We start from the raw sequence: 72,089 nt of genomic DNA, 5'->3' as shown, positions 1-72,089 counted from the left end.
ATATAGCCTCCACACCCCCTGTATATATTGTTATATATATCCTCCACACCCCCTGTATATATTGTTATATATATCCTCCACACCCCTGTATATATTGTTATATATAGCCTCCACACCCCCTGTATATATTGTTATTTATAGCCTCCACACCCCCTGTATATATTGTTATATATAGCCTCCACACCCCCTGTATATATTGTTATATATAGCCTCCACACCCCCTGTATATATTGTTATATATAGCCTCCACACCCCCTGTATATATTGTTATATATAGCCTCCACACCCCCTGTATATATTGTTATATAAAGCCTCCACACCCCCTGTATATATTGTTATATATGGCCTCCACACCCCCTGTATATATTGTTATATATAGCCTCCACACCCCTTGTATATATTGTTATATATAGCCTCCACACCCCCTGTATATATTGTTATATATAGCCTCCACACCCCCTGTATATATTGTTATATATAGCCTCCACACCCCCTGTATATATTGTTATATATAGCCTCCACACCCCCTGTATATATTGTTATATATAGCCTCCACACCCCCCTGTATATATTGTTATATATAGCCTCCACACCCCCCTGTATATATTGTTATATATAGCCTCCACACCCCCTGTATATATTGTTATATATATCCTCCACACCCCCTGTATATATTGTTATATATATCCTCCACACCCCCTGTATATATTGTTATATATAGCCTCCACACCCCCTGTATATATTGTTATATATAGCCTCCACACCCCCTGTATATATTGTTATATATAGCCTCCACACCCCCTGTATATATTGTTATATATAGCCTCCACACCCCCTGTATATATTGTTATATATAGCCTCCACACCCCCTGTATATATTGTTATATATAGCCTCCACACCCCCTGTATATATTGTTATATAAAGCCTCCACACCCCCTGTATATATTGTTATATATGGCCTCCACACCCCCTGTATATATTGTTATATATAGCCTCCACACCCCTTGTATATATTGTTATATATAGCCTCCACACCCCCTGTATATATTGTTATATATAGCCTCCACACCCCCTGTATATATTGTTATATATAGCCTCCACACCCCCTGTATATATTGTTATATATAGCCTCCACACCCCCTGTATATATTGTTATATATAGCCTCCACACCCCCCTGTATATATTGTTATATATAGCCTCCACACCCCTGTATATATTGTTATATATAGCCTCCACACCCCGTGTATATATTGTTATATATAGCCTCCACACCCCCTGTATATATTGTTATATATAGCCTCCACACCCCCTGTATATATTGTTATATATAGCCTCCACACCCCCTGTATATATTGTTATATATAGCCTCCACACCCCCTGTATATATTGTTATATATAGCCTCCAAACCCCCTGTATATATAGTTATATATATCCTCCACACCCCCTGTATATATTGTTATATATAGCCTCCACAACCCCTGTATATATTGTTATATATAGCCTCCACACCCCCTGTATATATTGTTATATATAGCTATTTACTACACCTGTTGTATTCAGCATTTCACTGTGAGGTCTACTACACCTGTTGTATTCAGCATTTCACTGTAAGGTCTACTACACCTGTTGTATTCAGCATTTCACTGTGAGGTCTACTACAGCTGTTGTATTCAGTATTTCACTGTAAGGTCTACTACACCTGTTGTATTCAGCATTTCACTGTGAGGTCTACTACACCTGTTGTATTCAGCATTTCACTGTGAGGTCTACTACACCTGTTGTATTCAGCATTTCACTGTGAGGTCTACTGCACCTGTTGTATTCAGCATTTCACTGTGAGGTCTACTACACCTGTTGTATTCAGCATTTCACTGTAAGGTCTACTACACCTGTTGTATTCAGCATTTCACTGTGAGGTCTACTACACCTGTTGTATTCAGCATTTCACTGTGAGGTCTACTACACCTGTTGTATTCAGCATTTCACTGTGAGGTCTACTACACCTGTTGTATTTAGCACATGTGACTAATACAATTTGATTTGATTGAATTAATGTATAATAATAATGTGGATTTTGTAGTCTGAATTAAAAGTCTGTCTTCCTGATGCGTCACTAGAACCGTTAGGTCTGCAGGTATTGGTTGATAAAGATGAGATGATATCTGTCTGTCTATCTGTCCGTCCATCCATCCCTCACTCACTCACTCACTCACTCATTCTCTCTACAGGGCTGCTAGCTGTCTTTTGCGGGGCACTAGAGGTACCAGATGTAGGACTCTGTGGCCCTGTGGGATCCTGCTCTGCTCTGGGAGCCGGCTACGATGCTACGGTCCGTTTACTCTGAGGAACACTGAGACTACGATACTACGGTGCTATAAGACCTTTACTCTGAGGAACACTGAGGCTACGATGCTATAAGACCTTTACTCTGAGGAGCACTGAGGCTACGATGCTACGGTTCCTTTACTCTGAGGAACACTGATGCTACGATGCTACGATGCTATAAGACCTTTACTCTGAGGAACACTGAGGCTACGATGCTACGATGCTACGGTTCCTATACTCTGAAGAACACTGAGGCTACGGTGCTACGGTTCCTTTACTCTGAGGAACACTGAGGCTACGATGCTACGGTTCCTTTACTCTGAGGAACACTGAGGCTACGATGCTACGGTTCCTTTACTCTGAGGAACACTGAGGCTACGATGCTACGGTCCCTTTACTCTGAGGAACACTGAGGCTACGATGCTACAGTTCCTTTACTCTGAGGAACACTGAGGCTACGATGCTACGATGCTATAAGACCTTTACTCTGAGGAACACTGAGGCTACGATGCTACGATGCTATAAGACCTTTACTCTGAGGAACACTGAGGCTACGATGCTACGATCCTATAAGACCTTTACTCTGAGGAACACTGAGGCTACGATGTTACGATTCCTTTACTCTGAGGAACACTGAGGCTACGATGCTACGGTTCCTTTACTCTGAGGAACACTGAGGCTACGATGCTACGGTCCCTTTACTCTGAGGAACACTGAGGCTACGATGCTACGGTTCCTTTTCTCTGAGGAACACTGAGGCTACGATGCTACGGTTCCTTTACTCTGAGGAATACTGAGGCTACGATGCTACGGTCCCTTTACTCTGAGGAACACTGAGGTTACAGTTCCTTTACGCTGAGGAACACTGAGGCTACGATGCTACGGTCCCTTTACTCTGAGGAACACTGAGGCTATGGTTCCTTTACTCTGAGGAACACTGAGGCTACGGTTCCTTTACTCTGAGGAACACTGAGGCTACGATGCTACGATTCCTTTACTCTGAGGAACACAGAGGCTATGGTCCCTTTACTCTGAGGAACACAGAGGCTACGGTCCCTTTACTCTGAGGAACACTGAGGCTACGATGCTACGATGCTACGGTTCCTATACGCTGAGGAACACTGAGGTTACAGTTCCTTTACTCTGAGGAACACAGAGGCTACAGTTCCTATACTCTGAGGAACACTGAGGTTACAGTTTCTTTTCTCTGAGGAACACTGAGGCTACGATGCTACGGTTCCTTTACTCTGAGGAACACTGAGGCTACAGTTTCTTTTCTCTGAGGAACACTGAGGTTACAGTTTCTTTACTCTGAGGAACACTGAGGCTACAGTTCCTTTACTCTGAGGAACACTGAGGTTACAGTTTCTTTTCTCTGAGGAACACTGAGGCTACGATGCTATGTTACGGTTCCTTTACTCTGAGGAACACTGAGGCTACAGTTCCTTTACTCTGAGGAACACAGAGGCTATGGTCCCTTTACTCTGAGGAACACAGAGGCTACAGTTCCTTTACTCTGAGGAACACTGAGGCTACAGTTCCTTTACTCTGAGGAACACTGAGGCTACGATGCTATGTTACGGTTCCTTTACTCTGAGGAACACTGAGGCTACAGTCCCTTTACTCTGAGGAACACAGAGGCTACAGTCCCTTTACTCTGAGGAACACTGAGGCTACGATGCTACGATGCTACGGTTCCTATACGCTGAGGAACACAGAGGCTACAGTTCCTTTTCTCTGAGGAACACTGAGGCTACGATGCTATGTTACGGTTCCTTTACTCTGAGGAACACTGAGGCTACAGTTCCTTTACTCTGAGGAACACTGAGGTATCAAGATGTATCATCAGGATGTATCCTGATAGGCAGATCCTCCCTGTCTGATCTCATCACCGTGTTCTGTGTTGCCATGGTGATAATGAAAAACACAACGTTTATTTATGTTCATCTCTCTGTTCCTCCCTATCAATCCAAGGGCCACGCAACAAACAGTGGGATGTTTAGTAGTCTGTTCCTCCCTATCAATCCAAGGGCCACGCAACAAACAGTGGGATGTTTAGTAGTCTGTTCCTCCCTATCAATCCAAGGGCCACGCAACAAACAGTGGGATGTTTAGTAGTCTGTTCCTCCCTATCAATCCAAGGGCCACGCAACAAACAGTGGGATGTTTAGTAGTCTGTTCCTCCCTATCAATCCAAGGGCCACGCAACAAACAGTGGGATGTTTAGTAGTCTGTTCCTCCCTATCAATCCAAGGGCCACGCAACAAACAGTGGGATGTTTAGTAGTCTGTTCCTCCCTATCAATCCAAGGGCCACGCAACAAACAGTGGGATGTTTAGTAGTCTGTTCCTCCCTATCAATCCAAGGGCCACGCAACAAACAGTGGGATGTTTAGTAGTCTGTTCCTCCCTATCAATCCAAGGGCCACGCAACAAACAGTGGGATGTTTAGTAGTCTGTTCCTCCCTATCAATCCAAGGGCCACGCAACAAACAGTGGGATGTTTAGTAGTCTGTTCCTCCCTATCAATCCAAGGGCCACGCAACAAACAGTGGGATGTTTAGTAGTCTGTTCCTCCCTATCAATCCAAGGGCCACGCAACAAACAGTGGGATGTTTAGTAGTCTGTTCCTCCCTATCAATCCAAGGGCCACGCAACAAACAGTGGGATGTTTAGTAGTCTGTTCCTCCCTATCAATCCAAGGGCCACGCAACAAACAGTGGGATGTTTAGTAGTCTGTTCCTCCCTATCAATCCAAGGGCCACGCAACAAACAGTGGGATGTTTAGTAGTCTGTTCCTCCCTATCAATCCAAGGGCCACGCAACAAACAGTGGGATGTTTAGTAGTCTGTTCCTCCCTATCAATCCAAGGGCCACGCAACAAACAGTGGGATGTTTAGTAGTCTGTTCCTCCCTATCAATCCAAGGGCCACGCAACAAACAGTGGGATGTTTAGTAGTCTGTTCCTCCCTATCAATCCAAGGGCCACGCAACAAACAGTGGGATGTTTAGTAGTCTGTTCCTCCCTATCAATCCAAGGGCCACGCAACAAACAGTGGGATGTTTAGTAGTCTGTTCCTCCCTATCAATCCAAGGGCCACGCAACAAACAGTGGGATGTTTAGTAGTCTGTTCCTCCCTATCAATCCAAGGGCCACGCAACAAACAGTGGGATGTTTAGTAGTCTGTTCCTCCCTATCAATCCAAGGGCCACGCAACAAACAGTGGGATGTTTAGTAGTCTGTTCCTCCCTATCAATCCAAGGGCCACGCAACAAACAGTGGGATGTTTAGTAGTCTGTTCCTCCCTATCAATCCAAGGGCCACGCAACAAACAGTGGGATGTTTAGTAGTCTGTTCCTCCCTATCAATCCAAGGGCCACGCAACAAACAGTGGGATGTTTAGTAGTCTGTTCCTCCCTATCAATCCAAGGGCCACGCAACAAACAGTGGGATGTTTAGTAGTCTGTTCCTCCCTATCAATCCAAGGGCCACGCAACAAACAGTGGGATGTTTAGTAGTCTGTTCCTCCCTATCAATCCAAGGGCCACGCAACAAACAGTGGGATGTTTAGTAGTCTGTTCCTCCCTATCAATCCAAGGGCCACGCAACAAACAGTGGGATGTTTAGTAGTCTGTTCCTCCCTATCAATCCAAGGGCCACGCAACAAACAGTGGGATGTTTAGTAGTCTGTTCCTCCCTATCAATCCAAGGGCCACGCAACAAACAGTGGGATGTTTAGTAGTCTGTTCCTCCCTATCAATCCAAGGGCCACGCAACAAACAGTGGGATGTTTAGTAGTCTGTTCCTCCCTATCAATCCAAGGGCCACGCAACAAACAGTGGGATGTTTAGTAGTCTGTTCCTCCCTATCAATCCAAGGGCCACGCAACAAACAGTGGGATGTTTAGTAGTCTGTTCCTCCCTATCAATCCAAGGGCCACGCAACAAACAGTGGGATGTTTAGTAGTCTGTTCCTCCCTATCAATCCAAGGGCCACGCAACAAACAGTGGGATGTTTAGTAGTCTGTTCCTCCCTATCAATCCAAGGGCCACGCAACAAACAGTGGGATGTTTAGTAGTCTGTTCCTCCCTATCAATCCAAGGGCCACGCAACAAACAGTGGGATGTTTAGTAGTCTGTTCCTCCCTATCAATCCAAGGGCCACGCAACAAACAGTGGGATGTTTAGTAGTCTGTTCCTCCCTATCAATCCAAGGGCCACGCAACAAACAGTGGGATGTTTAGTAGTCTGTTCCTCCCTATCAATCCAAGGGCCACGCAACAAACAGTGGGATGTTTAGTAGTCTGTTCCTCCCTATCAATCCAAGGGCCACGCAACAAACAGTGGGATGTTTAGTAGTCTGTTCCTCCCTATCAATCCAAGGGCCACGCAACAAACAGTGGGATGTTTAGTAGTCTGTTCCTCCCTATCAATCCAAGGGCCACGCAACAAACAGTGGGATGTTTAGTAGTCTGTTCCTCCCTATCAATCCAAGGGCCACGCAACAAACAGTGGGATGTTTAGTAGTCTGTTCCTCCCTATCAATCCAAGGGCCACGCAACAAACAGTGGGATGTTTAGTAGTCTGTTCCTCCCTATCAATCCAAGGGCCACGCAACAAACAGTGGGATGTTTAGTAGTCTGTTCCTCCCTATCAATCCAAGGGCCACGCAACAAACAGTGGGATGTTTAGTAGTCTGTTCCTCCCTATCAATCCAAGGGCCACGCAACAAACAGTGGGATGTTTAGTAGTCTGTTCCTCCCTATCAATCCAAGGGCCACGCAACAAACAGTGGGATGTTTAGTAGTCTGTTCCTCCCTATCAATCCAAGGGCCACGCAACAAACAGTGGGATGTTTAGTAGTCTGTTCCTCCCTATCAATCCAAGGGCCACGCAACAAACAGTGGGATGTTTAGTAGTCTGTTCCTCCCTATCAATCCAAGGGCCACGCAACAAACAGTGGGATGTTTAGTAGTCTGTTCCTCCCTATCAATCCAAGGGCCACGCAACAAACAGTGGGATGTTTAGTAGTCTGTTCCTCCCTATCAATCCAAGGGCCACGCAACAAACAGTGGGATGTTTAGTAGTCTGTTCCTCCCTATCAATCCAAGGGCCACGCAACAAACAGTGGGATGTTTAGTAGTCTGTTCCTCCCTATCAATCCAAGGGCCACGCAACAAACAGTGGGATGTTTAGTAGTCTGTTCCTCCCTATCAATCCAAGGGCCACGCAACAAACAGTGGGATGTTTAGTAGTCTGTTCCTCCCTATCAATCCAAGGGCCACGCAACAAACAGTGGGATGTTTAGTAGTCTGTTCCTCCCTATCAATCCAAGGGCCACGCAACAAACAGTGGGATGTTTAGTAGTCTGTTCCTCCCTATCAATCCAAGGGCCACGCAACAAACAGTGGGATGTTTAGTAGTCTGTTCCTCCCTATCAATCCAAGGGCCACGCAACAAACAGTGGGATGTTTAGTAGTCTGTTCCTCCCTATCAATCCAAGGGCCACGCAACAAACAGTGGGATGTTTAGTAGTCTGTTCCTCCCTATCAATCCAAGGGCCACGCAACAAACAGTGGGATGTTTAGTAGTCTGTTCCTCCCTATCAATCCAAGGGCCACGCAACAAACAGTGGGATGTTTAGTAGTCTGTTCCTCCCTATCAATCCAAGGGCCACGCAACAAACAGTGGGATGTTTAGTAGTCTGTTCCTCCCTATCAATCCAAGGGCCACGCAACAAACAGTGGGATGTTTAGTAGTCTGTTCCTCCCTATCAATCCAAGGGCCACGCAACAAACAGTGGGATGTTTAGTAGTCTGTTCCTCCCTATCAATCCAAGGGCCACGCAACAAACAGTGGGATGTTTAGTAGTCTGTTCCTCCCTATCAATCCAAGGGCCACGCAACAAACAGTGGGATGTTTAGTAGTCTGTTCCTCCCTATCAATCCAAGGGCCACGCAACAAACAGTGGGATGTTTAGTAGTCTGTTCCTCCCTATCAATCCAAGGGCCACGCAACAAACAGTGGGATGTTTAGTAGTCTGTTCCTCCCGCAACAAACAGTGGGATGTTTAGTAGTCTGTTCCTCCCTATCAATCCAAGGGCCACGCAACAAACAGTGGGATGTTTAGTAGTCTGTTCCTCCCTATCAATCCAAGGGCCACGCAACAAACAGTGGGATGTTTAGTAGTCTGTTCCTCCCTATCAATCCAAGGGCCACGCAACAAACAGTGGGATGTTTAGTAGTCTGTTCCTCCCTATCAATCCAAGGGCCACGCAACAAACAGTGGGATGTTTAGTAGTCTGTTCCTCCCTATCAATCCAAGGGCCACGCAACAAACAGTGGGATGTTTAGTAGTCTGTTCCTCCCTATCAATCCAAGGGCCACGCAACAAACAGTGGGATGTTTAGTAGTCTGTTCCTCCCTATCAATCCAAGGGCCACGCAACAAACAGTGGGATGTTTAGTAGTCTGTTCCTCCCTATCAATCCAAGGGCCACGCAACAAACAGTGGGATGTTTAGTAGTCTGTTCCTCCCTATCAATCCAAGGGCCACGCAACAAACAGTGGGATGTTTAGTAGTCTGTTCCTCCCTATCAATCCAAGGGCCACGCAACAAACAGTGGGATGTTTAGTAGTCTGTTCCTCCCTATCAATCCAAGGGCCACGCAACAAACAGTGGGATGTTTAGTAGTCCAGGAAGTTGAAATAGAAAATACATTTCACAAGAGATTACGATAGGCTCGGCTGTGAAAACGATGATAGGTTAGTTGTGGGATGTGATACCCTGACCTCATCCTACCTCCATGTCCACACCCACACAGCCCGTGAATAGCGCCCTTCAGTCGTGTGAACACATTCAGACCATTAACCTCCCGGACTTGGGCGTTATGACTAGTGTGTTATTCGACTACCGATATGATAAGTCTGGCTGTGGAGCCGGAGCAACACTGCAGCTGCATTAATATTGCACGTATTACCCTCCTCTCCTGGGTCCTCTCTTGGTAACTACCAGTGAATAATGCATGATAGAGACACTGGAATACTGTAGAATGGGTTACTGTGGTTTGGTGCATAATAGGAGCTGTTTGCATGGAACACAGACCGGGGGGGGGGTCGTTATGACTACACTAGGACACGGGGGGGGGGGGGGTCGTTATGACTGCACTAGGACACGAGGGGGGAGTCGTTATGACTACACTAGGACACGGGGGGGGGGGGGTCGTTATGACTGCACTAGGACACGGGGGGGGGGGGGAGTCGTTATGACTACACTAGGACACGGGGGGGGGGGGGGGGAGTCGTTATGACTACACTAGGACACGGGGGGGGGGGGTCGTTATGACTACACTAGGACACGGGGGGGGGGTCGTTATGACTACACTAGGACACGAGGGGGGGGTCGTTATGACTGCACTAGGACACGGGGGGGGGTTTATCTTAACAACTAGTGTTATCTTAACAACTAGTGTTATCTTTAAAAATCTGTTATCTTAACAACTAGTGTTATCTCAACAACTAGTGTTATCTCAACAACTAGTGTTATCTCAACAACTAGTGTTATCTCAACAACTAGTGTTATCTTAACAACTAGTGTTATCTCAACAACTAGTGTTATCTTAACAACTAGTGTTATCTCAACAACTAGTGTTATCTCAACAACTAGTGTTATCTTAACATCTAGTGTTATCTTAACATCTAGTGTTATCTTAACAACTAGTGTTATCTTAACAACTAGTGTTATCTCAACAACTAGTGTTATCTCAACAACTAGTGTTATCTCAACAACTAGTGTTATCTCAACAACTAGTGTTATCTTAACAACTAGTGTTATCTTAACAACTAGTGTTATCTTAACAACTAGTGTTATCTCAACAACTAGTGTTATCTTAACATCTAGTGTTATCTTAACAATAGTACATGATGCTGAAATGAAACCCTGATCAAAAACATTCCCAAACTTTTCAGTTTAAAAAAATAAAATAAACTAACATGAGTGTGTTCTCTGGTGTTTAATTATTGTGAATTATTTTTTTACTTTCTCAAGATTCATCTGGTGCTGAAGAAAAACTAAATCTAGACAATAACTTGAATTTGACAATTTTTCGGTTTTATAATTATGTCCAAAGTAAAAGAGATTTCGATAATGAAATGGTCTTCTGAGCCCTTTACACATCATACTACAGGAACCCCAATGTCCTTCTGTACGACTTCTGAACCCTTTACACATCATACTACAGGAACCCCAATGTCCTTCTGTACGACTTCTGAACCCTTTACACATCATACTACAGGAACCCCAATGTCCTTCTGTACGACTTCTGAACCCTTTACACATCATACTACAGGAACCCCAATGTCCTTCTGTACGACTTCTGAACCCTTTACACATCATACTACAGGAACCCCAATGTCCTTCTGTACGACTTCTGAACCCTTTACACATCATACTACAGGAACCCCAATGTCCTTCTGTACGACTTCTGAACACTTTACACATCATACTACAGGAACCCCAATGTCCTTCTGTACGACTTCTGAACCCTTTACACATCATACTACAGGAACCCCAATGTCCTTCTGTACGACTTCTGAACCCTTTACACATCATACTACAGGAACCCCAATGTCCTTCTGTACGACTTCTGAACCCTTTACACATCACACTACAGGAACCCCAATGTCCTTCTGTACGACTTCTGAACCCTTTACACATCATACTACAGGAACCCCAATGTCCTTCTGTACGACTTCTGAACCCTTTACACATCATACTACAGGAACCCCAATGTCCTTCTGTACGATTTCTGAACCATGAAATTAGAAACGTAAAAAGATTTCCTCATTTGAATAAACGTTTCCAGGAGCAAATAATAACAGTCGAAATATAATGAGATGCGGGTTCCCTAATTATAATATTATCCGTCCCCCTTAATGTATTTTTCTAACTTTAAAGATCATGATGTTATTTATAAAACTCCATTTCCCCAAAACTTTATTTATTTATTATGATCCCCATCCTCTAAAATCCCCACATTTCTTCACAGACTGTCATCTTTCAGAGTGATGAGAGAGTTCAATACTTAGTGTGTGTGTGTGTGTGTGTGTGTGTGTGTGTGTGTGTGTGTGTGTGTGTGTGTGTGTGTGTGTGTGTGTGTGTGTGTGTGTGTGTGTGTGTGTGTGTGTGTGTGTGTGTGTGTGTGTGTGTGTGTGGATGGTGTCGGTCTCTCTGTGTGTGTGTGTGGATGGTAGTTGTTGAGCAAGGAGAGGCAGGAAGCACAACGTACAGTGCAGGGTTCTTATTTTATTAAGGCTCTTGGAGCAGGTGCAGCTATTACCAACACGTAGAATTCATTCAACAAGATGCTTGACCAGGCTCAAAGTAAATAATAAACACATTTTTATTTTTTAAATTAGTCAAATAAATACAAAGACTGAAGATCAGTCTGACTAGCCCCTAGGACTCGCATCAGCCCTACCTAACCCCTGCAGAGACAGGCAGCCATTTTGTATTGAATCTCCCATAAAGCTCTAGAACTGGGCATTTAAACCCTCCAGCCACTGGCAGAGATCAGGTGACAGGAAATAGGAAACACTTGCATTAACAGAAGGCACCTTGTCAAACTAAGCCCTTAGGAGGGAGCTATCACACGATAATCCCCGGGTTCAAAATTATGGAAAATGATGTGGATTTATTGAAGCAACATCTCAAGATATCAGTCAGGAAGTTAAAGCTTGGTCGCAAATGGGTCTTCCAAATGGACAATGACCCCAAGCATACATCCAAAGTTGTGGCAAAATGGCTTAAGGACAACAAAGTCAAGGTATTGGAGTGGCCATCACAAAGCCCTGACCTCAAGCCTATAGAATTTTTTGGGGCAGAACTGAAAAAGCGTGTGAGAGCAAGGAGGCCTACAAACCTGACTCAGTTACAACAGCTCTGTCAGGAGGAATGGGCCAAAATTCACCCAAAACAATCTTGTAGCTTAGCATCCGCATCATCTAACCACTTCCCTATTGGCGGTAAACAACCCGTCTCTGATTTGAAGACTTCCCCATAATTGTTATGCTACCTAGGAGGGAGAGAGAGAGGACCCACCTATTAGCATCTGAAGGAGCTAAATATTAGCCAAGAAAGAAAGCTGTCCTGTTGAATGGCATAAAGAAAACCAACTCCTTGTCCTTTGGTGTCCAGCCATCTGTCCTTCTGTCCCTGCACAGTAAACAGAGTCTAGGGGGACAGAACAGAGCAGAGGCTCGGGAGGCGCCATGGGTGAAACCCTCTCATAATAAACTCCTACATCCCATTAATTTAATACTTTACACGTCGTCACACTCATCATCTTTTCTTCTATGTCAAATCACGTCCCAAATCACGTCCCAAAGAACTGTCCCAAATCACGTCCCAAAGAACTGTCCCAAATCACGTCCCAAATCACATTAATATTGGGATGTCTCCTGGTCTGACCAACACCGCTCTAGTTCTGTCACCTTTCACCTCAGATGGGCTGTCTCCTGGTCTGACAAACACCTCTCGGTCACCTTTCACCTCAGATGGGATGTCTCCTGGTCTGACAAACACCATTCTGTCACCTTTCACCTCAGATGGGATGTCTCCTGGTCTGACAAACACCTCTCTGGCACCTTTCACCTCAGATGGGATGTCTCCTGGTCTGACAAACACCTCTCTGTCACCTTTCACCTCAGATGGGATGCCTCCTGGTCTGACCAACACCTCTCTGGCACATTTCACCTCAGATGGGATGTCTCCTGGTCTGACCAACACCTCTCTAGCTCTGTCACCTTTCACCTCAGAACGTGTGACATCGGTCAGATGCGGTGGATTGAGACAGATCCAATACAAAAAACAGACATCTCTCTCTTAAATGAAAGATTTTGATTGGAACCACCCTGCCGGTGTGTCAATCGACTCAAGGGGGTTAAAAAGGGAGCCATTTCCATCTTAAAATGTCAAACTTGATTTGTCTTAATGAACTAAAAACGTATCAACCCCTACAAAAAGAATGTCCATTAATTATAATCCACATAACAAATAACATTCCCTGTTTCTGCAGGATTATTTTCCTGCTGTAAAAACCCTGGGTCAAATTAAGATGCGGCACCAGTAACAGAGGTAGTTTCTATATACTGTAGTTGCCATGCTCAGGTCTCCAGTCTCAGTCAGAAGGCTGTAACATCAAAGAACAGGACTGGAACTACAGAAGTGAGGACAGACGGATCAGCTAAAATCACAGCTAAAGGAACCAGAGAGAAGTCATGGTTTCTCTGTGTATTATATTGACCAAAGGGAACCAGAGAGAAGTCATGGTTTCTCTGTGTATTATATTGACCAAAGGGAACCAGGGAGAAGTCATGGTTTCTCTGTGTATTATATTGACCAAAGGGAACCAGGGAGAAGTCATGGTTTCTCTGTGTATTATATTGACCAACAGAGTCATGGTTTCTCTGTGTATTATATTGACCAAAGGGAACCAGAGAGAAGTCATGGTTTCTCTGTGTATTATATTGACCAAAGGGAACCAGAGAGAAGTCATGGTTTCTCTGTGTATTATATTGACCAACAGAGTCATGGTTTCTCTGTGTATTATATTGACCAAAGGGAACCAGAGAGAAGTCATGGTTTCTCTGTGTATTATATTGACCAAAGGGAACCAGAGAGAAGTCATGGTTTCTCTGTGTATTATATTGACCAAAGGGAACCAGAGAGAAGTCATGGTTTCTCTGTGTATTATATTGACCAAAGGGAACCAGAGAGAAGTCATGGTTTCTCTGTGTATTATATTGACCAAAGGGAACCAGAGAGAAGTCATGGTTTCTCTGTGTATTATATTGACCAAAGGGAACCAGAGAGAAGTCATGGTTTCTCTGTGTATTATATTGACCAAAGGGAACCAGAGAGAAGTCATGGTTTCTCTGTGTATTATATTGACCAAAGGGAACCAGAGAGAAGTCATGGTTTCTCTGTGTATTATATTGACCAAAAGAAACCAGAGAGAATCCAGAGTCATGGTTTCTCTGTGTATTAGATTGACCAACAGAGTCATGGTTTCTCTGTGTATTATATTGACCAACAGAGTCATGGTTTCTCTGTGCATTATATTGACCAGCAGAGTCATGGTTTCTCTGTGTATTATATTGACCAGCAGAGTCATGGTTTCTCTGTGTATTATATTGACCAAAAGGAGCCAGAGAGAATGCAAAGTCATGGTTTCTCTGTGTATTATAATGACCAACAGAATCATGGTTTCTCTGTGTATTATATTTACCAGCAGAGTCATGGTTTCTCTGTGTATTATATTAACCAAAAGCATCCCTCTACACCCTCCTGTCTCCTGTCCACTACACCCTCCTGTCTCCTGTCTCATGTCCTCTACACCCTCCTGTCTCATGTCCTCTACACCCTCCTGTCTCCTGTCCTCTACACCCTCCTGTCTCCTGTCCTCTACACCCTCCTGTCCCCAGTCCTCTACACACTCCTGTCTCCTGTCCTCTACACCCTCCTGTCTCCTGTCCTCTACACCCTCCTGTCTCCTGTCCTCTACACCCTCCTGTCTCCTGTCCTCTACACCCTCCTGTCTCCTGTCCTCTACACCCTCCTGTCTCCTGTCCTCTACACCATCCTGTTCCCTGTCCTCTACACCCTCCTGTCTCCTGTCCTCTACACCCTCCTGTCTCCTGTCCTCTACACCCTCCTGTCTCCTGTCCTCTACACCCTCCTGTCCTCTACACCCTCCTATTTCCTGTCCTCTACATCCTCCTGTCTCATGTCCTCTACGCCTCCTGTCTCCTGTCCTCTACACCCTCCTGTCCTCTACACCTCCTGTCTCCTGTCCTCTACACCCTCCTGTTCTCTACACCCTCCTGTCTCCTGTCCTCTACACCCTCCTGTCTCCTGTCCTCTACACCCTCCTGTCTCATGTCCTCTACACCCTCCTGTCTCCTGTCCTCTACACCCTCCTGTCTCCTGTCCTCTACACCCTCCTGTCTCCAAGACAACCAATACTAATCTTCCCACATAGTATGAGAGTTACTGGGGCACCATGGCAACCATCCTGGTATTCACCCTCACCTGTGTAGCTTCTTCCTCTGCTGTACAGCTATAGGATCGGGTGCAGCAGAAACATCCAATTGTAGGGAGAGAGGATTGCCATAAAGGAATATCCAGTTCCAAAACTTGTTTGGTGATCAAGAATAGAAAGGTCTACTTTGCTCACCAGCAATGGGGCAGACATCAAACAACAACTACTAGCATAGGCCTGCTGGTCTTTTGGTATGTCAAAGTTGCTGGCCATTTACAATTTACTTATGCATTTGGAATTTGTTGTTAAAATGTATTATCACATAATCAAAATGTGTTGTAGACAAAATAATGAAAAGGGCTGTCTGGTAGCCTCAATAAATAGACAGAGGTTTGTAGTTGAACAAGTCGTTGCTGTAAAGATTTTTGTTTTACTTGACTTGAGACTTGACTTGAGACTTGACTTGAAAAAACGTGTCACTTGACTTGATTTGCTCTTAGAACGCACAACTTGGACTTGACTCGAGACTCGACCTGTTCTACTTGGGTCTCGACCTGTTCTACCTGGGTCTCGGCTTAGACTTGACTCGAGACTCGACCTGTTCTACCTGGGTCTCGACCTGTTCTACTTGGGTCTCGACCTGTTCTACCGGGATCTCGACCTGTTCTACCTGGGTCTCCACCTGTTCTACTTGGGTCTCGACCTGTTCTACCAGGGTCTCGACCTGTTCTACTTGGGTCTCGACCTGTTCTACCTGGGTCTTGACCTGTTCTACTTGGGTCTCGACCTGGTCTAACTGGGTCTCGACCTGTTCTACCTGGGTCTCGACTTGAGACTTGGACTTTGTGACTTGGTTGGTCCTCCAATAATAATGACTTGGTTGGTTCTCCAATAATAATGACTTGATTGGTTCTCCAATAATAATGACTTGGTTCTCCAATAATAATGACTTGGTTGGTTCTCCAATAATAATGACTTGATTGGTCCTCCAATAATAATGACTTGATTGGTCCTCCAATAATAATGACTTGATTGGTTCTCCAATAATAATGACTTGATTGGTTCTCCAATAATAATGACTTGGTTCTCCAATAATAATGACTTGATTGGTTCTCCAATAATAATTACTTGATTGGTTCTCCAATAATAATGACTTGATTGGTCCTCCAATAATAATGACTTGATTGGTTCTCCAATAATAATGACTTGATTGGTTCTCCAATAATAATGACTTGGTTCTCCAATAATAATGACTTGGTCCTCCAATAATAATGACTTGGTCCTCCAATAATAATGACTTGGTTCTCCAATAATAATGACTTGGTTCTCCAATAATAATGACTTGGTTGGTTCTCCAATAATAATGACTTGGTTGGTCTTCCAATAATAATGACTTGGTTCTCCAATAATAATGACTTGGTTGGTCCTCCAATAATAATGACTTGGTTCTCCAATAATAATGACTTGATTGGTTCTCCAATAATAATGACTTGATTGGTTCTCCAATAATAATGACTTGATTGGTTCTCCAATAATAATGACTTGATTGGTTCTCCAATAATAATGACTTGATTGGTCCTCCAATAATAATGACTTGGTTGGTTCTCCAATAATAATGACTTGGTTGGTTCTCCAATAATAATGACTTGGTTCTCCAATAATAATGACAGGATTGGTCCTCCAATAATAATGACTTGGTTGGTTCTCCAATAATAATGACTTGGTTCTCCAATAATAATGACTTGGGTCTCCAATAATAATGACTTGGTCCTCCAATAATAATGACTTGGTTCTCCAATAATAATGACTTGGTTCTCCAATAATAATGACTTGGTTGGTTCTCCAATAATAATGACTTGGTTCTCCAATAATAATGACTTGGTTCTCCAATAATAATGACTTGGTCCTCCAATAATAATGACTTGGTTCTCCAATAATAATGACTTGGTTCTCCAATAATAATGACTTGGTTCTCCAATAATAATGACTTGGTTCTCCAATAATAATGACTTGGTTCTCCAATAATAATGACTTGGTCCTCCAATAATAATGACTTGGTTCTCCAATAATAATGACTTGGTTCTCCAATAATAATGACTTGGTTCTCCAATAATAATGACTTGGTCCTCCAATAATAATGACTTGGTTCTCCAATAATAATGACTTGGTTCTCCAATAATAATGACTTGGTTCTCCAATAATAATGACTTGGTTCTCCAATAATAATGACTTGGTTGGTCCTCCAATAATAATGACTTGGTTCTCCAATAATAATGACTTGGTTCTCCAATAATAATGACTTGGTTGGTTCTCTAATAATAATGACTTGGTTCTCCAATAATAATGACTTGGTTCTCCAATAATAATGACTTGGTCCTCCAATAATAATGACTTGGTTCTCCAATAATAATGACTTGGTTGGTTCTCTAATAATAATGACTTGGTTCTCCAATAATAATGACTTGGTTCTCCAATAATAATGACTTGGTTCTCCAATAATAATGACTTGGTTGGTTCTCTAATAATAATGACTTGGTTGGTTCTCCAATAATAATGACTTGGTCCTCCAATAATAATGACTTGGTCCTCCAATAATAATGACTTGGTTCTCCAATAATAATGACTTGGTTCTCCAATAATAATGACTTGGTTCTCCAATAATAATGACTTGGTTCTCCAATAATAATGACTTGGTTGGTTCTCCAATAATAATGACTTGGTTCTCCAATAATAATGACTTGGTTCTCCAATAATAATGACTTGGTCCTCCAATAATAATGACTTGGTTCTCCAATAATAATGACTTGGTTGGTTCTCCAATAATAATGACTTGGTTGGTCCTCCAATAATAATGACTTGGTTCTCCAATAATAATGACTTGGTTCTCCAATAATAATGACTTGGTTGGTTCTCCAATAATAATGACTTGGTTCTCCAATAATAATGACTTGGTTGGTTCTCCAATAATAATGACTTGGTCCTCCAATAATAATGACTTGGTTGGTTCTCCAATAATAATGACTTGGTTGGTTCTCCAATAATAATGACTTGGTCCTCCAATAATAATGACTTGGTTCTCCAATAATAATGACTTGGTTCTCCAATAATAATGACTTGGTCCTCCAATAATAATGACTTGGTTCTCCAATAATAATGACTTGGTTGGTTCTCCAATAATAATGACTTGGTTGGTTCTCCAATAATAATGACTTGGTTCTCCAATAATAATGACTTGGTTGGTCCTCCAATAATAATGACTTGGTCCTCCAATAATAATGACTTGGTTCTCCAATAATAATGACTTGGTTGGTTCTCCAATAATAATGACTTGGTTCTCCAATAATAATGACTTGGTTGGTTCCACTTCTGGCCCCTAGTGGTCGGTTTTGAAGGCATGCAGGCCAGAAGTCTGTAGTTCATGCTCATCTATGAATAGAAGCTGAGTGCTATAGACTATTCTATGATATTCATTTAGGCTATCCCTTTAATAACATTATAACAATCACCTAATTGTGTTTGTTATTATATTTACTTTTGTTCTTCTTTTAAATTTCACCGTTGAGAGGTAGCTGGCAAGAAGCATTTCACTTCCCTGTTGAGAGGTAGCTGGCAAGAAGCATTTCACTGCCCTGATGAGAGGTAGCTGGCTAGAAGCATTTCACTTCCCTGTTGAGAGGTAGCTGGCTAGAAGCATTTCACTTCCCTGTTGAGAGGTAGCTGGCAAGAAGCATTTCACTGCACTGTTGGGAGGTAGCTGGCAAGAAGCATTTCACTGCCCTGTTGAGAGGTAGCTGGCTAGAAGCATTTCACTGCCCTGTTGAGAGGTAGCTGGCAAGAAGCATTTCACTGCACTGTTGAGAGGTAGCTGGCTAGCAGCATTTCACTACCCTGTTGAGAGGTAGCTGGCTCTAGAAGCATTTCACTGCCCTGTTGAGAGGTAGCTGTCTAGAAGCATTTCACTGCACTGTTGAGAGGTAGCTGGCTAGAAGCATTTCACTGCACTGTTGAGAGGTAGCTGGCTAGCAGCATTTCACTACCCTTTTGAGAGGTAGCTGGCTCTAGAAGCATTTCACTGCCCTGTTGAGAGGTAGCTGGCTCTAGAAGCATTTCACTGCCCTGTTGAGAGGTAGCTGGCTAAAAGCATTTCACTGCCCTGTTGAGAGGTAGCTGGCTCTAGAAGCATTTCACTTCCCTGTTGAGAGGTAGCTGGCAAGAAGCATTTCACTGCCCTGTTGAGAGGTAGCTGGCTAGAAGCATTTCACTGCACTGTTGAGAGGTAGCTGGCTAGAAGCATTTCACTGCCCTGTTGAGAGGTAGCTGGCTAGAAGCATTTCACTGCACTGTTGAGAGGTAGCTGGCTAGAAGCATTTCACTGCACTGTTGAGAGGTAGCTGGCTAGAAGCATTTCACTGCCCTGTTAAGAAGTAGCTGGCTAGAAGCATTTCACTGCCCTGTTGAGAGGTAGCTGGCTAGAAGCATTTCACTGCCCTGTTGAGAGGTAGCTGGCTAGAAGCATTTCACTGCACTGTTGGGAGGTAGCTGGCTAGAAGCATTTCACTGCACCGTTGAGAGGTAGCTGGCAAGAAGCATTTCACTTCCCTGTTGAGAGGTAGCTGGCAAGAAGCATTTCACTGCCCTGATGAGAGGTAGCTGGCAAGAAGCATTTCACTTCCCTGTTGAGAGGTAGCTGGCAAGAAGCATTTCACTTCCCTGTTGAGAGGTAGCTGGCAAGAAGCATTTCACTGCACTGTTGGGAGGTAGCTGGCAAGAAGCATTTCACTGCACTGTTGAGAGGTAGCTGGCTAGAAGCATTTCACTGCCCTGTTGAGAGGTAGCTGGCTAGAAGCATTTCACTGCCCTGTTGAGAGGTAGCTGGCTAGAAGCATTTCACTGCCCTGTTGAGAGGTAGCTGGCTAGAAGCATTTCACTGCCCTGTTGAGAGGTAGCCGGCTAGAAGCATTTCACTGCCCTGTTGAGAGGTAGCTGGCTAGAAGCATTTCACTGCCCTGTTGAGAGGTAGCTGGCTCTAGAAGCATTTCACTGCCCTGTTGAGAGGTAGCTGGCTAGAAGCATTTCACTTCCCTGTTGAGAGGTAACTGGCTAGAAGCATTTCACTGCCCTGTTGAGAGGTAGCTGGCTCTAGAAGCATTTCACTGCCCTGTTGAGAGGTAGCTGGCTAGAAGCATTTCACTACCCAGTTGAGAGGTAGCTGGCTAGAAGCATTTCACTGCCCTGTTGAGAGGTAGCTGGCTAGTAGCATTTCACTGCCCTGTTGAGAGGTAGCTGGCTAGAAGCATTTCACTGCCCTGTTGAGAGGTAGCTGGCTAGTAGCATTTCACTGCACTGTTGAGAGGTAGCTGGCTAGAAGCATTTCACTGCCCTGTTGAGAGGTAGCTGGCTAGAAGCATTTCACTGCACTGTTGAGAGGTAGCTGGCTAGTAGCATTTCACTGCACTGTTGAGAGGTAGCTGGCTAGAAGCATTTCACTGCCCTGTTGAGAGGTAGCTGGCAAGAAGCATTTCATTGCCCTGTTGAGAGGTAGCTGGCTAGAAGCATTTCACTGCCCTGTTGAGAGGTAGCTGGCTAGAAGCATTTCACTGCCCTGTTGAGAGGTAGCTGGCTCTAGAAGCATTTCACTGCCCTGTTGAGAGGTAGCTGGCTAGAAGCATTTCACTTCCCTGTTGAGAGGTAACTGGCTAGAAGCATTTCACTGCCCTGTTGAGAGGTAGCTGGCTCTAGAAGCATTTCACTGCCCTGTTGAGAGGTAGCTGGCTAGAAGCATTTCACTACCCAGTTGAGAGGTAGCTGGCTAGAAGCATTTCACTGCCCTGTTGAGAGGTAGCTGGCTAGTAGCATTTCACTGCCCTGTTGAGAGGTAGCTGGCTAGAAGCATTTCACTGCCCTGTTGAGAGGTAGCTGGCTAGTAGCATTTCACTGCACTGTTGAGAGGTAGCTGGCTAGAAGCATTTCACTGCCCTGTTGAGAGGTAGCTGGCTAGAAGCATTTCACTGCACTGTTGAGAGGTAGCTGGCTAGTAGCATTTCACTGCACTGTTGAGAGGTAGCTGGCTAGAAGCATTTCACTGCCCTGTTGAGAGGTAGCTGGCAAGAAGCATTTCATTGCCCTGTTGAGAGGTAGCTGGCTAGAAGCATTTCACTGCACTGTTGAGAGGTAGCTGGCTAGAAGCATTTCACTGCACTGTTGAGAGGTAGCTGGCTAGAAGCATTTTACTGCCCTGTTGAGAGGTAGCTGGCTAGAAGCATTTCACTTCCCTGTTGAGAGGTAACTGGCTAGAAGCATTTCACTGCCCTGTTGAGAGGTAGCTGGCTCTAGAAGCATTTCACTGCCCTGTTGAGAGGTAGCTGGCTAGAAGCATTTCACTACCCAGTTGAGAGGTAGCTGGCTAGAAGCATTTCACTGCCCTGTTGAGAGGTAGCTGGCTAGAAGCATTTCACTGCCCTGTTGAGAGGTAGCTGGCAAGAAGCATTTCACTGCCCTGTTGAGAGGTAGCTGGCTAGAAGCATTTCACTGCACTGTTGAGAGGTAGCTGGCTAGAAGCATTTCACTGCACTGTTGAGAGGTAGCTGGCTAGAAGCATTTCACTGCCCTGTTGAGAGGTAGCTGGCTAGAAGCATTTCACTACCCTGTTGAGAGGTAGCTGGCTAGAAGCATTTCACTGCACTGTTGAGAGGTAGCTGGCTAGAAGCATTTCACCTTTTGCTCCCTGTTTGTTGTAAGTTGTGTATGACATAAAACGTTTATTTCATGTACAAGATATATAAAATAGAAATATATATTTTAAATGAACGCAGATAATCAGTTTACATAGAATTATTGCATTTTATATTTCAAATGCTCCGGCCTCCTTACTGATTAGATTTTATATATCGACCACACACACACACACACAAACCTTCGACAGGCGTCACCCTCCGCAGCGCAGAGGCAGGCACGCATTTCTATAGGGTGGTGTTGTTCCATCATGGGCACCGGGCGGCTCGTGATTGACCAGTTTCTCTCCGGTACTGTCAACCAGCAGCGCGCCGGCGCCTCCCCTTCCCATATAAGTGAACGGAATCTATTCATTCTTCACGCGGTGCTTGGTGAAGTACAACCGACTGGTCCACGGGATGTTGACAGAATAAAATCTACTACTTTTGAAACATTTCTGTCGACCGTTTTCTTTTGGTAGTTTGGTTTTTACGTCGGTCATAGCCATCTTCATCAATCTCCGGTATTTGGCACCAGTGATTGTTTTCTCTCTACCCCGCGGTACGGGTGCGTTATTACCGAAATGAAGGCTACTACTCCCGTCCGCCCCCAGAAGGATACCTCAAGCAGTAGCGGCAACGAGCTTTCTTTACACTACCTCTCGGATCACAGCCTGAACATTGCCCGGTCTAGGTTGCAGGAAGAAGAGCAGCTGTGTCTGCAGGACGATATGAACCAGTGTTACAGTCGCCTCAAGCGCCTCGTACCCACCATACCGCAGGATAAGAAAGTCAGCAAAGTGGAGATCCTTCAGCACGTCATAGATTACATCTTGGACCTGCAGCTCGCGCTGGAGACGCACCCTTCTCTCCTGAAACAACAGACGGGGACCATGACGGGGACGTGCCCGCCATCCCCAGCCTCTAACCGGACACCACTAACGGTTCTCAACACAGACCACCAGGTAAGAAGCAATGGCACAAGACGTAAATTCAACGTCTCATCCACGTTGGTTCAACAATGAAATGACGTGGAAACAACGTTGATTCAACCAGTGTGTGCCCAGTGGGATGGTCTAGAAAACTATATATGGAATGGGTGGTGTGTATCAGTGGCGTTGTCCTTTTCAAGTCAGGAGACTCCTGGTATTGTAGAATAACAAATGGTCTTGTTTATGTTCTTGTGGAAAACACCATATTGGCAGAGACACATGTTATTGAAACATCTATTGACAGAGACACATGTTATTGAAACATCATATTGACAGAGACACATGTTATTGAAACATCTATTTGACAGAGACGCATGTTATTGAAACATCGTATTGACAGAGACACATGTTATTGAAACATCGTATTGACAGAGACACATGTTATTGAAACATCGTATTGACAGAGACACATGTTATTGAAACATCGTATTGACAAGGCAGAGACATGTTATTGAAACATCGTATTGACAGAGACACATGTTATTGAAACATCGTATTGACAAGACAGAGACACGTTATTGAAACATCGTATTGACAGAGACACATGTCATTGAAACATCATATTGACAGAGACACATGTTATTGAAACATCGTATTGACAGAGACACATGTTGAAACATCGTATTGACAAGACAGAGACACATGTTATTGAAACATCGTATTGACAGAGACACATGTTATTGAAACATCGTATTGACAGAGACACATGTTATTGAAACATCATATTGACAGAGACACATGTCATTGAAACATCATATTGACAGAGACACATGTTATTGAAACATCATATTGACAGAGACACATGTCATTGAAACATCATATTGACAGAGACACATGTTATTGAAACATCGTATTGACAGAGACACATGTTATTGAAACATCGTATTGACAGAGACACATGTTATTGAAACATCGTATTGACAGAGACACATGTTATTGAAACATCGTATTAACAAGGCAGAGACACATGTTATTGAAACATCTATTGACAGAGACACATGTTATTGAAACATTGTATTGACAGAGACACATGTTATTGAAACATCGTATTGACAGAGACACATGTTATTGAAACATCGTATTGACAGACACATGTTATTGAAACATCGTATTGACAGACACATGTTATTGAAACATCGTATTGACAGAGACACATGTTATTGAAACATCGTATTGACAAGACAGAGACACATGTTATTGAAACATCGTATTGACAAGACAGAGACACATGTTATTGAAACATCGTATTGACAGAGACACATGTTATTGAAACATCGTATTGACAAGACAGAGACACATGTTATTGAAACATCGTATTAACAAGGCAGAGACATGTTATTGAAACATCGTATTGACAGAGACACATGTTATTGAAACATCGTATTGACAGAGACACATGTTATTGAAACATCGTATTGACAGAGACACATGTTATTGAAACATCGTATTGACAAGGCAGAGACATGTTATTGAAACATCGTATTGACAGAGACACATGTTATTGAAACATCGTATTGACAAGACAGAGACACATGTTATTGAAACATCGTATTGACAGAGACACATGTTATTGAAACATCATATTGACAGAGACACATGTTATTGAAAGGCATAATACGTAATTTCTAGTGGCAGTGGTTGGTGCATGTGAAAGACAGGACCCCTGTGCATGAGGTGAAGGAGTCTGTGGTCCTGCTGTGATGCTCTCAGATCAGATGATACGTTGTGTTGTGGTCCTGCTGTGATGCTCTCAGATCAGATGATACGTTGTGTTGTGGTCCTGCTGTGATGCTCTCAGATCAGATGATAAGTTCTGTTGTGGTCCTGCTGTGATGCTCTCAGATCAGATGATAAGTTGTGTTGTGGTCCTGCTGTGATGCTGTCAGATCAGAAGATAAGTTGTGGTCCTGCTGTGATGCTCTCAGATCAGATGATACGTTGTGTTGTGGTCCTGCTGTGATGCTCTCAGATCAGATGAGAAGTTGTGGTCCTGCTGTGATGCTCTCAGATCAGATGATACATTGTGTTGTGGTGAAGGGTCATGTCATGTAGTCAACACTGGTTCTCTGTATAGCTCGTGGTTTGTGTTACCTTACCTGACTCATAAACTGTCAGGTAGTATTCATTCTCTTTTCCCTTATTTCAGAGGATGTCAACAGGCAAAAAGGATGACTCAGTTTTGTGTCGCTGAGAAATGGCCAATGGTGAGTAGGATCCTATTATTCTGTCTTAAATCTGCTTTAAAATCTGTATGTTCTCTTCAATGAAATATACCTTATTATTATTATTATTATTATTATTATTATTATTATTATTATTATTATTATTATTATGGGTAGTACTACTAGTAGTATTATTATGGGTAGTACTAGTAGTATTATTATTATGGGTAGTACCAACAGTATTATTATTATGGGTAGTACTAGTAGTAGTATTATTATGGGTAGTACTAGTAGTATTATTATTATGGGTAGTACTAGTAGTAGTATTATTATGGGTAGTACTAGTAGTATTATTATTATGGGTAGTACTAGTATTATTATTATGGGTAGTACTAGTATTATTATTATGGGTAGTACCAACAGTATTATTATTATGGGTAGTACTAGTAGTAGTATTATTATGGGTAGTACCAACAGTATTATTATTATGGGTAGTACTAGTACTAGTATTATTATGGGTAGTACTAGTAGTATTAGTATGATGGGTAGTACTAGTATTATTATTATTATGAGTAGTACTAGTATTATTATTATTATGAGTAGTACTAGTAGTATTCGTATGATTGAGAGTAGTACTAGCAGTTTTAGTATTATTGTGAGTAGTACCAGTAGTATTATTACTATGGGTAGTACTAGCAGTATTATTATTATTGTGAGTAGTACTAGCAGTATTAAATCAAATCAAATCAAATTTATTTGTCACATACACATGGTTAGCAGATGTTAATGCGAGTGTAGCGAAATGCTTGTGCTTCTAGTTCCGACAATGCAGTAATAACGAACAAGTAATCTAACTAACAATTCCAAAAAAAACTACTGTCTTATACACAGTGTAAGGGGATAAAGAATATGTACATAAGGATATATGAATGAGTGATGGTACAGAGCAGCATAGGCAAGATACAGTAGATGATATCGAGTACAGTATATACATATGAGATGAGTATGTAAACCAAGTGGCATAGTTAAAGTGGCTAGTGATACATGTATTACATAAGGATGCAGTCGATGATATAGAGTACAGTATCTACGTATGCATATGAGATGAATAATGTAGGGTAAGTAACATTATATAAGGTAGCATTGTTTAAAGTGGCTAGTGATATATTTACATAATTTCCCATCAATTCCCATGATTAAAGTGGCTGGAGTAGAGTCAGTGGCATTGACAGTGTGTTGGCAGTAGCCACTCAATGTTAGTGGTGGCTGTTTAACAGTCTGATGGCCTTGAGATAGAAGCTGTTTTTCAGTCTCTCGGTCCCAGCTTTGATGCACCTGTACTGACCTCGCCTTCTGGATGACAGCGGGGTGAACAGGCAGTGGCTCGGGTGGTTGATGTCCTTGATGATCTTTATGGCCTTCCTGTAGCATCGGGTGGTGTAGGTGTCCTGGAGGGCAGGTAGTTTGCCCCCGGTGATGCGTTGTGCAGACCTCACTACCCTCTGGAGAGCCTTACGGTTGAGGGCGGTGCAGTTGCCATACCAGACGGTGATACAGCCCGCCAGGATGCTCTCGATTGTGCATCTGTAGAAGTTTGTGAGTGCTTTTGGTGACAAGCCGAAGTATGTATGATTGAGAGTAGTACTAGCAGTATTAGTATTATTGTGAGTAGTACCAGTATTATTATTATGAGTAGTACTAGCAATATTATTATTATGGGTAGTACTAGTAGTATTATTATTATGGGTAGTACTAGTAGTATTATTATTATGGGTAGTACTAGTAGTATTATTATTATGGGTAGTACTAGTAGTATTCTTATTATGGGTAGTACTAGTATTATTATGGGTAGTACCAACATTATTATTATTATGGGTAGTACCAACAGTATTATTATTATGGGTAGTATTAGCAGTATTATTATTATGGGTAGTACGAGTATTATTATTATTATGGGTGGTACGAGTATTATTATTATGATGGGTAGTACTAGTAGTATTATTATTATGGGTAGTACTAGTAGTATTATTATTATGGGTAGTACCAACAGTATTATTATTATGGGTAGTACTAGTATTATTATGGGTAGTACCAACAGTATTATTATTATGGGTAGTACCAACAGTATTATTATTATGGGTAGTACTAGTAGTATTATTATTATGGGTAGTACTAGTAGTATTATTATTATTATGGGTAGTACTAGTAGTAGTATTATTATGGGTAGTACTAGTAGTATTATTATTGCGGGTAGTACTAGTAGTATTATTATTGTGGGTAGTAGTATTAGCAGCATTAGTATTATGGTAGTACTAGTATTATTATTATTATGGGTAGTACCAGTAGTAATATTATTATGGGTAGTACTCGCAGTATTATTATTATGGGTAGTACTAGTAGTAGTATTATTATGGGTAGTACTAGTAGTATTATTATTATGGGTAGTACTAGTAGTATTATCATTATGGGTAGTACTAGTAGTAGTATTATTATGGGTAGTACTAGTATTATTATGGGTAGTACCAACAGTATTATTATTATGGGTAGCACCAACAGTATTATTATTATGGGTAGTACTAGTAGTAGTAGTATTATGGGTAGTACTAGTAGTATTCGTATTATGGGTAGTACTAGTAGTATTCTTATTATGGGTAGTACTAGTATTATTATGGGTGGTACCAACAGTATTATTATTATGGGTAGTACCAACAGTATTATTATTATGGGTAGTACTAGTAGTAGTATTATTATGGGTAGAACTGGTAGTATTATTATTATGGGTAGTACTAGTAGTATTATTATTATGAGTAGTACTAGTAGTGTTATTATTATGAGTAGTACTAGTAGTGTTATTATTATGAGTAGTACTAGTAGTATTAGTATGATTGAGAGTAGTACTAGCAGTATTAGTATTATTATTATGGGTAGTACTAGTAGTAGTATTATTATGGGTAGTACTAGTAGTATTAGTATGATGGGTAGTACTAGTAGTAGTATTATTATGAGTAGTACTAGTAGTATTATTATTATTATTATGAGTAGTACTAGTAGTATTCGTATGATTGAGGGTAGCACTAGCAGTTTTAGTATTATTGTGAGTAGTACCAGTAGTATTATTACTATGGGTAGTACTAGCAGTATTATTATTATTGTGAGTAGTACTAGCAGTATTAGTATGATTGAGAGTAGTACTAGCAGTATTAGTATTATTGTGAGTAGTACCAGTAGTATTATTATGAGTAGTACTAGCAGTATTATTATTATGAGTAGTACTAGCAATATTATTATTATTGTGAGTAGTATTAGCAGCATTAGTATTATGGGTAGTACGAGTATTATTATTATTATGGGTAGTACTAGTAGTATTATTATAATGGGTAGTACTAGTATTATTATTATTATGGGCAGTAGTAGTATTATTATTATTATGGGTAGTACTAGGAGTAATATTATTATGGGTAGTACTCACAGTATTATTATTATGGGTTGTACTAGTAGTAGTATTATTATGGGTAGTACTAGTAGTATTATTATTATGGGTAGTACTAGTAGTATTCTTATTATGGGTAGTACTAGTATTATTATGGGTAGTACCAACAGTATTATTATTATGGGTAGTACCAACAGTATTATTATTATGGGTAGTACTAGTAGTATTATTATTATGGGTGGTACTAGTAGTAGTATTATTATGGGCAGTACTAGTATTATTATTATTATGGGTAGTACTAGTAGTAGTATTATTATGGGTAGTACTAGTAGTATTATTATTATGGGTAGTACTAGTATTATTATTATTATGGGTAGTACTAGTAGTAGTATTATTATGGGTAGTACTAGTATTATTATTATTATGGGTAGTACTAGTAGTATTCGTATTATGGGTAGTACTAGTAGTATTCGTATTATGGGTAGTACTAGTAGTATTCTTATTATGGGTAGTACTAGTATTATTATGGGTCGTACCAACAGTATTATTATTATGGGTAGTACCAACAGTATTATTATTATGGGTAGTACTAGTAGTAGTATTATTATGGGTAGTACTGGTAGTATTATTATTATGGGTAGTACTAGTAGTATTATTATTATGAGTAGTACTAGTAGTGTTATTATTATGAGTAGTACTAGTAGTGTTATTATTATGAGTAGTACTAGTAGTATTAGTATGATTGAGAGTAGTACTAGCAGTATTAGTATTATTATTATGGGTAGTACTAGTAGTAGTATTATTATGGGTAGTACTAGTAGTATTAGTATGATGGGTAGTGCTAGTAGTATTATTATTATGAGTAGTACTAGTAGTGTTATTATTATGAGTAGTACTAGTAGTATTAGTATGATTGAGAGTAGTACTAGCAGTATTAGTATTATTATTATGGGTAGTACTAGTAGTAGTATTATTATGGGTAGTACTAGTAGTATTAGTATGATGGGTAGTACTAGTAGTAGTATTATTATGGGTAGTAGTATTAGCAGCATTAGTATTATGGGTAGTACGAGTATTATTATTATTATGGGTAGTACCAGTAGTATTATTATTATGGGTAGTACTAGTAGTATTATTATTATGGGTAGTAGTAGTATTATTATTATTATGGGTAGTACTGGTAGTAATATTATTATGGGTAGTACTCACAGTATTATTATTATGGGTAGTACTAGTAGTATTATTATTATGGGTAGTACTAGTAGTATTATTATTATGGGTAGTACTAGTAGTATTATTATTATGGGTAGTACCAGTATTATTATTATTATTATGGGTAGTACTAGTATTATTATTATTATGGGTAGTACTAGTAGTAGTATTATTATGGGTAGTACTAGTAGTATTATTATTATGAGTAGTACTAGTAGTAGTATTATTATGGGTGGTACTAGTAGTATTCTTATTATGGGTAGTACTAGTATTATTATGGGTAGTACCAACAGTATTATTATTATGGGTAGTACTGGTAGTATTATTATTATGGGTAGTACTGGTAGTATTATTATTATGGGTAGTACTAGTAGTATTATTATTATTATGGGTAGTACTAGTAGTATTATTATTATGGGTAGTAGTATTAGCAGCATTAGTATTATGGTAGTACTAGTATTATTATTATTATGGGTAGTACTAGTAGTAATATTATTATGGGTAGTACTCGCAGTATTATTATTATGGGTAGTACTAGTAGTAGTATTATTATGGGTAGTACTAGTAGTAGTATTATTATGGGTAGTACTAGTATTATTATTATTATGGGTAGTACTAGTAGTATTATTATTATGGGTAGTACTAGTATTATTATTATTATGGGTAGTACTAGTATTATTATTATTATTATGGGTAGTACTAGTAGTAGTATTATTATGGGTAGTACTAGTAGTATTCGTATTATGGGTAGTACTAGTAGTATTCGTATTATGGGTAGTACTAGTAGTATTCTTATTATGGGTAGTACTAGTATTATTATGGGTAGTACCAACAGTATTATTATTATGGGTAGTACCAACAGTATTATTATTATGGGTAGTACTAGTAGTAGTATTATTATGGGTAGTACCAACAGTATTATTATTATGGGTAGTACTAGTAGTAGTATTATTATGGGTAGTACTAGTAGTATTATTATTATGGGTAGTACTAGTGGTATTATTATTATGGGTAGTACTAGTAGTATTCTTATTATGGGTAGTACTAGTATTATTATGGGTAGTACTAGTAGTATTATTATTATGGGTAGTACTAGTAGTATTATTATTATGGGTAGTACTAGTATTATTATGGGTGGTAGTAGATGTATTAGTATTTTTATTATTATTATTAAGTAGTACTAGTAGTAGTAGTATTATTATGGGTAGTACTAGTGGTATTATTATTATGGGTAGTACCAGTAGTATTATTATTATGGGTAGTACTAGTGGTATTATTATTATGGGTAGTACTAGTAGTATTATTATTATGGGTAGTACTAGTAGTATTATTATTATGGGTAGTACTAGTATTATTATGGGTGGTACCAACAGTATTATTATTAGTATTATTATGGGTAGTACTAGTAGTATTCGTATTATGGGTAGTACTAGTGGTATTATTATTATGGGTAGTAGTAGATGTATTAGTATTTTTATTATTATTATTAAGTAGTACTAGTAGTATTCGTATTATGGGTAGTACTAGTGGTATTATTATTATGGGTAGTACTAGTAGTATTATTATTATGGGTAGTACTAGTATTATTATTATTATGGGTAGTACTAGTATTATTATTATTATGGGTAGTACTAGTAGTATTATTATTATGGGTAGTACTAGTAGTATTATTATTATGGGTAGTACTAGTAGTATTATTATTATGGGTAGTACTAGTAGTATTATTATTATGGGTAGTACTAGTAGTATTATTATTATGGGTAGTACTAGTAGTATTATTATTATGGGTAGTATTATTATTATTATTATGGGTAGTACTAGTAGTATTATTATTATGGGTAGTATTATTATTATTATTATGGGTAGTACTAGTAGTATTATTATTAAGTAGTACTAGTATTATTATTATTATTATGGGTAGTACTAGTAGTATTATTATTATGGGTAGTACTAGTATTATTATTATTATTATGGGTAGTACTAGTAGTATTATTATTATGGGTAGTACTAGTAGTATTATTATTATGGGTAGTATTATTATTATTATTATGGGTAGTAGTAGATGTATTAGTATTTTTATTATTATTATTAAGTAGTACCAGTAGTATTATTATTATTGTTATTATGAGTAATAGTAGCAGTATTATAATTATTGTAATTAGTATTATGAGTAATAGTAGGAGTATTGTTGTTATTGAGTAGTACTAGTAATATTATTATTATTATTAATATTATTATTGTTATTATGAGTAGTACTATCAGTGTTATTATTATTATTGTTATGAATAGTACTATCAGTATTATTATTATTGTTATTATGAATAGTACTATCAGTATCATTAATATTATTATTGTTATTATGAATAGTACTATCAGTGTTATTATTGTTGTTATTATGAATAGTACTATCAGTATCATTAATATTATTGTTATTATGAATAGGACTATCAGTGTTATTATTATTATTGTTATGAATAGTACTATCAGTATCATTATTATTCTGAGTAGAAGTAGCAGAATTATTATTATTGTTATGAGTAGAGGTCGACCGATTAATCGGAATGGCCGATTAATTAGGGACGATTTCAAGTATTCATAACAATCGGTATTTTTGGGTGCCGATTTTGCCACATTTTTTATATATTAATTTTAAAAAATATATATTTATTTAACTAGGCAAGTAAGTTAAGAACACATTCTTTTTTTTTATGACGGCCTAGGAACAGTGGGTTAACTGCCTGTTCAGGGGCAGAACGACAGATTTTCACCTTGTCAGCTCGGGGATCCAATCTTGCAACCTTACAGTCAACTAGTCCAACGCTCTAACCACCTGATTAGTAGCAGTATTATTATTATTATTATTATTATTGTTGTTATTATTATTATTATTATTATGAGTAGTAGTAGTAGTATTATGAGTAGTAGTAGTAGTAGTAGTATTATGAGTAGTAGTAGTAGTAGTAGTAGTATTAATATTATTATTTATTATTATTATTATTATTGTTGTTATTGTTGTTATTATTATTATGAGTAGTATTAGTAGTAGTAGTAGTAGTAGTAGTAGTAGTAGTAGTAGTATTATGAGTAGTAGTAGTAGTAGTAGTAGTATTAATATTATTATTTATTATTATTATTATTATTGTTGTTATTGTTGTTATTATTATTATGAGTAGTAGTAGTAGTATTATGAGTAGTAGTAGTAGTAGTAGTAGTATTATTATGAGTAGTGGTAGTATTATTATTATGAGTAGTAGTAGTAGTAGTAGTAGTAGTATTGTTGTTGTTGTTGTTGTTGTTGTTGTTATTATTATTATTATTATGAGTAGTAGTAGTAGTAGTATTATTATGAGTAGTAGTAGTGGTAGTATTATTATTATGAGTAGTAGTAGTAGTAGTAGTAGTATTATTATGAGTAGTAGTAGTGGTAGTAGTAGTATTGTTGTTATTATTATTATTATGAGTAGTAGTAGTAGTAGTAGTATTATTATGAGTAGTATTATTATTATGAGTAGTAGTAGTAGTAGTATTATTATGAGTAGTAGTAGTAGTAGTAGTAGTATTATTATGAGTAGTAGTAGTAGTAGTATTATTATTATGAGTAGTAGTATTATTATTATGAGTAGTAGTAGTATTATTATTATGAGTAGTAGTAGTAGTAGTAGTAGTAGTATTATTATTATTATGAGTAGTAGTAGTAGTAGTAGTAGTAGTAGTATTATTGTTGTTATTATTATTATGAGTAGTAGTAGTAGTAGTAGTATTATTATGAGTAGTAGTAGTAGTAGTAGTAGTAGTATTATTATGAGTAGTAGTAGTAGTAGTAGTAGTATTATTGTTGTTATTATTATTATGAGTAGTAGTATTATTATTATTATGAGTAGTAGTAGTAGTAGTATTATTATTATTATGAGTAGTTGTAGTAGTAGTAGTATTATTATGAGTAGTAGTAGTAGTATTATTATGAGTAGTAGTAGTAGTATTATTATGAGTAGTAGTAGTAGTAGTAGTATTATTGTTGTTATTATTATTATTATTATTATTATGAGTAGTAGTAGTATTATTATTATTATGAGTAGTAGTAGTATTATTATTATTATTATTATGAGTAGTAGTAGTAGTAGTAGTAGTAGTATTATTGTTGTTGTTATTATTATTATGAGTAGTATTAGTAGTAGTAGTAGTAGTATTGTTGTTGTTATTATTATTATGAGTAGTAGCAGTATTATTATTATGAGTAGTAGTAGTAGTAGTAGTAGTAGTAGTATTGTTGTTATTATTATTATTATGAGTAGTAGCAGTATTATTATTATGAGTAGTAGTAGTAGTAGTAGTAGTAGTATTGTTGTTATTATTATTATTATTATGAGTAGTAGTAGTAGTATTAGTATTATGAGTAGTAGTAGTAGTAGTAGTAGTATTATTGTTGTTGTTATTATTATTATGAGTAGTAGTAGTAGTAGTAGTATTATTGTTGTTGTTATTATTATTATGAGTAGTAGTAGTAGTAGTAGTATTATTGTTGTTATTATTATTATTATGAGTAGTAGTAGTAGTAGTAGTAGTAGTAGTAGTAGTAGTAGTAGTAGTATTATTGTTGTTGTTATTATTATTATGAGTAGTAGTAGTAGTAGTAGTAGTAGTATTATTGTTGTTGTTATTATTATTATGAGTAGTAGCAGTATTATTATTATGAGTAGTAGTAGTAGTAGTATTATTGTTGTTGTTGTTATTATTATTATGAGTAGTAGTAGTAGTAGTATTATTGTTGTTGTTATTATTATTATGAGTAGTAGTAGTAGTAGTAGTAGTAGTAGTAGTAGTATTATTGTTGTTATTATTATTATTATGAGTAGTAGTAGTAGTATTATTGTGAGTAGTAGTAGTAGTAGTAGTATTAGTATTATGAGTAGTAGTAGTAGTAGTAGTAGTATTATTGTTGTTATTATTATTATGAGTAGTAGTAGTAGTAGTATTATGAGTAGTAGTAGTAGTAGTAGTAGTATTATTGTTGTTATTATTATTATGAGTAGTAGTAGTAGTAGTAGTAGTAGTAGTATTATTGTTGTTATTATTATTATTATGAGTAGTAGCAGTATTATTATTATGAGTAGTAGTAGTAGTAGTATTAGTATTATGAGTAGTAGTAGTAGTAGTAGTATTATTGTTGTTATTATTATTATTATGAGTAGTAGTAGTAGTTGTAGTAGTAGTATTATTATTATTATGAGTAGTAGTAGTAGTAGTAGTAGTAGTAGTATTATTGTTGTTATTATTATTATTATGAGTAGTAGTAGTAGTAGTAGTAGTAGTAGTAGTAGTATTATTGTTGTTATTATTATTATTATGAGTAGTAGTAGTAGTAGTAGTAGTAGTAGTAGTAGTATTATTGTTGTTATTATTATTATTATGAGTAGTAGTAGTAGTAGTAGTAGTAGTAGTAGTATTATTATTGTTGTTGTTATTATTATTATGAGTAGTAGTAGTAGTAGTAGTAGTATTATTATTGTTGTTATTGTTATTATTATGAGTAGTAGTAGTAGTAGTATTATTATTGTTGTTATTGTTATTATTATGAGTAGTAGCAGTATTATTATTATGAGTGGTAGTAGTAGTAGTAGTAGTATTATTATTGTTGTTGTTATTATTATTATGAGTAGTAGTAGTAGTAGTAGTAGTATTATTATTGTTGTTATTGTTATTATTATGAGTAGTAGTAGTAGTAGTATTATTATTGTTGTTATTGTTATTATTATGAGTAGTAGCAGTATTATTATTATGAGTGGTAGTAGTAGTAGTAGTAGTAGTATTATTGTTGTTATTGTTATTATTATGAGTAGTAGTAGTAGTAGTAGTAGTAGTAGTAGTAGTATTATGAGTAGTAGTAGTAGTAGTAGTAGTAGTAGTAGTATTGTTGTTATTATTATTATTATGAGTAGTAGTAGTAGTAGTAGTAGTAGTAGTAGTAGTATTATGAGTAGTAGTAGTAGTAGTAGTAGTATTATTGTTGTTATTATTATTATGAGTAGTAGCAGTAGTAGTATTATGAGTAGTAGTAGTAGTAGTAGTAGTATTATTGTTGTTATTATTATTATGAGTAGTAGCAGTAGTAGTAGTAGTAGTAGTATTATTGTTGTTGTTATTATTATGAGTAGTAGTAGTAGTAGTAGTAGTAGTAGTATTATTGTTGTTATTATTATTATGAGTAGTAGTAGTATTATTATTATGAGTGGTAATAGTGTTGTTGCTGTTGTTCAGCTATTAAACTGTGACTTGCAGTAGCAGTAGACAGCGTGTCATTGAGTAACCTGATTATTGACAACACCCAGGAGCCAGCTGTGTGTTGCACAATAACTGTCCTCTTTGTGTAGCAACGTTCCAAGCAGAGGGTTAAAGGTCATCTGCCTGTAAATGAGGAGCAGAGCCTGGTTAGGTTAGCTGGAAGGCTCTGAGACCCAGACAGGCCTGGTTAGGTTAGCTGGAAGGCTCTGAGACCCAGACAGGCCTGGTTAGGTTAGCTGGAAGGCTCTGAGACCCAGGCAGGTTGACAGGCAGGTTGACAGGCAGACAGACAGACAGACAGACAGACAGACAGGGAGGGAGGGAGGGAGGGAGGTACGTAGGCAGGCAGACAGACAGACAGCCAGACAGGCAGACAGACAGACAGCCAGACAGGCAGGCAGACAGGCAGGCAGACAGACAGACAGAGAGGTACGTAGGCAGACAAGACAGACAGCCAGACAGGCAGGCAGACAGACAGGCAGGCAGGCTGACAGGCAGCTGTGTTTGTGGCATACTGGAAGTCAGTTGTCTGAGCCGGTCCGTTTGTTTTGGCTTGTTGATGAAGCCCTGTGTTGTGTTGACGGCGCCAGTCAGTCTGGAGCAGACTGTTCACACACCCCATCTATTCATTCTGTCCACAGGTGTGCAGAGCAGAGCTGAGAGCAGAGCTGCTCCAGTCCACAGCCAGCACAGCCTCAGCCTCCAGCCAGGGAATCTCAGCCAGCCACACGAAGCTTTATCACACAGGGGACCCCCCCCCCCCCCCGCTGGAGAACCTACGACTGGCAAATAAAAACATTTATAACACGTTTATTAGAAACTAAAGCCTGCTACGTTCAACTGACCCATTACTTAACTGTATATGTCAAATACAATTACAACCTGAAAGGGTGAATGAAGAATCCCTTGTTGTTGTGAGGTCTTGCTAGAAACTAGAGCTTGTTGAACGACAAATACCAGTTTATAAAATGTGACAAATACCGGTTTATAAAATAAAAATAACTAAACCTACAGTGTGGAACTTTACTAAACAGGAATATAATTGTACATGCTTTGCCATCTATTGTTTAAAATAGATGATTTGTGTCGAACAAGGTTTTTCCCTGAAATGTTTAATATTGTGAAGGAGAACAAATGACTAGAGACAATTCAGATTGTCTATGTAGAAACAGATGCTCCAGGTGGAAGAAAAGATCTATTATCCTCAGAAAGACTATTGTAACTGTAAGATATTTTTATTAAAACCTTTTGACATGTAAATAATGTGTTTTTGATGAAATATTAATACTTGAAGATGTTTTGTTAATAAACTCTCCCCAGCAGTTCATTTTTCAGTGTTATATTTCAGCGTATTGTTGTTCTAGTTCAGCGTATTGTTGTTCTAGTTCAGCGTATTGTTGTTCTAGTTCAGCGTATTGTTGTTCTAGTTCAGCGTATTGTTGTTCTAGTTCAGCGTATTTTTGTTCTAGTTCAGCGTATTGTTGTTCTAGTTCAGCGTATTGTTGTTCTAGTTCAGCGTATTGTTGTTCTAGTTCAGCGTATTGTTGTTCTAGTTCAGCATATTGTTGTTCTAGTTCAGCGTATTGTTGTTCTAGTTCAGCGTATTGTTGTTCTAGTTCAGCGTAGTGTTCTAGTTCAGCGTATTGTTGTTCTAGTTCAGCGTAGTGTTCTAGTTCAGCGTATTGTTGTTCTAGTTCAGCGTAGTGTTCTAGTTCAGCGTAGTGTTCTAGTTCAGCGTAGTGTTCTAGTTCAGCGTAGTGTTCTAGTTCAGCGGTGTTCTAGTTCAGCGTATTGTTGTTCTAGTTCAGCGTAGTGTTCTAGTTCAGCGTAGTGTTCTAGTTCAGCGTTATAGTGTTAAAGCACACACCATGTAAAGGCTCCAGTAATAGCTGGAAGAGCAGTTTGAAATGTACTAAAACTGTTTGTATGTAATTTGGTAAAAGCCAAAATTCCCTTGTTTTATATTCCTTCAATTGTGTTTCTCTTGTATTGACTTAATTTAGGAACCATTTGAAATATTGACATTTTGGGCAGTTTTAACCCATGTGAAAACCAGTCTTTAGAAGTCTGATAGGATTGTTGATGATTTGGTAACATTTGACTGTAACTGGTGAAGAGCAATACACTGGAGAAACTAACCTCCAATCACTGCATCAGATTGTTCTGAGGACTACAAGGACCAAAACGAACCTCCAATCACTGCATCAGATTGTTCTGAGGACTACAAGGACCAAAACTAACCTCCAATCACTGCATCAGATTGTTCTGAGGACTACAAGGACCAAAACGAACCTCCAATCACTGCATCAGATTGTTCTGAGGACTACAAGGACCAAAACTAACCTCCAATCACTGCATCAGATTGTTCTGAGGACTACAAGGACCAAAACTAACCTCCAATCACTGCATCAGATTGTTCTGAGGACTACAAGGACCAAAACTAACCTCCAATCACTGCATCAGATTGTTCTGAGGACTACAAGGACCAAAACTAACCTCCAATCACTGCATCAGATTGTTCTGAGGACTACAAGGACCAAAACTAACCTCCAATCACTGCATCAGATTGTTCTGAGGACCACAAGGACCAAACTAACCTCCAATCACTGCATCCAGATTGTTCTGAGGACTACAAGGGCCAAAACTAACCTCCAATCACTGCATCAGATTGTTCTGAGGACTACAAGGGCCAAAACTAACTTCCAATCACTGCATCAGATTACTGTGCTATCCCGATCAGGATTTCCATGGTGATTTCTACCTCTGAGCCTGGATCTGTGTGAGAGGACAGCTGTTCAGTATTTACTGTGTTCCACTGTTGGACAACGTGACCTTCCACGTGATGGAGAGGAAGAGCTGTCATCACATTAAAGGGTTTCCAGTCACACTTCATGGGTCGTCTCTAGTTAAAGGGTTTCCGGTCACACTTAATGGGTCGTCCCACACTTCATGGGTCGTCTAGTTAAAGGGTTTCTGGTCACACTTCATGGGTCGTCTCTAGTTAGAGGGTTTCCAATCACACTTAATGGGTCGTCTCTAGTTAAAGGGTTTCCGGTCACACTTCATGGGTCGTCTCTAGTTAGAGGGTTTCCGGTCACACTTCATGGGTCGTCTCTAGTTAGAGGGTTTCCGGTCACACTTCATGGGTCGTCTCTAGTTAGAGGGTTTCCAGTCACACTTCATGGGTCGTCCCACAATTCATGGGTCGTCTCTAGTTAAAGGGTTTCCAGTCACACTTCATGGGTCGTCTCTAGTGAAAGGGATTCTGGTCATACTTCATGGGTCGGCTCTAGTTAGAGGGTTTCCAGTCAGACTTCATGGGTCGTCTCTAGTTAGAGTGTTTCCAGTCACACTTCATGAGTCGTCTCTAGTTAAAGGGTTTCCAGTCACACTTCATGGGTCGTCTCTAGTTTTGTAACTGAGAGGGTCCTGGTCAGTCATCAGTAGTTGTAATAGTGCTGATGTGACTGATGTAGGTCTTCTGAATTGATCTCTAATCCACATACTGTTCTGTTCTGTAATTATTCCCTCTTATCGATTGATCTATTCTAGATTACTGCTTGTCTGCTGTGAAAGGCTGAGCTATTGATATTTACAGTGATGAGGACAGTGTATGCTGAATGATAAGAAATATACTTCTGACAACCTGGGGACAGGGTTTAAGATAACTAAGAGAGAGACCTGGGGACAGGGTTTAAGATAACTAAGAGAGAGACCTAGGGACAGGGTTTTGTAGTTAATGTAGGTGAGCAGAGAGACTAGGGACAGGGTTTTGTAGTTAATGTAGGTGTGACTATACGTGAGCAGAGAGACTAGGGACAGGGTTTTGTAGGTGTGAAAATACGTGAGCAGAGAGACTAGGGACAGGGTTTTGTAGTTAATGTAGGTGAGCAGAGAGACTAGGGACAGGGTTTTGTCGTTAATGTAGGTGAGCAGAGAGACTAGGGACAGGGTTTTGTAGTTAATGTAGGTGAGCAGAGAGACTAGGGACAGGGTTTTGTAGTTCATGTAGGTGAGCAGAGAGACTAGGGACAGGGTTTTGTAGTTAATGTAGGTGAGCAGAGAGACTAGGGACAGGGTTTTGTAGTTAATGTAGGTGAGCAGAGAGACTAGGGACAGGGTTTTGTAGTTAATGTAGGTGAGCAGAGAGACTAGGGACAGGGTTTTGTCGTTAATGTAGGTGAGCAGAGAGACTAGGGACAGGGTTTTGTAGTTAATGTAGGTGAGCAGAGAGACTAGGGACAGGGTTTTGTAGTTAATGTAGGTGAGCAGAGAGACTAGGGACAGGGTTTTGTAGTTAATGTAGGTGAGCAGAGAGACTAGGGACAGGGTTTTGTAGTTAATGTAGGTGAGCAGAGAGACTAGGGACAGGGTTTTGTTGTTAATGTAGGTGAGCAGAGAGACTAGGGACAGGGTTTTGTAGTTAATGTAGGTGAGCAGAGAGACTAGGGACAGGGTTTTGTAGTTAATGTAGGTGAGCAGAGTGACTAGGGACAGGGTTTTGTAGTTAATGTAGGTGAGCAGAGAGACTAGGGACAGGGTTTTGTAGTTAATGTAGGTGAGCAGAGAGACTAGGGACAGGGTTTTGTAGTTAATGTAGGTGAGCAGAGAGACTAGGGACAGGGTTTTGTAGGTGTGACTACGTGAGCAGAGAGACTAGGGACAGGGTTTTGTAGGTGTGACTACGTGAGCAGAGAGACTAGGGACAGGGTTTTGTAGGTGTGACTACGTGAGCAGAGAGACTAGGGACAGGGTTTTGTAGGTGTGACTACGTGAGCAGAGAGACTAGGGACAGTGTTTTGTAGGTGTGACTACGTGAGCAGAGAGACTAGGTGAGTCCAGGAGGTTTTCCAGACACCCTGTTTGACTGGCCCTTTAAGGACAGGGAAGCAGTCAGCTAGCTGCGTGTTTCCAGTCTGTGTACATAGTGAACATGACCCTTGTGGCCTGGACAGCCTTGTTGTTATGGTGTGTCATGTCTGTTGTTGTGATGGCTCAGGGTCTAATAGTCTGACGGACACCTTCACACGCACAGAGATGACAGGAAACAGAGTTACAGTCCTCTACCTCAGGAAGAGGACCACATCGTTATGACTACAGTTATTATAGAGATGACAGGAAACAGAGTTACAGTCCTCTACCTCAGGAAGAGGACCACATCGTTATGACTACAGTTATTATAGAGATGACAGGAAACAGGGTTACAGTCCTCTACCTCAGGAAGAGGACCACATCGTTATGACTACAGTTATTATAGAGATGACAGGAAACAGAGTTACAGTCCTCTATCTCAGGAAGAGGACCACATCGTTATGACTACAGTTATTATAGAGATGACAGGAAACAGAGTTACAGTCCTCTACCTCAGGAAGAGGACCACATCATTATGACTCCAGCTATTGTTTTCAGTCGTGTTTATATTTAGTCATCTCGTAGACGTTCTTGTCCAGAGCTTCTGGCAAATAAGTCGAATCACTAGAGGCAGTGACCTTGAAGCCAGTTCCACTGCATTTGTTAATTGTTGCCTTCTAATCAGGGATTGGTTTAGACTGGGGACACCAGGTGGGTGAGTCCCCTCTAATCATGGACTGGTTTAGACTGGGGACACCAGGTGGGTGCAATTAATTAGTAGAAAACCAGCAGGCTCTGGAACTCGTCAGGTCAGAGTTGAATAACCCTGTTATAGGCTGAGGTGATCACACCGGTTTCTTCATAGACTCTGTGAGATATCTGCTGGGCAGGGCTGAGGTGATCACACCTGTTTGAGGTAGAGGCTTGTGTACACTATGTGGTCAGACTGTGTGTGTGTGTGTGTGTGTGTGTGTGTGTGTGTGTGTGTGTGTGTGTGTGTGTGTGTGTGTGTGTGTGTGTGTGTGTGCGTCACCAGTGCTAAGCTACCCTTCATCTCTTCTCCGGCCTGGGTCTGGCCACAATACTTCGTCCACGTCACAAGATACGTTTTCTCAAGTATCTCCCAGCATGGCGTATCCATCCTTGGACAGAGGCAACCTCTATGTCCCCACATGGAGGGAAGTATCTCCTAGCATGGCGTGTCCAACCTCTGTGTCCCCACATGGAGGGAAGTATCTCCTAGCATGGCGTATCCAACCTTGGACAGAGACAACCTCTATGTCCCCACATGGAGGGAAGTATCTCCTAGCATGGCGTATCCAACCTTGGACAGAGACAACCTCTATGTCCCCACATGGAGGGAAGTATCTCCTAGCATGGCGTGTCCAACCTCTGTGTCCCCACATGGAGGGAAGTATCTCCTAGCATGGCGTATCCAACCTTGGACAGAGACAACCTCTATGTCCCCACATGGAGGGAAGTATCTCCTAGCATGGCGTATCCAACCTTGGACAGAGACAACCTCTATGTCCCCACATGGAGGGAAGTATCTCCTAGCATGGTGTATCCAACCTTGGACAGAGGCAACCTCTATGTCCCCACATGGAGGGAAGTATCTCCTAGCATGGCCTATCCAACCTTGGACAGAGACAACCTCTATGTCCCCACATGGAGGGAAGTATCTCCTAGCATGGCGTATCCAACCTTGGACAGAGGCAACCTCTATGTCCCCACATGGAGGGAAGTATCTCCTAGCATGGCGTATCCAACCTTGGACAGAGACAACCTCTATGTCCCCACATGGAGGGAAGTATCTCCTAGCATGGCGTATCCAACCTTGGACAGAGGCAACCTCTATGTCCCCACATGGAGAGAAGTATCTCCTAGCATGGCGTATCCAACCTTGGACAGAGACAACCTCTATGTCCCCACATGGAGGGAAGAATCTCCTAGCATGGCGTGTCCAACCTCTATGTCCCCACATGGAGGGAAGTATCTCCTAGCATGGCGTATCCAACCTTGGACAGAGGCAACCTCTGTGTCTCCACATGGAGGGAAGTATCTCCTAGCATGGCGTGTCCAACCTTGGACAGAGGCAACCTCTATGTCCCCACATGGAGGGAAGTATCTCCTAGCATGGCGTGTCCAACCTCTATGTCCCCACATGGAGGGAAGTATCTCCTAGCATGGCGTATCCAACCTTGGACAGAGGCAACCTCTGTGTCCCCACATGCGTCCTCCATTGCCTGGAGAAGCGGCATGCGGGCATAGGGTTGACGATCATACACTTTCCAGCGCCAGGCTGAGAAGAATTCCTCTATGGGATTTAGAAAAGGTGAATATGGGGGTAGGTACAAAACTACACATCGTGGATGGGTGGCAAACCAGTTTTGGACCAGAACAGCCCGGTGAAAACTACCATTGTCCCATAAAACCACAAATCTAGCAGGCTCCTGATCTGGATCAGGGACAAGCATTGTGTAGATTGCATCCAGAAAAGTGAGCATATGGCCGGTGTTGTACGGACCCAGTGTGGCGTTGTGATGGAGGACCCCGTTTTGAGTGATGGCAGCACACATAGTTATATTACCCCCACGCTGTCCAGGGACATTGGTAAATGCCCTCTGTCCTATTACATTACCCCCACGCTGTCCAGGGACATTGGTAAATGCCCTCTGTCCTATTACATTACCCCCACGCTGTCCAGGGACATTGGTAATTGCCCTCTGTCCTATTATATTACCCCCACGCTGTCCAGGGACATTGGTAAATGCCCTCTGTCCTATTACATTTCTTCCACGGCGCCTGGTTTTGGTGAGGTTGAAGCCAACCTCATCCACATAAATAAATTAATGGTGAATTACATGGGCATCCAGCTCCAATACTCTCTGTAACAGACAAAAGGATATACAGATGAGTAAATATGGTCTGAAGTACTGGAAGTAGTGTTGCATACATACCTCTACAAAGTCATGTCGCATATTCTTGACTCTGTCAGAGTTTCTCTCAAATGGCACATTGTGAAGTTGTTTCATCGTCACTCGGTGCCGTTGGAGGATGCGTTGTGTGGTCGACAGTAAAGTTGTTTCATCGCCACTCGGTGTTGTTGGAGGATGCGTTGTATGGTCGACAGTAAAGTTGTTTCATCGTCACTCGGTGCCGTTGGAGGATGCGTTGTATGGTCGACAGTAAAGTTGTTTCATCGTCACTCGGTGCCTTTGGAGGATGCGTTGTGTGGTCGACAGGCTGACAGCATTGATGTTGTTAAATATGTTGTCGTTATTCAAGATATGCTCTCTTATCTCTCGAATCCTAATTGCATTGTTGGCCAAAACCATATTTAGAATTGCAGTCTCTTGTACATGTGTAAACAAGTGTCCTCGTCCTCCATGATGTCTTTGCCTTTCCACTCTGGACAGAATTCAAACACAGTATGTGTTCAGCATAGGAACTGTAAACAAGCGTCCTCGTCCTCCATGATGTCTTTGCCTTTCCACTCTGTACAGAATTCAAACACAGTATGTGTTCAGCATAGGAACTGTAAACAAGTGTCCTCGTCCTCCATGATGTCTTTGCCTTTCCACTCTGTACAGAATTCAAACACAGTATGTGTTCAGCATAGGAACTGTAAACAAGTGTCCTCGTCCTCCATGATGTCTTTGCCTTTCCACTCTGGACAGTATTCAAACACAGTATGTGTTCAGCATAGGAACTGTAAACAAGTGTCCTCGTCCTCCATGATGTCTTTGCCTTTCCACTCTGGACAGAATTCAAACACAGTATGTGTTCAGCATAGGAACTGTAAACAAGTGTCCTCGTCCTCCATGATGTCTTTGCCTTTCTACTCTGTACAGAATTCAAACACAGTATGTGTTCAGCATAGGAACTGTAAACAATGTACAACAACATGTAGTACAGCCTGATAACCAACCTCATTCATTCAATGCAGTGCAGTAAATGGATGGCTGAGAGTTACAAATGTTTATGCAATACTATGCAGTCATACGTATTTTACAGTACATTACTGTAATGCTAAAATAGTCATTAGATAGTTGCATACCTGTTCTCATTTCTGAAGGTTCGAATTATGGACGCCACTGTAAATCGACTCAAGTTGGGCTGGACTCTCAGTCCAGCCTCTCTCATGGTCAAACCGTGGTTGATCACATGATCAACAAGTGTTGCCCAAATCTCATCTGAGATGGCTCTCCTTCCTCTTCCTCTCCCTCCTACTCCTCTTGCTCTCTGTCCATTGTTGGCGTCCATTGTTCAAAACAGGTAATCTGACCTTTGACCTATTTATAGGCCTATACTACAGTAAAGCAGTGATTGGTTGGTGATCAGTTAAGCTATTAGTGTTTGCACATGTGAGGAGTGTGTGTGTGACCTGGTGAATAAGTGTAGCATTTTGATTGGTCTGTCTACTGAGTGGACAGACATCACCACTTACCACCTGTCTCCTAAAGTCTTGGTTTGGTCTGTCTACTGAGTGGACAGATATCACCACTTACCACCTGTCTCCTAAAGTCTTGGTTTGGTCTGTCTACTGAGTGGACAGATATCACCACTTACCACCTGTCTCCTAAAGTCTTGGTTTGGTCTGTCTACGGAGTGGACAGACATCACCACTTACCACCTGTCTCCTAAAGTCTTGGTTTGGTCTGTCTACTGAGTGGACAGACATCACCACTTACCACCTGTCTCCTAAAGTCTTAGTTTGGTCTGTCTACTGAGTGGACAGACATCACCACTTACCACCTGTCTCCTAAAGTCTTGGTTTGGTCTGTCTACTGAGTGGACAGACATCACCACTTACCACCTGTCTCCTAAAGTCTTGGTTTGGTCTGTCTACTGAGTGGACAGACATCACCACTTACCACCTGTCTCCTAAAGTCTTGGTTTGGTCTGTCTACTGAGTGGACAGACATCACCACTTACCACCTGTCTCCTAAATAAATCAAGTGGAATGTTTTTATGGTATAGAAAAGCCTCTTCTTTAATCACACACGTGTTCTGCCAGCCTAGTGCAGTCCAGCCTAGTGCAGTCCAGCCTAGTGCAGTCCAGCCTAGTGCATAAACTATGGAGGCTAGAGATGGGCTCGGTCTTCAATAAACCTTCTGAGTTAAACTGCAATAACAGGTTTAGCTGTTCTCCCCTCCTGATTTAACTTCACAGTACACCATTCCACAGGAGCACACATCGGTCTCTGTGTGTGTGTGTGTGTGTGTGTGTGTGTGTGTGTGTGTGTGTGTGTGTGTGTGTGTGTGTGTGTGTGTGTGTAAAAAGAGGAGAGCGTGCTGCCTCTTGGACAGTACTTGATGAGACTCTAATTGGTGCAGAGTGATTAAATATCTCATGCTTCTTACTAATTGCATCTATTTAAAGCAGCTATTAGCTTATAAACCACCAACAGGCGTTTCCTCAAACTAAATGTTCGATGTTGTTCAGAAAACCCAGAGGACAGGAAAACAATATGAAGACAGAGAGAAGAAGAGAGGATTGTATTTTATATGATGAGGACAGGAAAACAATATGAATACAGAGAGAAGAAGAGAGGATTGTATTTTATATGATGTGGACAGGAAAACAATATGAAGACAGAGAGAAGAAGAGAGGATTGTATTTTATATGATGTGGTTCAGTATGAAGACAGAGAGAAGAAGAGAGGATTGTATTTTATATGATGTGGACAGGAAAACAATATGAAGACAGAGAGAAGAAGAGAGGATTGTATTTTATATGATGTGGACAGGAAAACAATATGAAGACAGAGAGAAGAAGAGAGGATTGTATTTTATATGATGAGGACAGGAAAACAATATGAAGACAGAGAGAAGAAGAGAGGATTGTATTTTATATGATGAGGACAGGAAAACAATATGAATACAGAGAGAAGAAGAGAGGATTGTATTTTATATGATGAGGTTCAGTATGAAGACAGAGAAAAGAAGAGAGGATTGTATTTTATATGATGAGGACAGGAAAACAATATGAATACAGAGAGAAGAAGAGAGGATTGTATTTTATATGATGTGGACAGGAAAACAATATGAATACAGAGAGAAGAAGAGAGGATTGTATTTTATATGATGAGGTTCAGAAAACAATACGAAGACAGAGAGAAGAAGAGAGGATTGTATTTTATATGATGAGGACAGGAAAACAATATGAATACAGAGAGAAGAAGAGAGGATTGTATTTTATATGATGAGGACAGGAAAACAATATGAATACAGAGAGAAGAAGAGAGGATTGTATTTTATATGATGAGGACAGGAAAACAATATGAATACAGAGAGAAGAAGAGAGGATTGTATTTTATATGATGTGGACAGGAAAACAATATGAATACAGAGAGAAGAAGAGAGGATTGTATTTTATATGATGAGGACAGGAAAACAATATGAATACAGAGAGAAGAAGAGAGGATTGTATTTTATATGATGAGGACAGGAAAACAATATGAAGACAGAGAGAAGAAGAGAGGATTGTATTTTATATGATGAGGTTCAGTATGAAGACAGAGAGAAGAAGAGAGGATTGTATTTTATATGATGTGGTTCAGTATGAAGACAGAGAGAAGAAGAGAGGATTGTATTTTATATGATGAGGACAGGAAAACAATATGAATACAGAGAGAAGAAGAGAGGATTGTATTTTATATGATGTGGACAGGAAAACAATATGAATACAGAGAGAAGAAGAGAGGATTGTATTTTATATGATGTGGTTCAGTATGAAGACAGAGAGAAGAAGAGAGGATTGTATTTTATATGATGAGGACAGGAAAACAATATGAATACAGAGAGAAGAAGAGAGGATTGTATTTTATATGATGTGGACAGGAAAACAATATGAATACAGAGAGAAGAAGAGAGGATTGTATTTTATATGATGTGGTTCTTTTTCTTCTTTGTTTCTACTGGCTTCATTTTAGCAAAATGACTGAAGCCTTTAAAAAAAGTCTCTATACTGAATCCTTTTTAAAAAGTCTCTATACTGAATCCTTTTTAAAAAGTCTCTATACTGAATCCTTTTTAAAAAGTCTCTATACTGAATCCTTTTTAAAAAGTCTCTATACTGAATCCTTTTTAAAAAGTCTCTATACTGAATCCTTTTTAAAAAGTCTCTATACTGAAGCCTTTTTAAAAAGTCTATACTGAATCCTTTTTAAAAAGTCTCTATACTGAATCCTTTTTAAAAAGTCTCTATACTGAATCCTTTTTAAAAAGTCTCTATACTGAATCCTTTTTAAAAAGTCTCTATACTGAATCCTTTTTAAAAAGTCTCTATACTGAATCCTTTTTAAAAAGTCTCTATACTGAATCCTTTTTAAAAAGTCTCTATACTGAAGCCTTTTTAAAAAGTCTATACTGAATCCTTTTTAAAAAGTCTCTATACTGAATCCTTTTTAAAAAGTCTCTATACTGAAGCCTTTTTAAAAAGTCTCTATACTGAATCCTTTTTAAAAAGTCTCTATACTGAATCCTTTTTAAAAAGTCTCTATACTGAATCCTTTTTAAAAAGTCTCTATACTGAATCCTTTTTAAAAAGTCTCTATACTGAAGCCCCCCCCTTCTTTCTAAGTCAAGGTATTGGAGTGGCCGTCACAAAGCCCTGACCTCAATCCCATAGAAAATTGGTGGGCAGAACTGAAAAAGCGTGTGCAAGCAAAGGAGGCCTACAAACCTGACTCGGTTACATCAGCTCTGTCAGGAGGAATGGGCCAACATTCACCCAACTTATTGTGGGAAGCTTGTGGAAGGATTCCTGAAACGTTTGATCCAAGTTAAACAATTTAAAGGCAATGCTACCACATACTAATTGAGTTTATGTGAACTTCTGACCCACTGGGAATGTGATGAAAGAAATAAAAGCTGAAATAAATCATTCTCTCTACTATTATTCTGACATTTAACATTCTTAAAATAAAGTGGTGATCCTAACTGACCTAAGACAGGGCATTTTTACTAGGATTAAATGTCAGGAATTATGAAAAACTGAGTATAAATGTATTTGTCCACGGTGTATGTAAACTTCTGACATCAACTGTATACAGGACCAGTCAAGGTTGGACACATCAACTGTATACAGGACCAGTCAAGGTTGGACACATCAACTGTATACAGGACCAGTCAAGGTTGGACACATCAACTGTATACAGGACCAGTCAAGGTTGGACACATCAACTGTATACAGGACCAGTCAAGGTTGGACACATCAACTGTATACAGGACCAGTCAAGGTTGGACACATCAACTGTATATAGGACCAGTCAAGGTTGGACACATCAACTGTATACAGGACCAGTCAAGGTTGGACACATCAACTGTATACAGGACCAGTCAAGGTTGGACACATCAACTGTATACAGGACCAGTCAAGGTTGGACACATCAACTGTATACAGGACCAGTCAAGGTTTGACACATCAACTGTATACAGGACCAGTCAAGGTTGGACACATCAACTGTATACAGGACCAGTCAAGGTTGGACACATCAACTGTATACAGGACCAGTCAAGGTTGGACACATCAACTGTATACAGGACCAGTCAAAGTTGGACACATCAACTGTATACAGGACCAGTCAAGGTTGGACACATCAACTGTATACAGGACCAGTCAAGGTTGGACACATCAACTGTATACAGGACCAGTCAAGGTTGGACACATCAACTGTATACAGGACCAGTCAAGGTTGGACACATCAACTGTATACAGGACCAGTCAAGGTTGGACACATCAACTGTATACAGGACCAGTCAAGGTTGGACACATCAACTGTATACAGGACCAGTCAAGGTTGGACACATCAACTGTATACAGGACCAGTCAAGGTTGGACACATCAACTGTATACAGGACCAGTCAAGGTTTGACACATCAACTGTATACAGGACCAGTCAAGGTTGGACACATCAACTGTATACAGGACCAGTCAAGGTTGGACACATCAACTGTATACAGGACCAGTCAAGGTTGGACACATCAACTGTATACAGGACCAGTCAAGGTTGGACACATCAACTGTATACAGGACCAGTCAAGGTTGGACACATCAACTGTATACAGGACCAGTCAAGGTTGGACACATCAACTGTATACAGGACCAGTCAAGGTTGGACACATCAACTGTATACAGGACCAGTCAAAGTTGGACACATCAAGTCATTCAAGCGTTTTTCTTTATTTTTTACTATTTTCATTTACTGATCGTTTTAAGTAAAACAAAAATTTATTATATTTCTGTAAATGTGCCAAATCACTAAAGTATTAATGCAGACTATTGAACCACTTCTCAGTGATGCTTCAGTTATAGTTTGATTTCACTGAACTTCATTTCTGCAGCTCAGTCTCATTGAGATCAAATATGTTTAATGACTGACCTTGTCCACGTCGAGTCCCCCTTCAGGGTAGCTAGCCTGGTGTCCCCCTTCAGGGTAGCTAGCCTGGTGTCCCCCTTCAGGGTAGCTAGCCTGGTGTCCCCCTTCAGGGTAGCTAGCCTGGTGTCCCCCTTCAGGGTAGCTAGCCTGGTGTCCCCATTCAGGGTAGCTAGCCTGGTGTCCCCATTCAGGGTAGCTAGCCTGGTGTCCCCATTCAGGGTAGCTAGCCTGGTGTTTTACAAAGCTTCAGGCCGGATGGAGAAAAAACTGGCCAGGCACAACCTGTGCCAACTCCATCTCCCCGGAGACCCTCAATGAATTACAGAAATTATATCTCTCTGATAAATGCCAAGTTCTTCTAAGGAGGCCAGCGTCAGAAAGGCTCAGCCCCCAGAGAAGCAGTGATTAAGGAGGAAGGAGAGGCTGCCAAAACCCTGACTGGAACACAGAGGACCAGGGCTGCTGGGGGTGGCTGGAACAACAGCCTTGTCACGCAACACGACTCTGAGGGGATGTCAGTGATCAGGCATCAATATGTCACGGTAAATACCACTGCAACAAAGGCTGGGGCTGGAAGCTGAGGCTGGAGGCTGGGGCTGGAAGCTGAGGCTGGAAGCTGGAGCTGGAAGCTGGAGCTGGAAGCTGGGGCTGGAAGCTGAGGCTGGAAGCTGGGGCTGGAAGCTGAGGCTGGAAGCTGGGGCTGGAAGCTGAGGCTGGAAGCTGGGGCTGGAAGCTGAGGCTGGAAGCTGGGGCTGGGGCTGGAAGCTGAGGCTAGAAGCTGTGGCTGGAAGCTGGAGCTGGAAGCTGAGGGTGGAAGCTGAGACTGGGGCTGGAAGCTGAGAATGGAAGCTGGGGCTGGAAGTTGGGACTGGAAGCTGGGGCTGGATGTTGAGGCTGGAAGCTGGGGCTGGAAACTGAAGCTGGAAGCTGGGGCTGGAAGCTGAGGCTGGAAGCTGAGACTGGGGCTGGAAGCTGAGGCTGGAAGCTGAGGCTGGAAGCTGGGGCTGGAAGCTGGGACTGGAAGCTGAAGCTGGAAGCTGGGGCTGGAAGCTGAGGCTGCCAGGCGGGAGTTACACTTTCCTACAGATTGTGATGGAGTAGCATCACTCTGTGCTGTCTCTGTTCTGTCTCTGTGACTAACTGTCATGGACGACTGTCTCTGTACGGTCTCTATTCTGTCTCTGTACTGTCTCTGTACTGTCTCTGTGCTGTCTCTGTGCTGTCTCTATTCTGTCTCTGTGCTGTCTCTGTGCTGTCTCTGTGCTGATTATTCTGTCTCTGTACTGTCTCTATGCTGTCTCTATTCTGTCTCTGTACTGTCTCTGTGCTGATTATTCTGTCTCTGTACTGTCTCTATGCTGTCTCTATTCTGTCTCTGTGCTGTCTCTATTCTGTCTCTGTGCTGTCTATTCTGTATCTGTGCTGTCTATTCTGTCTCTGTACTGTCTCTGCGCTGTCTCTATTCTGTCTCTGTGCTGTCTCTGTGCTGTCTATTCTGTCTCTGTTCTGTCTCTGTGCTGTCTCTATGCTGTCTCTATGCTGTCTCTGTGCTGTCTATTCTGTCTCTATTCTGTCTCTATTCTGTCTCTGTGCTGTCTCTGTACTGTCTCTATTATGTCTCTGTACTGTCTCTGTGCTGTCTATTCTGTCTCTATTCTGTCTCTGTGCTGTCTCTGTGCTGTCTCTATTCTGTCTCTGTGCTGTCTCTGTACTGTCTCTGTGCTGATTATTCTGTCTCTGTACTGTCTCTATGCTGTCTCTATTCTGTCTCTGTGCTGTCTCTATTCTGTCTCTGTGCTGTCTATTCTGTATCTGTGCTGTCTATTCTGTCTCTGTACTGTCTCTGCGCTGTCTCTATTCTGTCTCTGTGCTGTCTCTGTGCTGTCTATTCTGTCTCTGTTCTGTCTCTGTGCTGTCTCTATGCTGTCTCTATGCTGTCTCTGTGCTGTCTATTCTGTCTCTATTCTGTCTCTATTCTGTCTCTGTGCTGTCTCTGTACTGTCTCTATTATGTCTCTGTACTGTCTCTGTGCTGTCTATTCTGTCTCTATTCTGTCTCTGTGCTGTCTCTGTGCTGTCTCTGTGCTGTCTCTGTGCTGTCTCTGTGCTGTCTCGGTGCTGTCTCTGTGCTGTCTCTGTGCTGTCTCTATTCTGTCTCTATGCTGTCTCTGTGCTGTCTCTATTCTGTCTCTGTGCTGTCTCTGTACTGTCTCTGTGCTGATTATTCTGTCTCTGTACTGTCTCTATGCTGTCTCTATTCTGTCTCTGTGCTGTCTCTATTCTGTCTCTGTGCTGTCTATTCTGTATCTGTGCTGTCTATTCTGTCTCTGTACTGTCTCTGCGCTGTCTCTATTCTGTCTCTGTGCTGTCTCTGTGCTGTCTATTCTGTCTCTATTCTGTCTCTGTACTGTCTCTGTGCTGTCTCTGTGCTGTCTCTGTGCTGTCTCTATGCTGTCTCTATGCTGTCTCTGTGCTGTCTATTCTGTCTCTATTCTGTCTCTATTCTGTCTCTATTCTGTCTCTGTACTGTCTCTATTATGTCTCTGTACTGTCTCTGTGCTGTCTATTCTGTCTCTATTCTGTCTCTATTCTGTCTCTGTGCTGTCTCTGTGCTGTCTCTGTGCTGTCTCTGTGCTGTCTATTCTGTCTCTGTTCTGTCTCTGTGCTGTCTATTCTGTCTCTGTGCTGTCTATTCTGTCTCTATTCTGTCTCTATTCTGTCTCTATTCTGTCTCTGTTCTGTCTCTGTACTGTCTCTGTACTGTCTCTGTGCTGTTTATTCTGTCTCTGTACTGTCTCTATTCTGTCTCTGTACTGTCTCTGTGCTGTCTCTGTGCTGTCTCTGTGCTGTCTATTCTGTCTCTATTCTGTCTCTGTACTGTCTCTGTTCTGTCTCTGTGCTGTCTCTGTGCTGTCTATTCTGTCTCTATTCTGTCTCTGTACTGTCTCTATTCTGTCTCTGTGCTGTCTCTATTCTGTCTCTGTACTGTCTCTGTGCTGTTTATTCTGTCTCTATTCTGTCTCTATTCTGTCTCTGTGCTGTCTCTGTGCTGTCTCTGTGCTGTCTCTGTTCTGTCTCTGTTCTGTCTCTGTGCTGTCTATTCTGTCTCTATTCTGTCTCTATTCTGTCTCTGTACTGTCTCTGTTCTGTCTCTGTGCTGTCTCTATTCTGTCTCTATTCTGTCTCTGTGCTGTCTCTGTGCTGTCTCTGTGCTGTCTCTATTCTGTCTCTGTGCTGTCTCTGTGCTGTCTCTGTGCTGTCTCTATTCTGTCTCTGTGCTGTCTCTGTGCTGTCTCTGTGCTGTCTCTGTGCTGTCTCTATGCTGTCTCTATTCTGTCTCTGTGCTGTCTCTATTCTGTCTCTGTGCTGTCTTCTGTATCTGTGCTGTCTATTCTGTCTCTGTACTGTCTCTGTGCTGTCTCTATTCTGTCTCTGTGCTGTCTCTGTACTGTCTCTGTGCTGTCTCTGTGCTGTCTCTGTGCTGTCTCTGTGCTGTCTCTGTGCTGTCTATTCTGTCTCTATTCTGTCTCTGTGCTGTCTCTGTGCTGTCTCTGTGCTGTCTCTGTGCTGTCTATTCTGTCTCTATTCTGTCTCTGTACTGTCTCTGTGCTGTCTATTCTGTCTCTATTCTGTCTCTGTGCTGTCTCTGTTCTGTCTCTGTACTGTCTCTGTGCTGTCTCTGTGCTGTCTCTGTTCTGTCTCTGTGCTGTCTCTGTGCTGTCTCTGTGCTGTCTCTGTGCTGTCTATTCTGTCTCTGTTCTGTCTCTGTTCTGTCTCTGTTCTGTCTATTCTGTCTCTGTGCTGTCTATTCTGTCTCTATTCTGTCTCTGTACTGTCTCTATTCTGTCTCTGTGCTGTCTCTGTTCTGTCTCTGTGCTGTCTCTATTCTGTCTCTATTCTGTCTCTGTACTGTCTCTGTTCTGTCTCTGTGCTGTCTATTCTGTCTCTGTGCTGTCTATTCTGTCTCTGTACTGTCTCTGTTCTGTCTCTGTGCTGTCTCTGTGCTGTCTCTGTTCTGTCTCTGTGCTGTTTATTCTGTCTCTATTCTGTCTCTATTCTGTCTCTGTACTGTCTCTGTGCTGTCTCTGTGCTTTCTCTGTGCTGTCTCTGTGCTGTCTCTGTGCTGTCTCTGTGCTGTCTCTGTGCTGTCTCTGTACTGTCTCTGTGCTGTCTCTGTTCTGTCTCTGTGCTGTCTCTGTGCTGTCTCTGTACTGTCTCTATTCTGTCTCTGTGCTGTCTCTGTGCTGTCTCTGTGCTGTCTCTGTGCTGTCTCTGTGCTGTCTCTATTCTGTCTCTGTGCTGTCTCTGTGCTGTCTCTATTCTGTCTCTGTGCTGTCTCTGTGCTGTCTCTGTGCTGTCTCTGTGCTGTCTCTATGCTGTCTCTATTCTGTCTCTGTGCTGTCTCTATTCTGTCTCTGTGCTGTCTATTCTGTATCTGTGCTGTCTATTCTGTCTCTGTACTGTCTCTGTGCTGTCTCTATTCTGTCTCTGTACTGTCTCTGGTCTGTCTCTGTGCTGTCTCTGTGCTGTCTCTGTGCTGTCTCTGTGCTGTCTCTGTGCTGTCTCTGTGCTGTCTATTCTGTCTCTATTCTGTCTCTGTGCTGTCTCTGTACTGTCTCTATTCTGTCTCTGTACTGTCTCTGTGCTGTCTATTCTGTCTCTATTCTGTCTCTATTCTGTCTCTGTGCTGTCTCTGTTCTGTCTCTGTACTGTCTCTATGCTGTCTCTGTTCTGTCTCTGTGCTGTCTCTGTGCTGTCTCTGTGCTGTCTCTGTGCTGTCTCTGTGCTGTCTCTGTTCTGTCTCTGTTCTGTCTCTGTTCTGTCTCTGTTCTGTCTCTGTTCTGTCTATTCTGTCTCTGTGCTGTCTATTCTGTCTCTATTCTGTCTCTATTCTGTCTCTGTTCTGTCTCTGTGCTGTCTCTATTCTGTCTCTGTTCTGTCTCTGTACTGTCTCTGTGCTGTTTATTCTGTCTCTATTCTGTCTCTGTACTGTCTCTATTCTGTCTCTGTGCTGTCTCTGTTCTGTCTCTGTGCTGTCTCTATTCTGTCTCTATTCTGTCTCTGTACTGTCTCTGTTCTGTCTCTGTGCTGTCTATTCTGTCTCTGTGCTGTCTATTCTGTCTCTGTACTGTCTCTGTTCTGTCTCTGTGCTGTCTCTGTGCTGTCTCTGTTCTGTCTCTGTGCTGTTTATTCTGTCTCTATTCTGTCTCTATTCTGTCTCTGTACTGTCTCTGTGCTGTCTCTGTGCTTTCTCTGTGCTGTCTCTGTGCTTTCTCTGTGCTGTCTCTGTGCTGTCTCTGTGCTGTCTCTGTGCTGTCTCTGTGCTGTCTCTGTGCTGTCTCTATTCTGTCTCTGTGCTGTCTCTGTGCTGTCTCTGTGCTGTCTCTGTGCTGCCTCTGTGCTGTCTCTGTACTGTCTCTGTTCTGTCTCTGTGCTGTCTCTGTGCTGTCTCTGTGCTGTCTCTGTGCTGTCTCTGTGCTGTCTCTGTCTCCTTAGTAATGGATCATGTTATTTATTCCCCTTTGAAAGTCTGTTTCAGTGTAAATTACGTCATTACAGAAAGAAGGTAGAAACGATAAGAATGTAAACATTCTATTCCTCATCTCATTCCTTCAACTCTCTGACTGACAATCTGTCATTCTGTGTCAAAATGTAGACTATATTTGTCGCTCTGTGTCAAAATGTAGATTTATTTGTTGTTCTGTGTCAAAATGTAGATGTTATTTGAGGTTGAATCTGCCTGAGGGAAACCAACACATAATCCCATTAAGTCTGAATGATGAAAGGGCCACGTGAACCACTGTAAAACAACCATTACAATTGGAGGTTAAAAAATCCCTTGTCAATACCCCTCAGTCCAATGTCTTCAAGCCTTCCAAATGGTACCAGTCTATGGATCTGCATTGGGGTATGTATAATGTACAGTATGTTGTAGTTCCCATGCATTACAGAACATACCTTCCATTTATACCCTCTGGTGCTGCTCCGACCTGAACCCGACTGGAACAGAACCCAGTGCTATCTGATAGTTCTGTTGCGTAATATGTCCTGATTATTGACATCAACATTACTGATGAGCAGACTGTTATCCTGTGTTGTCACGCTGCTAGCTTGGCACTAATCAAACAACTCCACTTGGCATAGACCCCAATTCTCTAATTCACATGGTAATCAGTTCCAGTCCAGGGGGTTCCTCCCTCTTACCCCCAAAACTGGTCCTGTTGACTCAAGAGCTGATTGGCCCAGATGGCCACCTGCTGCACCCCAGGCGGAGGCTTTGTTCAGGGGATCCCCGACATATGATCAACAACATGAGGCGACTGAACGCTGAACTCTGTTTACTACAGCCGTTGCTGTCACATCCAGAGTTACAGTAGGCTTTAATCGGTCTCCTGTCACATCCAGAGTTACAGTAGGCTTTAATCGGTCTACTGTCACATCCAGAGTTACAGTAGGCTTTAATCGGTCTACTGTCACATCCAGAGTTACAGTAGGCTTTAATCGGTCTACTGTCACATCCAGAGTTACAGTAGGCTTTAATCGGTATACTGTCACATCCAGAGTTACAGTAAGCTTTAATCTGTCTACTGTCACATCCAGAGTTACAGTAGGCTTTAATCTGTCTACTGTCACATCCAGAGTTACAGTAGGCTTTAATCTGTCTACTGTCACATCCAGAGTTACAGTAGGCTTTAATCGGTCTACTGTCACATCCAGAGTTACAGTAGGCTTTAAATCGGTCTACTGTCACATCCAGAGTTACAGTAGGCTTTAAATCGGTCTACTGTTACATCCAGAGTTACAGTAGGCTTTAATCGGTCTACTGTCACATCTAGAGTTACAGTAGGCTTTAAATCGGTCTACTGTTACATCCAGAGTTACAGTAGGCTTTAATCGGTCTACTGTCACATCCAGAGTTACAGTAGGCTTTAATCGGTCTACTGTCACATCCAGAGTTACAGTAGGCTTTAATCGGTTTACTGTCACATCTAGAGTTACAGTAGGCTTTAATTGGTCTACTGTGACATCCAGAGTTACAGTAGGCTTTAATCGGTCTACTGTCACATCCAGAGTTACAGTAGGCTTTAATCGGTCTACTGTCACATCTAGAGTTACAGTAGGCTTTAATTGGTCTACTGTGACATCCAGAGTTACAGTAGGCTTTAATCGGTCTACTGTCACATCTAGAGTTACAGTAGGCTTTAATCGGTCTACTGTTAAATAAAGTTAAATTAAAAGATAAGAACATTCCAGGCATTTCATTCTAGTCCCACAAAAAAAACGCAACTATGCAAAAGAATCCTCCCTCTGTCACTCAGAAACATAATTGCTTCTGCCTGGCAGCTGGAACTCTCTGGATATCACGTTGGATTTATTTACTACAAACAGGTAATACGTGTTTTTAATTCTGGTGTCGCTCTGCAAGCAGAATCTTGTTAGCTAGATAGATTAAAAGGACATTCAGAGTTCCTCCATAAAAGCCGCTCCTCCTAGATATAATTGTGTGGACTTAAATCAGATAATGCATGTCACAACGATGCCCAGCGCTTCAAGCCTCTTCCTCAACCCTCTCTGGCTCTCTCCCCACCTGCAAAATTTCACTCACATCTTGCGCCATCGGCAACACTTGTCTCTCCATCACGCATGTGAACAACTATATTGCCTGCTCTGTCCTCACTGATTGGTCTAAACAACTATCTTGCCTGCTCTGTCCTCACTGATTGGTCTAAACAACTATCTTGCCTGCTCTGTCCACACTGATTGGTCTAAACAACGATCTTGCCTGCTCTGTCCTCACTGATTGGTCTAAACAACTATCTTGCCTGCTCTGTCCTCACTGATTGGTCTAAACAACGATCTTGCCTGCTCTGTCCTCGCTGATTGGTCTAAACAACTATCTTGCCTGCTCTGTCCTCACTGATTGGTCTAAACAACGATCTTGTCTGCTCTGTGGGCCATGATTGGTCTAAACAACGATCTTGCCTGCTCTGTCCACACTGATTGGTCTAAACAACGATCTTGCCTGCTCTGTCCTCACTGATTGGTCTAAACAAATATCTTGCCTGCTCTGTCCTCACTGATTGGTCTAATCAACGATCTTGCCTGCTCTGTCCTCACTGATTGGTCTAAACAACTATCTTGCCTGCTCTGTCCACACTGATTGGTCTAATCAACGATCTTGCCTGCTCTGTCCTCACTGATTGGTCTAAACAACGATCTTGCCTGCACTGTCCTCACTGATTGGTCTAAACAACGATCTTGCCTGCTCTGTCCACACTGATTGGTCTAAACAACGATCTTGCCTGCTCTGTCCTCACAGATTGGTCTAAACAACGATCTTGCCTGCTCTGTCCTCACTGATTGGTCTAAACAACTATCTTGCCTGCTCTGTCCTCACTGATTGGTCTAATCAACGATCTTGCCTGCTCTGTCCTCACTGATTGGTCTAAACAACTATCTTGCCTGCTCTGTCCACACTGATTGGTCTAATCAACGATCTTGCCTGCTCTGTCCTCACTGATTGGTCTAAACAACGATCTTGCCTGCTCTGTCCTCACTGATTGGTCTAAACAACGATCTTGCCTGCTCTGTCCACACTGATTGGTCTAAACAACGATCTTGCCTGCTCTGTCCTCACTGATTGGTCTGAACCGGTCCTCGTCTTGGTTTGAACCGGTCCTCGTCTTGGTTTGAACCGGTCCTCGTCTTGGTTTGAACCGGTCCTCGTCTTGGTTTGAACCGGTCCTCGTCTTGGTTTGAACCGGTTCAGAACGTTATTTTGCCGGTCGGAAACAGTGGAACAGAATGTTTTTTAAAAAACGGTTCTGATCAGAACAAAACAAACGTAAAATAATGTTGGTTCTAACCCCTTGTAACGAGTCAGTCATCAGTACACACCATTGAAGTGGAATAGTGTGGACATTATAATCCTAACCTCAGTGGTTCTGGGGATGGGTACACTATAGATGGACGGAGAGAGAGGAAGCTTGATTAAACCTTGATTAAATCAATGCTCTACCTGTCCTAGAATAATATTTTAAATTAATGAGCCTATTCATCATTTCCTGATTCCACCTGTCATTACATCATCATAGAGCCATAGGGTCAAAGCGGCTGATGTAGAAAGAGATTCTCTTTATATTCATCAGAGTTAGGTCACAAAAATTCAGAGCTGGTAACACCATGCAATATAGGATTCATTTAAGAGAGATGTTACTATTTTCCAAGTCACCTTCCCAGCATACAGCTGTGCACTCTGATGACGTCAGTTGTCGTATTTGACATACATGATTACCATTGTGCGTTTTATTATTCAACACCTGGGGATTGATCTCATAACCTCTTGGTTCTTCCTGCAAAGCCACCATGCCTGTGTCAGACTGATTTCACCTGTATTCCTACACTTTGCACTTCGGAGTAGATCAAAGCTCTGTTAATAAAAGTAAAGAACACTCTAGCTAAACTATTTTATTTATCATAAAACATCTAAAATCAGTCAATAAGTAACTCAAATCAATGGTGAGAAAATAGTTTGATTAATTGATTACTGACAGACGTGGTGTCGTAGCAGGAAGAACGGAACGCCGTGAACCAAGAGGTTGTGAGTTCAAATCCCAGGCGAGGACATGTGGAATAATGATTACTGTAGACATGTAATCGTGTACGTCAACGTGAATATGTACGTTGGAAACATTCTAAGTTGGAGGCAAGTTTGGGCCAACTACACATTTTACGGTCAGATTTTTTAAAAAGGCTGTGGAATAATTATTAGTTAAATCAACCAGATTTGTTTTTACAGTGTGTGTGTGTGAGGAGGGGGATGTGGGTCACACAAGACAGACTGACGACAGGCTTCAGCTCTGTAAAGCACCAACGATTGGACTCTGTTACACCTCATCTGCCACTGTATCAGGAGGTGATGACAATGTACTGTCGCAGTGTATCAGGTGGTGATGGCAGTGTACTGTAGCAGTCTATCAGGTGGTGATGACAGTACACTGTATCAGTGTATCAGGTGGTGATGACAGTGTGTCAGGTGGTGATGACAGCGTACTGTAACAGTGTATCAGGTGGTAATGACAGTGTACTGTAACAGTGTATCAGGTGGTGATGACAGAGTATCAGGTGGTGATGACAGTGTACTGTAACAGAGTATCAGGTGGTGATGGCAGTGTACTGTAACAGTGTATCAGGTGGTGATGACAGCGTACTGTAGCAGTGTATCAGGTGGTGATGACAGTGTGTCAGGTGGTGATGACAGCGTACTGTAACAGTGTATCAGGTGGTGATGACAGAGTATCAGGTGGTGATGACAGTGTACTGTAGCAGTGTATCAGGTGGTGATGACAGCGTACTGTAACAGTGTATCAGGTGGTGATGACAGCGTACTGTAGCAGTGTATCAGGTGGTGATGACAGTGTATCAGGTGGTGATGACAGCGTACTGTAACAGTGTATCAGGTGGTGATGACAGAGTATCAGGTGGTGATGACAGTGTACTGTAACAGTGTATCAGGTGGTGATGACAGTGTACTGTAGCAGTGTATCAGGTGGTGATGACAGTGTACTGTAACAGTGTATCAGGTGGTGATGACAGTGTACTGTAACAGTGTATCAGGTGGTGATGACAGTGTACTGTAACAGAGTATCAGGTGGTGATGACAATGTATCAGGTGGTGATGACAGTGTACTGTAACAGTGTATCAGGTGGTGATGACAATGTATCAGGTGGTGATGACAGTGTGCTGTAACAGTGTCAGGTGGTGATGACAGTGTACTGTAACAGTGTATCAGGTGGTGATGACAGTGTACTGTAGCAGTGTATCAGGTGGTGATGACAGCGTACTGTAACAGTGTATCAGGTGGTGATGACAGTGTACTGTAACAGTGTATCAGGTGGAGATGACAATGTATCAGGTGGTGATGACAGCGTACTGTAGCAGTGTATCAGGTGGTGATGACAGCGTACTGTAACAGTGTATCAGGTGGAGATGACAATGTATCAGGTGGTGATGACAATGTATCAGGTGGTGATGACAGTGTACTGTAGCAGTGTATCAGGTGGTGATAACAGTGTATCAGGTAGTGATGACAGTGTACTGTCGCAGTGTATCAGGTGGTGATGACAGCGTACTGTAGCAGTGTATCAGGTGGTGATGACAGCGTACTGTAACAGTGTATCAGGTGGTGATGACAGCGTACTGTAGCAGTTTATCAGGTGGTGATGACAGTGAATCAGGTGGTGATGACAGTGTATCAGGTGGTGATGACAGTGTACTGTAGCAGTTTATCAGTTGGTGATGACAATGTATCAGGTGGTGATGACAATGTATCAGGTGGTGATGACAGTGTATCAGGTGGTGATGACAGCGTACTGTAACAGTGTATCAGGTGGTGATGACAGTGTACTGTAACAGTGTATCAGGTGGAGATGACAATGTATCAGGTGGTGATGACAGCGTACTGTAGCAGTGTATCAGGTGGTGATGACAGCGTACTGTAACAGTGTATCAGGTGGAGATGACAATGTATCAGGTGGTGATGACAATGTATCAGGTGGTGATGACAGTGTACTGTAGCAGTGTATCAGGTGGTGATAACAGTGTATCAGGTAGTGATGACAGTGTACTGTCGCAGTGTATCAGGTGGTGATGACAGCGTACTGTAGCAGTGTATCAGGTGGTGATGACAGCGTACTGTAACAGTGTATCAGGTGGTGATGACAGCGTACTGTAGCAGTTTATCAGGTGGTGATGACAGTGAATCAGGTGGTGATGACAGTGTATCAGGTGGTGATGACAGTGTACTGTAGCAGTTTATCAGTTGGTGATGACAATGTATCAGGTGGTGATGACAATGTATCAGGTGGTGATGACAGTGTATCAGGTGGTGATGACAGCGTACTGTAACAGTGTATCAGGTGGTGATGACAGTGTACTGTAACAGTGTATCAGGTGGAGATGACAATGTATCAGGTGGTGATGACAGCGTACTGTAGCAGTGTATCAGGTGGTGATGACAGCGTACTGTAACAGTGTATCAGGTGGAGATGACAATGTATCAGGTGGTGATGACAATGTATCAGGTGGTGATGACAGTGTACTGTAGCAGTGTATCAGGTGGTGATAACAGTGTATCAGGTAGTGATGACAGTGTACTGTCGCAGTGTATCAGGTGGTGATGACAGCGTACTGTAGCAGTGTATCAGGTGGTGATGACAGCGTACTGTAACAGTGTATCAGGTGGTGATGACAGCGTACTGTAGCAGTTTATCAGGTGGTGATGACAGTGAATCAGGTGGTGATGACAGTGTATCAGGTGTTGATGACAGTGTACTGTAGCAGTTTATCAGTTGGTGATGACAATGTATCAGGTGGTGATGACAATGTATCAGGTGGTGATGACAGTGTATCAGGTGGTGATGACAGCGTACTGTAGCAGTGTATTAGGTGGTGATGACTGTATAATTTGGTGATGACAACTTACTGTAACAGTGTATCAGGTGGTGATGACAGTGTACTGTAGCAGTGTATCAGGTGGAGATGACAGCGTACTGTAACAGTGTGTCAGGAGGTGATGACAGTGTGTCAGGTGGTGATGACAGCGTACTGTAACAGTGTATCAGGTGGTAATGACAGTGTACTGTAACAGTGTATCAGGTGGTGATGACAGAGTATCAGGTGGTGATGACAGTGTACTGTAACAGAGTATCAGGTGGTGATGGCAGTGTACTGTAACAGTGTATCAGGTGGTGATGACAGCGTACTGTAGCAGTGTATCAGGTGGTGATGACAGTGTGTCAGGTGGTGATGACAGCGTACTGTAACAGTGTATCAGGTGGTGATGACAGTGTACTGTAGCAGTGTATCAGGTGGTGATGACAGTGTATCAGGTGGTGATGACAGCGTACTGTAACAGTGTATCAGGTGGTGATGACAGCGTACTGTAGCAGTGTATCAGGTGGTGATGACAGTGTATCAGGTGGTGATGACAGCGTACTGTAACAGTGTATCAGGTGGTGATGACAGCGTACTGTAGCAGTGTATCAGGTGGTGATGACAGTGTATCAGGTGGTGATGACAGCGTACTGTAACAGTGTATCAGGTGGTGATGACAGAGTATCAGGTGGTGATGACAGTGTACTGTAACAGTGTATCAGGTGGTGATGACAGTGTACTGTAGCAGTGTATCAGGTGGTGATGACAGTGTACTGTAACAGTGTATCAGGTGGTGATGACAGTGTACTGTAACAGAGTATCAGGTGGTGATGACAATGTATCAGGTGGTGATGACAGTGTACTGTAACAGTGTATCAGGTGGTGATGACAATGTATCAGGTGGTGATGACAGTGTGCTGTAACAGTGTCAGGTGGTGATGACAGTGTACTGTAACAGTGTATCAGGTGGTGATGACAGTGTACTGTAGCAGTGTATCAGGTGGTGATGACAGCGTACTGTAACAGTGTATCAGGTGGTGATGACAGTGTACTGTAACAGTGTATCAGGTGGAGATGACAATGTATCAGGTGGTGATGACAGCGTACTGTAGCAGTGTATCAGGTGGTGATGACAGCGTACTGTAACAGTGTATCAGGTGGAGATGACAATGTATCAGGTGGTGATGACAATGTATCAGGTGGTGATGACAGTGTACTGTAGCAGTGTATCAGGTGGTGATAACAGTGTATCAGGTAGTGATGACAGCGTACTGTAGCAGTGTATCAGGTGGTGATGACAGTGTATCAGGTAGTGATGACAGTGTACTGTCGCAGTGTATCAGGTGGTGATGACAGCGTACTGTAGCAGTGTATCAGGTGGTGATGACAGCGTACTGTAACAGTGTATCAGGTGGTGATGACAGCGTACTGTAGCAGTTTATCAGGTGGTGATGACAGTGAATCAGGTGGTGATGACAGTGTATCAGGTGGTGATGACAGTGTACTGTAGCAGTTTATCAGTTGGTGATGACAATGTATCAGGTGGTGATGACAATGTATCAGGTGGTGATGACAGTGTATCAGGTGGTGATGACAGCGTACTGTAGCAGTGTATTAGGTGGTGATGACTGTATAATTTGGTGATGACAACTTACTGTAACAGTGTATCAGGTGGTGATGACAGTGTACTGTAGCAGTGTATCAGGTGGAGATGACAGCGTACTGTAACAGTGTGTCAGGAGGTGATGACAGCATTGCAGTCTCTGGCAGTGATGACAGTTTTCAGCTGTTATCATCTGGTCTGTCCAGCCCGCTGGCGCCCCCACCACTACACTCAAGGAGAGATGCTGTCCTGGCTGGGGGGAGATGAGATACTGTCCTGGCTGGGGGGAGATACTGTCCTGGCTGGGGGGAGATGCTGTCCTGGCTGGGGGGAGATGCTGTCCTGGCTGGGGGGAGATGATGTCCTGGTTGGGGCGGGATGCTGTCCTGGCTGGGGGGGGAGATGCTGTCCTGGCTGGGGGGAGATGATGTCCTGGTTGGGGGGGATGCTGTCCTGGCTGGGGGGGGGATGCTTCCCTGGCTGGGGGGAGATGCTGTCCTGGCTGGGGGGAGATGCTGTCCTGGCTGGGGGGAGATGCTGTCCTGGCTGGGGGGAGATGCTGTCCTGGCTGGGGGGAGATGCTGTCCTGGCTGGTGACCTGACAGGGGTGAGGTGATGTTCTGGCTGGGGGAGATGCTGTCCTGGCTGGGGAGAGATGCTGTCCTGGCTGGGGAGAGGTGCTGTCCTGGCTGGGGAGAGATGCTGTCCTGGCTGGGGGGAGATGCTGTCCTGGCTGGGGGGAGATGCTGTCCTGGCTGGGGAGAGATGCTGTCCTGGCTGGGGAGAGATGCTGTCCTGGCTGGGGAGAGGTGATGTCCTGGCTGGGGAGAGATGCTGTCCTGGCTGGGGAGAGATGCTGTCCTGGCTGGGGAGAGATGCTGTCCTGGCTGGGGAGAGATGCTGTCCTGGCTGGGGAGAGATGCTGTCCTGGCTGGGGAGAGATGCTGTCCTGGCTGGGTGGAGATGCTGTCCTGGCTGGGGATCTGACAGGGGTGAGGTGATGTCCTGGCTGGGGGGAGATGCTGTTCTGGCTGGTGGGGGAGATGCTGTCCTGGCTGGGGAGAGATGCTGTCCTGGCTGGGGAGAGGTGATGTTCTGGCTGGGGATCTGACAGGGGTGAGGTGCCACTATACAGGCACTGACAGGGACAACACAGACACCTCTAGAAGACTGCTGTGGCTGGGTGAGAGAGAATGAGAGTGTGAGAGGAAGATAAAGAGATAGATAGAGAGAGAGACTTAAAGGGTGTTTGGAGAGTGTGAGAGGAAGATAAAGAGATAGATAGAGAGAGAGACTTAAAGGGTGTTTGGAGAGAGAGAGAGGAAGATAGAGAGATAGATAGATAGAGAGACTTAAAGGGTGTTTGGAGATTTTCAAAAGCTTTTAACTACCACACTGATGGCACCCGTAGCCCCGGTAGAACAGGGACTTCAGGGAGCTGCTTTTTCCTTGCGGTAGCGCAATCCAAAATACATCTAGCTGTAAAGCTAATGAGAGACAAATATAACTGCAGGAAACATCTGAGTGGAGCATCTGCTGCCGGTTTCAGGGGAACGAGTCCAGTCCCTCACAGAGCCATGTATAGATACAGCCCATGTCCCTCCAGATGCACCAAGCCTGCTGGAGGCCTGTCGGCTGATTGGCCCGGCACGGTGGCACCCTCTCCCTGATTGGCCCGGCACGGTGGTACCCTCTCCCTGATTGGCCCGGCACGGTGGTACTCTCTCCCTGATGGGTTGTTGTGCAGCTGGGTTCCATTAACACTCCTTTCTGCTGATTCAGCTGAAACTTTATTTGAGACAAAGCAGCATGCGTTTCCCATTGAGCAACAGTGACCTGTACAGTACATCTGTGGGTGCTTGGTACACTGCTGGAGATGTTAAACCTCACTAACATACAGTGACCTGTACAGTACATCTGTGGGTGCTTGGTACACTGCTGGAGATGTTAAACCTCACTAACATACAGTGACCTGTACAGTACATCTGTGGGTGCTTGGTACACTGCTGGAGATGTTAAACCTCACTAACATACAGTGACCTGTACAGTACATCTGTGGGTGCTTGGTACACTGCTGGAGATGTTAAACCTCACTAACATACAGTGACCTGTACAGTACATCTGTGGGTGCTTGGTACACTGCTGGAGATGTTAAACCTCACTAACATACAGTGACCTGTACAGTACATCTGTGGGTGCTTGGTACACTGCTGGAGATGTTAAACCTCACTAACATACAGTGACCTGTACAGTACATCTGTGGGTGCTTGGTACACTGCTGGAGATGTTAAACCTCACTAACATACAGAGGCCGCTATCGAGGACAGTGAAGAGTGACCGACAGGTGACAGTCAGCTGGGATAGCAACCACACAGCAGAAGGACTCCAAAATAGCACCCTATTCCCTATAAAGTGCACTACTTTAGACCCCTATGGGTCCTGGTGGGTCCTTCCGTTTGATCCAGATCCACTGTCTGGGGGGAGATGCTGTTCTGTCTGGGGGGAGATGCTGTTCTGTCTGGGGGGAGATGCTGCTTGAGAAACTGCTCTGACGGTCTGCCGCAGAGCCTGTCTATGGATTCCAAGTTCTTTCAGCTACCTGATGGTGGAAGAAGCCACGAATCCTCTGCATCCCACTTCAACTGGCCAGACTTTTGCATTCCAGCCACGCTGAGTTGCGTCTGCTGCCAACTCTGTGTAACACAGTTTCTTACACTCGTAGGCCTCTTCAACAGAGTTTTCCCACGGGACTGTGAGCTCTATGCACAGCCTTTCGTGAAGGGGACCAGAGTACCATGTCTGGCCTAAGATTGGTAGAAGCAATCTCAGGTGGACAAATGAGTTGCTGGCCAATATCGACAAGCATCTTCCAGTCCTGGGCCATGGCTAGGTGTCCAGTTTCTGGCTTCGTAGGAGGATGCTTGGGCCTTTTCTGTCCCTCCCGGATGAATGTTGTCGTTTTGACGGGATTGCTTGTTTTTGGAGGTAATGAATTGGTTGCATATGAAATGAGTAAAACAGCATGTAAACATTATTAAGGACTTGTGTTCCATTATTAAAGCTAGGCATGCCGTCTGGTCTGTACATGCTCTGAGGACACGGCTAGAGATACTGTCTCCTCTACCAGCCAGACAGTTACATAGACAACCTCCTCTACCAGCCAGACAGTTAGACAACCTCCTCTACCAGCCAGACAACCTCCTATACCAGCCAGACAGTTACATAGACAACCTCCTATACCAGCCAGACAGTTAGACAACCTCCTCTACCAGCCAGACAGTTACATAGACAACCTCCTCTACCAGCCAGACAGTTACACGGACAACCTCCTATACCAGCCAGACAGTTACAAAGACAAACTCCTCTACCAGCCAGACAGTTACATAGACAACCTCCTCTACCAGACAGACAGTTACATAGACAACCTCCTCTACCAGCCAATTACATAGACAACCTCCTCTACCAGCCAGACAGTTACATAGACAACCTCCTCTACCAGCCAGACAGTTACATAGACAACCTCCTCTACCAGCCAATTACATAGACAACCTCCTCTACCAGCCAGACAGTTACATAGACAACCTCCTCTACCAGCCAGACAGTTACATAGACAACCTCCTCTACCAACCAGACAGTTACATAGACAACCTCCTCTACCAGCCAGACAGTTACATAGACAACCTCCTCTACCAGCCAATTACATAGACAACCTCCTCTACCAGCCAGACAGTTACATAGACAACCTCCTCTACCAGCCAGACAGTTACATAGACAACCTCCTCTACCAACCAGACAGTTACATAGACAACCTCCTCTACCAGCCAGACAGTTACATAGACAACCTCCTCTACCAACCAGACAGTTACATAGACAACCTCCTCTACCAGCCAATTACATAGACAACCTCCTCTACCAGCCAGACAGTTAAATAGACAACCTCCTATACCAGCCAGACAGTTAAATAGACAACCTCCTCTAGCAGCCAGACAGTTACATAGACAACCTCCTCTACCAGCCAGACAGTTAAATAGACAACCTCCTCTACCAACCAGACAGTTACATAGACAACCTCCTCTACCAGCCAGACAGTTACATAGACAACCTCCTCTACCAGCCAGACAGTTACATAGACAACCTCCTCTACCAGCCAGGATCTGAAGACAGATCCTCTACCAACCAGACAGTTACATAGACAACCTCCTCTACCAACCAGACAGTTACATAGACAACCTCCTCTACCAGCCAGACAGTTACATAGACAACCTCCTCTACCAACCAGTTACATAGACAACCTCCTCTACCAGCCAGACAGTTAAATAGACAACCTCCTCTACCAACCAGACAGTTACATAGACAACCTCCTCTACCAGCCAGACAGTTACATAGACAACCTCCTCTAGCAGACAGACAGTTACATAGACAACCTCCTCTACCAGCCAGACAGTTACATAGACAACCTCCTCTACCAACCAGACAGTTACATAGACAACCTCCTCTACCAGCCAGACAGTTACATAGACAACCTCCTCTACCAGCCAGACAGTTACATAGACAACCTCCTCTACCAGCCAGACAGTTACATAGACAACCTCCTCTACCAGCCAGGATCTGAAGACAGATCCTCTACCAACCAGACAGTTACATAGACAACCTCCTCTACCAGCCAGACAGTTACATAGACAACCTCCTCTACCAACCAGACAGTTACATAGACAACCTCCTCTAGCAGCCAGGATCTGAAGACAGATCCTCTACCAACCAGACAGTTACATAGACAACCTCCTCTACCAGCCAGGATCTGAAGACAGATCCTCTACCAGACAGACAGTTACACAGACAACCTCCTCTACCAGCCAGGATCTGAAGACAGATCCTCTACCAACCAGACAGTTACACAGACAACCTCCTCTACCAGCCAGGATCTGAAGACAGATCCTCTACCAACCAGACAGTTACATAGACAACCTCCTCTACCAGCCAGGATCTGAAGACAGATCCTCTACCAGCCAGACAGTTACATAGACAACCTCCTCTACCAACCAGACAGTTACATAGACAACCTCCTCTACCAGCCAGGATCTGAAGACAGATCCTCTACCAGCCAGACAGTTACATAGACAACCTCCTCTACCAGCCAGACAGTTACATAGACAACCTCCTCTAGCAGCCAGACAGTTACATAGACAACCTCCTCTACCAGCCAGGATCTGAAGACAGATCCTCTACCAACCAGACAGTTACATAGACAACCTCCTCTACCAGCCAGGATCTGAAGACAGATCCTCTACCAACCAGCCAGTTACATAGACAACCTCCTCTACCAGCCAGGATCTGAAGACAGATCCTCTACCAACCAGCCAGTTACATAGACAACCTCCTCTACCAGCCAGGATCTGAAGACAGATCCTCTGTCCTATATGAAGCTTATCCCAAGTGGACCACAGCAATTCCTTTTACAATGTCAATTCCTTTTACAATGTCAAAGAAATCTTGCTATTGGTGATACAGTGCTGCAACAAAGAGATGGTATGATAAAATATACAATATCTCTCTTTCTCTGAGTAATACTGTAGAGAGGAGAGGAGATGGGGGGAGAAGAGGAGAAGAGGGGAGAAGAGGAGAGGGAGAGGAGATAAGGGGAGAAGAGGAGAGGGAGAGGAGAGTGGTGGAGGAGGCATGAGGAGAGGAGGAGGGGTTGGCGAGGAGAGGGGAGGGGAGGGGAGGAAGAGAGGGAGAAGAGGAGGAGGGGTTGAAGAGGAGGAGAGGGAGAGGAAAGGGGAGGGAGAGGAGCAGAGTAGATGGACAGCTCTATAATCTGAGAGGTCTGTCTGTTACGACAAGACAAAAGTTAATGAGGTCTGAACGTTGCTGCAGCGAAGCCTTGTCTTTGTCTTCTCATCTCCTCCCCCTCCCTTTCTCTCTCCCTGCGTCCTGCCCCTTCTTAGCAGACTAATACAACATGGGACTTAAGTGTGCAGCTGCAGAGAGACAGAGAGAGACAGAGAGAGAGAGATACAGTGAGTGAGACAGAGGGAGAGCGAGAGAGAGACAGACAGAGACAGAGAGACAGAGAAGGAGAGAGAGAGAGAGAGAGAGAGAGACAGAGGGAGAGCGAGAGAGAGACAGAGAGAGAGAGAGAGACAGAGAGATGGAGGGCAGGGTCTCTTATTAATTGGGGTCTGGTTGTAAAGATAGTAATTGATGTCTGGTTGTAAAGATAGTAATTGTTGATAGTCTGGTTGTAAAGATAGTAATTGAGGTCTGGTTGTACAGATAGTAATTGTTGATAGTCTGGTTGTAAAGATAGTAATTGGGTCTGGTTGTAAAGATAGTAATTGGGGTCTGGTTGTAAAGATAGTAATTGGGGTCTGGTTGTAAAGATAGTAATTGAGGTCTGGTTGTAAAGATAGTAATTGGGGTCTGGTTGTAAAGATAGTAAATGTTGATAGTCTGGTTGTAAAGAAAGTAATTGTTGACAGTCTGGTTGTAAAGATAGTAATTGTTGACAGTCTGGTTGTAAAGATAGTAACTGTTGACAGTCTGGTTGTAAAGATAGTAACTGTTGACAGTCTGGTTGTAAAGATAGTAACTGTTGACAGTCTGGTTGTAAAGATAGTAACTGTTGACAGTCTGGTTGTAAAGATAGTAACTGTTGACAGTCTGGTTGTAAAGATAGTAATTGTTGACAGTTTGGTTGTAAAGATAGTAATTGTTGACAGTCTGGTGGTAAAGATAGTAATTGGGGTCTGGTTGTAAAGATAGTAATTGGGGTCTGGTTGTAAAGATAGTAAATGTTGATAGTCTGGTTGTAAAGAAAGTAATTGTTGACAGTCTGGTTGTAAAGATAGTAATTGTTGACAGTCTGGTTGTAAAGATAGTAACTGTTGACAGTCTGGTTGTAAAGATAGTAACTGTTGACAGTCTGGTTGTAAAGATAGTAACTGTTGACAGTCTGGTTGTAAAGATAGTAATTGTTGACAGTTTGGTTGTAAAGATAGTAATTGTTGACAGTCTGGTGGTAAAGATAGTAATTGGGGTCTGGTTGTAAAGATAGTAATTGGGGTCTGGTTGTAAAGATAGTAATTGTTGATAGTCTGGTTATAAAGATAGTAATTGCGGTCTGGTTGTAAAGATAGTAATTGGGGTCTGGTTATAAAGATAGTAATTGTTGATAGTCTGGTTGTAAAGATAGTAATTGTTGACAGTCTGGTTGTAAAGATAGTAATTGGGGTCTGGATGTAAAGATAGTAATTGTTGATAGTCTGGTTGTAAAGATAGTAATTGTTGACAGTCTGGTTGTAAAGATAGTAATTGTTGACAGTCTGGTTATAAAGATAGTAATTGGGGTCTGGTTATAAAGATAGTAATTGGGGTCTGGTTGTAAAGATAGTAATTGTTGATAGTCTGGTTATAAAGATAGTAATTGCGGTCTGGTTGTAAAGATAGTAATTGGGGTCTGGTTATAAAGATAGTAATTGTTGATAGTCTGGTTGTAAAGATAGTAATTGTTGACAGTCTGGTTGTAAAGATAGTAATTGGGGTCTGGATGTAAAGATAGTAATTGTTGATAGTCTGGTTGTAAAGATAGTAATTGTTGACAGTCTGGTTGTAAAGATAGTAATTGTTGACAGTCTGGTTATAAAGATAGTAATTGGGGTCTGGT

The 72,089-nt window shown here is 42.1% G+C and overlaps 2 protein-coding genes across 2 annotated transcripts; one reads left to right on the top strand and one right to left on the bottom strand.

Moving 5' to 3' along the window:
• Positions 1–22,324: 22,324 nt before the first annotated feature.
• LOC109887648 (DNA-binding protein inhibitor ID-4) lies at positions 22,325–39,038 on the top strand. The gene is made up of 3 exons (XM_031821864.1): positions 22,325–23,041; positions 25,215–25,272; positions 36,793–39,038. Exons 1-2 carry the CDS (start codon positions 22,661–22,663, stop codon positions 25,257–25,259), a joined length of 426 nt encoding a protein of 141 aa, XP_031677724.1. The 5' UTR covers positions 22,325–22,660; the 3' UTR covers positions 25,260–25,272; positions 36,793–39,038.
• Positions 39,039–50,917: 11,879 nt separating this feature from the next.
• On the bottom strand, positions 50,918–51,535 carry LOC116373137 (putative protein TPRXL). The gene has a single exon (XM_031821861.1). The coding sequence runs from the start codon at positions 51,533–51,535 to the stop codon at positions 50,918–50,920; it is 618 nt and encodes a 205-aa protein (XP_031677721.1).
• Between the last annotated feature and the right edge of the window lie 20,554 nt (positions 51,536–72,089).

This window comes from Oncorhynchus kisutch, unplaced genomic scaffold (assembly GCF_002021735.2).
Source record: "Oncorhynchus kisutch isolate 150728-3 unplaced genomic scaffold, Okis_V2 scaffold4024, whole genome shotgun sequence".
NCBI classification, from domain to species: domain Eukaryota; kingdom Metazoa; phylum Chordata; class Actinopteri; order Salmoniformes; family Salmonidae; genus Oncorhynchus; species Oncorhynchus kisutch.
This window is presented reverse-complemented; position numbering and strand designations above follow the sequence as displayed.

Coding starts and splice junctions, on each gene's coding strand:
- LOC109887648 (XM_031821864.1), top strand. CDS start 22,661: ATGAAGGCTACTACTCCCGTCCGCCCCCAGAAGGATACCTCAAGCAGT. Junction 23,042..25,214: donor TTCTCAACACAGACCACCAG/GTAAGAAGCAAT, acceptor CCCTTATTTCAG/AGGATGTCAACAGGCAAAAA.
- LOC116373137 (XM_031821861.1), bottom strand. CDS start 51,535: ATGACAGTTAGTCACAGAGACAGAACAGAGACAGCACAGAGTGATGCT.